Genomic DNA, 71,668 nt, shown 5'->3' with positions numbered 1-71,668 from the left:
GATCGCTCTCTGGTTGGGCGGGGGGGCGGGGGGGGGGGGTGAGGGGAGGGAGGCTCGATGGATATCTGGTGGGGGGAGAGGGGGGCGGGGGTCCACTGCCACTCTGCGGGCGATCGGTGAGGGGGAAGGGGGCAGGGGGTCACAATCAGTTTGGGTAGCAGAGGGGGTGGGTGGATAAGGGGTATAGTTATGTTGTGGGGGTGGGGCAGTATCTGTGGGGCCATCGCTCCCACTTTATGCTCCTGGGCCGCTTTATCCGCTTTTTGTGGCCCGGGGGCCTTGTGACAAAGGCACGTTTTTCAAGTGTTTTCTCGCTGTGCATGCGCAGTTGAAGGCTCCAATCAGAGCTGCAGCGTTTCGGGCGCGATAAGCTCCGCCCACAGCACGATTCAGACCCGCGATTCTTTTTTCAGATAGAGTGCGTATGGGGGCGCCTGAGAACAGGTTTCCAAGTCGGATCTGAATTGTGCCCAGATTCAGCACTTAGAATCAAAATGGTAAAATCAGGCCCATGGTGACCTAAGCCAGGAATCGAACCCATGTCCCTGATACTATGAGGCAGCAGTGCTCACCACTGTGCCACCGTGCCACCCTGACAAAAATGACGCTATACTAAGAGAAGTTGTTGTTTCTGTCCTTATCTGGCCTATCCTTAAATGGCCTCTGCTTCACTTCCAAACTCCAGTAATACAATCCAAAGCCTCACAATCCTCGATGTAAGAGGATTTGCTTACTCTCTACCCGAAATCCCAAGGCTACCCAATTGCTGCAAAAAGGTTTCTCTCGATCTAATCTCTCCCAACCTTGCAAAGTTTTCAATATTTCTGTCAAATCACCAAGTCCTGATGGAGTTGCACACCACATTTCCTCCAGCCTGACCTCTTTTATTCATTCTCGGGATAATGGGCAACACCAACATTTATTTTGGAAAGTCTCAGCAGGTCTGACAGCACCTGTGGTGAGAGAATAGCGCCAATGTTTCGAGACAGGAGTCAGAGCTCGGACGAAAGGTCATCCAGACTCAAAACGTTGGCTCTATTCTCTCTCCACAGAAGCTTTAGACTTGCTGAGATTTTCCAGCATTTTCTGTTTTTGTTTCAGATTCCAGCATCCGCAGTATTTTTCTTTTATCTGACATTTATTTTGTTTGACAAATTGGACCTTTTTCTTGAACCGTTAGTAGCTGTTTTTTCTACAACTGAGTCAACTAGGCTGCTCTGGGACTGGACTCACATCATCGGCCCAGATCATGTAAGGTTTCCTTCCCCAGAGGATACTAGTGGAACAGTAGCTTGACTTTAACCACCCACCCCACCTCCTCCAGTATGTCACTGAGCTGAGTTAGAAAAGGATGTGAAGTATGGGATGTGGGCGTCACTGGCAAGGCCAGCATTTCTTGTCCATCCCTCACCCCTCCAGTCATCCACCCTCCAGTCAAGACACCAGCACAACTACTGCTCCATGCTTTTGTGACCGCCATCTTGAACTGAGTGGCTTGCTAGGCCATCTCAAAGGGGAGTTATGAGTCAACCACATTGCTGCGGGTCAGAGCAGGGATAGGATGGTGGATTTCCTTCCCTATAGAGCATTAGTGAGCCAGATGGGTTTTTATTAGTTTAGTTTATTTATTAATGTCACAAGTAGGTTTACATTAACACTGTGAAAATACCCTAGTTGCCACACTCCGGCGCCTGTTCGGGTACGCTGAGGGAGAATTTAGCATGGCCGATGCACCTAACTTGTACATCTTTCAGATTGTGGGAGCAAACTGAAACACTCGGAAGAAACCCACGTGGGAGAATGTGCAAACTCTGCGCAGACAGTGACCCAAGCCGGGAATCGAACCCGGGTCCCTGGCGCTGTGAGGCAGCAGTGCCAACCACTGAGCTACATTTTACGACAATCGATGATATAGGATCATGCTCACCCAATACTGGCTTCATATTCCAGATTTATTACTTGAATTCCAATTCCACCAGCTTCTTGTGGGGGGGGGAGGGGGGGGCGGCGGGTGGATGGTGGGGAACTCCAATCCTATGTCCCCAGAGCATTGACCTAGGCCCCTGCATTACTTGTCCAGCTTCATTACCGGTACACGGTAAAGATAAAGTTAACCCTGCCGTCTTCAGATGACGTCTGCCCTCTCAAACGGAGGAGATCGTCATTTATTCCTCCCTCTTTATTTCTCAACCCATGTCATCAAAACAGATGACCTGCCAGCAATTCATCATCTTGAGGTCATGATGCAGTTGGATAGAACTTTGGAGAGGCCACAGCTGGAGCACTGTGTGCAGTTCTGGTCACCACATTATAGGAAGGATGTGATTGTACTGGAGAGAGTGCAGAAGATATTCACCAGGATGTTGCCTGGGATGGAGTATTTAAGTTATAAAGAGAGGTTGGATTGTTTTCTCTAGAAGACTGAGGGGCGACCGGATCGAGGTGTACAAGATTATGAGGGGCATGGACAGAGTGGATAGGGAGCAGTTGTTCCCCTTAGTTGAAGGGTCAGTTACAAGGGGACACAAGTCAAAAGTGAGGGGTGGGAGGTTAAGGGGGGATTTGAGGGAACACTTTTTTACCCAGAGAGTGATGACAGTCTGGAATGCGCTGCCTGGGAGGGGGTGGTGGCGGGTTGCGTCACATCCTTTAAAAAGTACCTGGATGAGTACTTGGCACATCATAACATTCAAGGCTATGGGCCAAGTGCTGGCAAGTGGGATTAGGTGGGCAGGTCAGGGCCTTTCATGCGTCGGTGCAGACTCGATGGGCCGAAGGGCCTCTTCCGCACTGTAGTATTCTGTGATTCTGTGATCTTGGTGCAGTTTGGGAGATCTTGCTTTGCACAGAATGGCTGCTGGGTGTACCGACATTACAACAATGACAACACTTCAAAAAGTACATCAATGTCTGTAAAGCGCTTTGAGACAACTGAGTGAGTGACGAAATTTAACCTTTTTCGATAATATAAAGATGTCAGTAAAATCCACCTTTTCTTTTAAATGGAGTCCCAATGACTCAGGCCAGGTTCCAATCACTGGCTGAGTGATTACAGTAAGGAGGATAATGATGGGCACTGATTCAAAGCACTGAAACCTGACTCCACTTGCAGGCATCCTACATCACACTCTTGTCTTCCTCCAGCAAGCTGAGAGTAACTGGATGTGGGCTCAGCTTTAGGCTCGGAATACAGGAGACATCACTGGAGCCAGGTTGTGTGCCGACTGTCAGCAGCAGATCCGACACATTTATCAAACATTGGCTTCTGCACCCACTGACTCACCAATTCAGCAAGCCCAGGTGAAACGAGAAACCAGTTACAAGAAGTTTGCTGAGGAAAGGGTCTTTGACCATTTCTAGAGGGCTAGAATACAAGAGAAGGGATGTACTGCTGAGGCTCTGGCCAGACCCCATTTGGAATATCGTGAGCAGTTTTGGGCCCCGTACCTAAAGAAGGATGTGCTGGCCTTCACGACACACGGCAACGCAGAGTCGCTGAGCAGAGACTGATAGCCAAGTTCCGCACACATGAGGACGGCCTCAACCGGGATCTTGGGTTCATGTCACACTATCTGTAACCCCCACAATTTGCCTGGGTTTGCAAAATCTCACTAACTGTCCTGGCTGGAGACAATTCACATCTCTGTGCTTAACCCTCTCTCCACTCACATTGTCTGTACCTTTAAGACTTGGTTACCTGTAAAGACTCGCATTCCAACCATTATTTTGTAAATTGAGTTTGTATCTTTATATGCCCTGTTTGTGAACAAAACTCCCACTTACCTGATGAAGGAGCAGAGCTCTGAAAGCTTGTGGCTTGTGCTACCAAATAAACCTGTTGGACTTTAACCTGGTGTTGTGAGACTTCTTACTGTGCTTACCCCAGTCCAACGCCGGCATCTCCACATCTTGGAGCAGGTCCAGAGGAGGTTCACAAGAATGATCCCAGGAATGAAGAGCTTGTCGTATGAGGAGCGGTTGAAGTGTCTGGGTCTGTACTTGATGGAGTTTAGAAGGATGACGGGGGGATCTTATTGAAATTTACAGATTACTGAGAGACCAAGATAGAGTGGACGTGGAAAGGATGTTTCTACTAGCGGGAGAGACAAGAACCCGAGGGTACAACTCTCCTTTAAAACTCAGATGAGGAGACATTTCTTCAGCCAAAGGGTGGTGAATCTGTGGAACGCATTGCCACAGAGGCCTGTGGAGGCCAGGACATTGAGTGTCTTTAAGAACAAAAAACAAAGAACAAAGAAAATTACAGCACAGGAACAGGCCCTTCGGCCCTCCAAGCCTGCACCGACCATGCTGCCCAACTGAACTAAAACCCCCTACCCTTCTGGGACCATATCCCTCCATTCCCATCCTATTCATGTATTTGTCAAGACGCCCCTTAAAAGTCACTACCGTATCCACTTCCACTAACCTCCCCCGGCAACGAGTTCCAGGCACCCACCACACCCTGTCTAAAAAGTCTGCCTCGTACATCTCCTTTAAACCTTGCCCCTCGCACCTTAAACCTATGCCCCCTAGTAATTGACTCTTCCACCCTGGGAAAAAGCTTCTGACTATCCACTCTGTCCATGCCTCTCATAATCTTGTAGACTTCTATCAGGTTGCCCCTTAGCCTCCGTCGTTCCAGTGAGAACAAACCAAGTTTCTCCAGCCTCTCCTCATAGCTAATGCCCTCCATACCAGGCAACATCCTGGTAAATCTTTTCTGTACCCTCTCCAAAGCCTCCACATCCTTCTGGTAGTGTGGCGACCAGAATTGAACACTATATTCCAAGTGCGGCCTAACTCGGGTTCTATAAAGCTGCAACATGACTTGCCAATTTTTAAATTCAATGCCCCAAAGACAGAGATAGATAGGTTCTTGATCAATAAAAGGATCAAGGGTTATGGTGAGAAGGTAGGAGAATGGGGATGAGAATCATATCAGCCATGATTGAATGGCGGAGCAGACTCAATGGGCCGAATGGCCTAATTGTACTCCTATATCTTATGGTGTAGAGTGACCTCTCCCACCTAGAAAGGACAAAGGCAGCAGATGCATGGAAACACCACCAACTCAAGTTCCCCTCCAAGCCACTTGTTGTATATTTTTGATTTTGATTTGACTTGATTTAATCTTGTCATATTAGGGGCGGCACGGTGGCACAGTGGTTAGCACTACTGCCTTACAGCGCCAGGGACCCGGGTTCGATTCCCAGCTTGGGTCACTGTCTGCACGTTCTCCCAGTGTCTGCATGGGTTTCCTCTGGGTGCTCTGGTTTCCTCCCACACTCCAAAGATGTGCGGGTTATGTTGATTGGCCATGCCAAATTGCCTCTTCGTGTCAGGGGAGTTAGTAAGGTAAATAAGTAGGATTATGGGAATGGGCTGGGGTGGGATTGTGGTCGGTGCAGACTCGATGGGCCGAATGGCCTCCTTCTGCACTGTAGGATTCTATGATTCTATGTAGTGGGATACAGTGAAAAGTGTTAGCAGGAATTCTCCAGCCTCCCAGCCGTGTGTTTCCCACCAGCGGGAGGTGGAGTGTCATTTGCGAGCGGTGGGATTCTCTGGTCCCGCCACTGACAATGGGAATTCCCACTGATGTCACCCCACCCCGACGGGAAACCTGCAGGCGTGGGAGCGCTGCCAGCGGGACTGGAGAATCCTGCCGGCGTGAATGGCCGGAGAATTTCAGCCATTGTTTCTTGCGTACTATACAGGCAAAGCATGGAGGATCATTCATAGAGTACATCAGGGAGAAGGAAAGGAGAGGGTGTAGAATGTAGTGTTACAGTCATAGCTAGGGTGGAGAGAAAGATCAACTTAATATATCATAGAACCTTTCAAAAGTCTGATAGCAGCAGGTAAGAAGCTGTTCTTGATATTCTTAAGTCAGTTGGTACGTGTTCTCAGACTTTTGTATCTTTTACCGATGGAAGAAGGTAGAAGAGAGTATGTCTAGGGTGCGTGGGGTTCTTGATTATTGTAGTATTTTAAGTGATTCCTTACCAGCAACATTGCAGCTGAACAGAGACACTTTAAGAGAACGCATGCATCACATCATCGATCATTTGATGGGGTTACTGTGCTACCATCACCTGAATAAAGCTCTTAGTTGTGTTAAACTTCGACAGTATCCAAAAGTCAATCCTGTCAATCCACACTACACATCTTCCTGACTTAGAGACATATCACTGTTCCTTCACCGTCACAAGAATGATCCCTGGAATGAAGAGCTTGTCGTATGAGGAACGGTTGAAGACTCTGGGTCTGTACTCGTTGGAGTTTAGAAGGATGAGGGAGAGTCTTATTGAAACTTACAGGATACTGCGAGGCCTGGATAGAGTGGACGTGGAGAGGATGTTTCCACAAGTAGGAAAAACTAGAACCAGAGGGCACAACCTCAGGCCAAAGGGACGATCCTTTAAAACAGAGATGAGGAGGAATTTCTTCAGCCAGAGAGTGGTGAATCTGTGGAACTCCTTGCCGCAGAAACGCAGTGGAGACCAGGTTATTGAGTGTCTTTAAGACAGAGATAGATAGGTTCTTGATCAATAAGGGGATCAGGGCCTATGGGGAAAAGGCAGGAGAATGGGGATAAGAGAAATATCAGCCATGATTGAATGGCGGCGCAGACTCGATGGGCCGAGTGGCCTAATTCTGCTCCTATGTCTTCTGGTCCTATGGTCACTGAGTCAAAATCTTGGAACTCCAGGATGTTGAGGCGACACGGTGGCGCAGTGGTTAATACTTCTGCCTCACAGAGCCAGGGACTTGGGTTCAATTCTAGCCTCTGGTCAAGTCTGTACGGAGTTTGCACGTTCTCCCCGTGTCTGCGTGGGTTTCCTCCGGATGCTCCGGTTTCCTCCCACAGTCCAAAGATATGCAGGTTAGGTGGATTGGCCATGCTAAATTGCCCCTTAGTATTGGTGGACGAGTTAGGGTGGGATTATGGAGATTAGAAGGATGGAGATAGGGACTGGATGGGATTGTGGTCAGTGCAGACTCGATGGGCCGAATGGCCTTCTTCTGCACTGTAGGGATTCTATGTTTCTATGATCCTTCCCTAACAGCACTGTATGTCTACACCACACATGGACCGCAATAGTTCAAGAAGGCAGCTCGCTACCACCTTCTCAGGGGCAATTAGGGATGGGCAATAAATGCTGGTCTGGCCAGTGACACTCACATTCCATGAAAGAATACCTTTGAAAAGTCAGCCCACTCACTTTGGGAGAGGCGGCTATGATTCACTCAATGCAGACTTCAGGTACAGGGGAGGGAATCCGAATCAGCTGGATTTTCCATCACCATCCCACAATCCCAATGGACGAGGGGTGAGAGCTAGATTCTGCGCACAATATGATAATGATGACCCATTTGCCAGTGAACTTGCCTGAGGAGAGGGAGGCAATGGCCTAGTGGCATTATCGCTAGATTGTTAATCCAATGACAAGTTTTCTCTTAAATTTGAAAAGAAAGATGCATGTTAATGATTAAATCCCCAGATATATCGGTAATCACACCCACTCACTTACTCATACAGATATACAATCAAGCTAAGATTGCTATTGTTAAGTTAGTTCAGTTAATTTATTCATGTCACAAGTAGGCTTACATTAATACTGCAATGAAGTTACTGTGAAAATTTCCCAGGTGCCACGCTCCGGCACTTGTTCGGGTGCACTGAGGGAGAATTTAGCATGGCCAATCCACCTAACCAGCACGTCTTTCAGACTGTGAGAGGAAACCGGAGCACCTGGAGGAAACCCACGCAGACACGGGGAGAATGCGCAAATTCCACACAGACAGTGACCCAAGCCGGGAATTGAACCCGGGTCCTTGGCGCTATGAGGCAACAGTGCTAACCACTGTGCCACCGTGCTGCCCATGTGATTCCATAATTAGACAGCAATTACTGAACAATTCTGAGTGTGTTAAGGATCACACTATCAATTGAGCTTGTAATGTGGCTCACTTACACTTGCTAGAAGCTATATTTCTCTCATGTGACCACAGTATCTCTGTCCATTGCCCTCACAGGTAGCTTCTGAGAGCTGGGCCTTTGGCAAATGGAGAAGGAGTATCACGCAGTCACACATTATCACGATAAAATACGGCTTCTATCACCCATTCTTTGGATTTCACATTTGGAGTTGTTTGCCAGGATTCTCTGGCTTCCCCGCAGCACTTTTCCTGGTCCCACGCTGTCAATCAGAATTCCCATTGAATCCACCCACGCTGCTGGGAAGCACACAGCGGGGGTACAAAGAACAAAGCACAAAGCAAAGTACAGCATAGGAACAGGCTCTTCCGCCCCCCCCAGCCCATACTGATCATGATACCCTAACTAAACAAAAACCTTCTGCCGTTACTCGGTCCGTATCTCTCTATTTCCTCCCGATTCATGCACCCATCCAGATGCCTCTTAAATGTTGCTAATGTGCCTGCTTCCACCACCTCCTCTGGCAGCGCGTTCCAGGCACCCACCACCCTCTGTAGGGAAAAACTTCCCCCGCACATCTCCCTGTAATCACACCCACTCACTTACTCATACAGATATACAATCAAGCTAGTTCATTTATTAGTCGCAAGTAGGCTTACATTCACACTGCAATGAAGTTACTGTGAAAATCCCCTGGTCACCACACCCCGGTGCCTGTTTGGGTACACTGAGGGAGAATTTAGCATGGCCAATGCACCTTAAACTTTCCCCCCTCTCACCTTGAACCTGTGCCCCTTTGTAATTGACACTTCCACCCTGGGAAAAGGCCTCTGACCATCCACCCTGTCTATGCCTCTCATAATTTTATAGACCTCTATCAGGAGCTACCTGTGAGGGCAATGGACAGAGATGCTGTAGTCACATGAGAGAAAATATAGCTTCTAGCACGTGTGAGTGAGCCACATTACAACTGATAGCGTGATCCTCAGCCCCCGTCATTCCAGTGGAAACAATTCCGGTTCATTCAACCTCTCCTCATAGCCAACACACTCGAGGCCAGGCAACATCCTGGTGAACCTTCTTTACACTCTCTCCAAAGCTTCCACATCCTTCTGGTAGTGCGGTGACCAGAACTGCACGCAATACTCCAAATGCAGCCTAACCAAGGTTTTATATAACTGTAACATGATTTGCCAACTCCTGTACTCAATGCCCTGGCTGATGAAGGTAAGCATGCCATATGCCTTCAACAGCCATCAACGGGATCATTTGATTTGATTTGATTTGATTTATTATTGTCACATGTATTGTGTACAGTGAAAAGTATTGTTTCTTGCACGCTATAGAGACAAAGCATACCATTCATGGAGAAGGAAAGGAGAGAGCGCAGAATGTAGTGTTACAGCCATAGCTAGGGTGTAGAGAAAGATCAACTTAGTGCAAGGTAAGTCCATTCAAAAGTCTGACAGCAGCAGGGAAGAAGCTGTTCTTGAGTCGGTTTGTTCGTGATCTCAGACTTTTGTATCTTTTTCCCGCCGGAAGAAAGTGGAAGACAGAATGTCCGGGGTGCGTGGGGTCCTTGATTATGCTGGCTGCTTTGCCGGGGCAGTGGGAAGTGTAGGCAGTGTCAGTGGATGGGAGGCTGGTTTGCGTGATGGATTGGGCTACATTCACAACCCTTTGTAGTTTCTTGCGGACTTGGACGGAGCAGGAGCCATACCAAGCTGTGATACAACCAGAAAGAATGCTTTCTATGGTGCATCTGTAAAAGTTGGTGAGAGTCGTAGCTGACATGCCAAATTTCCTTAGTCTTCTGAGAAAGTTGAGGCGTTGGTGGGCTTTCTTAACGATAGTGTCTGGTTTGGTCTGGCCTACACCTGGCTCCTGACAATATGTTTGACTCTAAAATGCCTTCTGAAATGAGTCATAGAGTCATAAAGGTTTACAGCATGGAAACAGGCCCTAAGCTAATCCCAATTGCCCACATTTGGCCCATAATCCCTCTATACCCATCTTATCCATGTAACTATCTAATGTAAATGGAGGGCAGTTAGGAGTGGAGAATAAATGCCGGCCCAGTCAGCGACGCTCATGTCTCGTAAAATGAACTTGAAAAAACACTGGGCATGTCGGACTGGATTTGATGCTCAGGATTTACCTGTGGGACCAGAACTCACGATCTGCAGCCTCAGAGCACGGGTGTTACCCACTGAGCGACAGCCTGACTCAAAGGCCCTGCTTGCTGTCAAGGTTCAAATATGAAGAACGGTACTGGTAGGCAGCTGGCAGATGCAAAGGGAAAAGGTGGCCTGGATTTTCCCTTCGGAACAGCAGCAAATGCAGAAGACAACCTTTCGCAAGGCGGGACCATTCCCGCCTCTGAGTACGGACAGTCCCAGCAAGTGGAGACTGGGGTAGAATTCTGGGATGATATCCTGTAGGACACTCATGGTTGGTGGATGTGACGAGCACACCTTCATCATCTAGGATCCTGAAAAACACTCCGGCTGCATTGGAATAATAGCCATTCCCGACCGCCCCCCCACCCCCCCCCCCCCCACCCCCACCCTATCCCCTCCCCCACCATCCCTCCCCCTCCGCTCCTCCGGTGTAAAGATGATGACAGGCATGGAAGGAATGTTCACATTCCAGTCTGTGAATTAGTCTGGGAATCCTTCCACGAGTTCACATTGTTCACTAAGGAAAACAACAGCGGATACGTGGTGGAGTTGGAAATCAGCCCAGTGGGGGAGGAACGACTCAGGGGCTGGGGGAGGGGGGAGGGTGAGGGGGTAAGTGAGCTACAATGGTACCTGGCTGCAAGGTTTGAAAGGTCCACAAGAGGAAAGAAATCACGCTCACAAGCTGTGGGAGTCACTCCTCCCTCAACCTTTACCCTGACTACTGACCCGCACATCAGTGAGCAGGTTATTACTGAGTAAGTGCTGCGTGATGGCACTGTCCATCACTCAAACCAACCTCCCATCCATTGACTGTGTCTACACTTCCCGTTGCCTCGGCAAAGCAGCCAGCATAATTAAGGACCCTACACATCCCGGCACACTCTCTTCCACCTCCTTCCATCGGGAAAAAGATACAGAAGTCTGAGGTCACGTACCAACCGACTGAAGAACAACTTCTTCCCAGCTGCTTCACACTGTTGAATGGATCTACCTCGCATTAAGTTGATCTTTCTCTACACCCTAGCTATGACTGTAACACTACGTTCTGCACTCTCTCCTTTCCTTCTCTATGAACGGTATGCTTTCTCTGTATAGCGTGCAAGAAACAATACGTTTCACTGTATACTAATGTGACAATAATAAATCAAATCAAATCAGATCCATGACCCGTTGCTGATGATCGAGAGTAGACTGATTGGGCGGTAATTGGCCGGGTTGGATTTGTCCTGTTTGGTGTGTACAGGACATACCCGAGCAATTTTCCACATTGCTGGGTAGGTGCCAGTGTTGTAGCTGTACTGGAAGAGCTTGGCTAGGGGAGCAGCGAGTTCGAGAGCACAAGGCTGTTGCTAGAATGTTATCAGGGTCCATTATTGCCTTTGCAGTATCGAGCGCCTTCAGCCATTTCTTGATAACACGCAGAGTGAATCGAATTGGCTGGAGACTGGCATCTGAGATGCTGGGGACCTCCAGAGGAGGTCGAGATGGATCACCCACTCAGTACCTCTGGCTGAAGATGTCAGCAAGTCGCTACAACAATGCGCTGGGCTCCTCCATCATTAAGGATGGGGATTTTGTGGAGCCTGCTCCACTTATTAATTATTTAATTGTTCACTGCCATTCAAGGTATTTGAACTGGATCATGCCCAGAAAAGGCAGGAGGTGGATTAGCACGCGATTGACTGGATTTCACTCTCATTGGCGAGTTCGGCACATGATCACCCCTTCTCCCGGAACGTTCCCATCTCTCTGGCAGGAGGTCACACCGGCATGAATCAGAGACCATTGAAGCCCCTGGGTGGGTGTGGGCATAGTTGCAGCACCCACCTAGCAATGGCCACCAGGCACTCCAGCAATGCCAGTTGGGCACAGCCAGTGTGCCAGGGCAGTGCCAAGGGGGCAGGGCCTGAGTGGGAGCTTTGATGGGGAGCTATGCAGGGTGGGCTATTAAGTGGGAGGAGGTGCTATGCAGGGAGGGCCGTGTGGGAGGTTATGCAGGGGTGCATCATGTCGCGGCTCATGATGGGGGACATGCCGGGGGTCGTGAAGAGGGGGGCATTTAGGAGGTCAAAATGGGGGAGCATTTTAGGGGGTATTTCAGGGATCGTGATGAGAGAACATGCCGGAGATCAGAATGAGACTACACGGTGGCACAGTGGTTAGCACGGCTGCCTCACAGCGCCAGGGACCCAGGTTCGATTCCCTGTTTGGGTCACTGTCTGTGCGGAGTCTGCACATTCTCCCCGTGTCCGCATGGGTTTCCTCCGGGTGCTCCGGTTTCCTCCCACAGTCCGAAAGACGTGCTGGTTAGGTGCATTGGCCCAGGCTAAATTCTCCTTTAATGTCAGGGGGATTAGCGGGATAAATATATGGGGTTAAGGGGTTCGGGCTAGGATGGGATTGTGGTTGGTGCAGGCTTGATGGGCCGAATGGCCCCCTGTAGGGTTTCTATGATGTGGGAGCGGCGGGGGGAGGAGGGGGGCGGGGGGCATGTTGGGAGTCTGACTGGAGCATCCATCGAAAGGGCCCCGAAGTCCCAATGCCAGCGACCCATGATGGGGAGAGGTTGGGACAACATGCTGCTGATGGCGGGGGGTGGGGGGGTCCCGACGTCAGTGGGGGCAGGGGGTGTCTCGCACTGTGAGATCGGGACATCACCAAGCAATGGCACCGGTGTGCTCTGAAGCCCGACTCACCGCGATGTTCAGTATCCCCCCGCCCCGGCCTCACCCCTACCCCTGTACCAGTGCAAAACTCCCAACTCTCCATAAAAGCAATTAATGTGGAACAGTGGCAGTGTGGATTGCACCTGAGAGACCGGCGCGGATCACTCCCTTATTCCAGCTGTTAGGACACATTTGTTTCACCCGTTAGGACAGGTGCCCAGTCAGTGATTAAGTCGCGCCTTACAGGAGGAGAGCGCGAGGTCCAGAGTTGGTGAGATTTAGGTGTGGATTCTCAGCGCTTAAGGCCTCGAGAACTGAGGTGACAGCCACCAACAGCGCAGCGAAGGAAATCAGGGATAAAAGACTGGAATTGGAGGAATGCCGAGATCTCAGAGGAACATAGGGATGAAGGAGGTTACAGCAGCCAGGGAACTGGCAGAGGCTGATGAGGGCACACTAAATTATATAAAACCTACAGCAAAGTTGCTTTATGCAAATTTCCACACAAGCCTCCTCTCATCCAATTTCATCTCATCCTTCTATCCCTTAACTTCCATCTCAAACACCCCATTTGGGGGCAAGCCTCATATTCTAACCACTCTCTGGGTATAGAAATGTCTCCTGAATTCATTATTGGCTTTATTAGCTTATATGTATGGCCCCTAACTCAGGTCTCTATCACAACTATCTCTATCACAGGGTATTCCCACGGACCTTGAGGGAAGCTCGTGTTGAACTTGTAGGGGCCCTGGCAGACATATTTAAAATGTCAGTATTCACGGGGGAGGTGCCGGATGATTGGAGGGTGGCTCATGTTGTTCCGTTGTTTAAAAATGGTTCCAAAAGAAATCCGGGAAATTATAGGCCAGTAAGTTTGACGTCGGTGGTGGGCAAGTTATTGGAAGGTGTGATAAGGGGTAGGATCTACAAATATTTGGATAGACAGGAACTTATTAGGGAGAGTCAACATGGCTTTGTGCGTGGTAGGTCATGTTTGACCAATCTATTAGAGTTTTTCGAGGAGGTTACCAGGAAAGTGGATGAAGGGAAGGTGGTGGATGTTGTCTACCTGGATTTCAGCAAGGCCTTTGACAAGGTCCCTCATGGGAGGTTAGTTAGGAAGGTTCAGTCGCTAGGCATACATGGGGAGGTAGTAAATTGGATTAGACACTGGCTCAATGGAAGAAGCCAGAGAGTGGTTGTGGGGGATTGCTTCTCTGAGTGGAGGCCTGTGACTAGTGGTGTGCCGCAGGGATCGGTGTTGGGTCCATTGTTGTTTGTCATCTATATCAATGATCTGGATGATAATGTGGTCAATTGGATCAGCAAGTTTGCTGATGATACAAAGATTGGAGGTGTAGTGGACAGTGAGGAAGGTTTTCAAAGCTTGCAGAGGGATTTGGACCAACTAAAAAAATGGGCTGAAAAATGGCAAATGGAATTTAACGCAGACAAGTGTGAGATATTGCACTTTGGAAGGACAAACCAAAGTAGAACGTACAGGGTAAATGGTAGGACTCTGAAGAGTGCAGTTGAACAGAGGGATCTGGGAATACAGGTACAGAATTCCCTAAAAGTGACGTCACAGGTGGATAGGGTCGTAAAGAGTGCCTTTGGTACATTGGCCTTTATAAATCGGAGTATCGAGTATAAAAGTTGGAGTGTTATGGTAAGGTTATATAAGGCATTGGTGAGGCCGAATTTGGAGTATTGTGTACAGTTTTGGTCACCTAGTTACAGGAAGGATGTAAATAAGATTGAAAGAGTGCAGAGAAGGTTCACAAGGATGTTGCCGGGACTTGAGAAGCTGAGTTACAGAGAGAGATTGAATAGGTTGGGACTTTATTCCCTGGAGCGTAGAAGATTGAGGGGAGATTTGATAGAGGTGTATAAGATTTTGATGGGTATAGATAGAGTGAGGCTAGGGGAGAAAAAAACCAGAGGGCATGGGTTAAGGGTGAAAGGAGAAAAGTTTAAAGGGAATATTAGGGGGGGGCTTCTTCACGCAGAGAGTGGTGGGAGTGTGGAATGAGCTGCCAGATAAAGTGGTAAATGCGGGGTCACTTTTAACATTTAAGAAAAACTTGGACGGGTTCATGGATGAGAGGGGTGTGGAGGGATATGGTCCAAGTGCAGGTCAGTGGGACTAGGCAAAAAATGGTTGTGCACAGACAAGAAGGGCCAAAAGGCCTGTTTCTGAGCTGTAATTTTCTATGGTTTTAAGGTTATCTCAGATTGCAACGGGATCTTGACCAATTGGGCCAGTGGGCCAACGAATGGCAGGTGGGGTTTAATTTAGATGAATGCGAGGTGATGCATTTTGGTAGATCGAACCGGGGCAGGACTTACTCAGTTAATGGCAAGGCGTTGGGGAGAGTTATAGAACAAAGAGATCTAGGGGTACATGTGCATAGCTCCTTGAAAGTGGAATCACAGGTGGACAGGGTGGTGAAGAAGGCATTCGGCATGCTTGGTTTCATTGGTCAGAACATTGAATACAGGAGTTGGGACGTCTTGTTGAAGTTGAACAAGACATTGGTAAGGCCACACTTGGAATACCTAGTGCAGTTCTGGACACCCTATTATTGAAAGGATATTATTAAACTAGAAAGGGTGCTGAAAAGATTGACTAGGATGCTACCGGGACGTGATGGTTTGAATTATAAGGAGAGGCTGGATAGACTGGGACTTTTTTTCCCCTGGGGTGTAGGAGGCTCAGGAGTGATCTTATAGAGGTCGATTAAATGAGAGGCATAGATAAATAGTCAACATCTTTTCCCAAAGGTAGGGGAGTCTAAAACTAGAAGGCAGAGGTTTAAGGCGAGAGGGGAGAGATACAAAAGGGTCCAGAGGGGCAATATTTTCACACAGAGGGTGGTGAGTGTCTGGAACGAGCTGCCAGAGGCGGGTACAATTTTGTTTTTTAAAAAGCATTTAGACAGTTACATGGGTAAGATGGATATAGACGGGTATGGGGCAAACGCAGGCAATTGGGACTAGCTTAATGGTGAAAACTGGGCGCCATGGATGAGTTGGGCCGAAGGGCCTGCTTCCATGCTGTAAACCTCTATGACTCTGCACAATATTAGCTGCTTCAAAGAATAAAGGAGATAAATTGCTTAAATTTGTTCGTTCCCAAAGAGTCTCCAGTGTTTTGGTTTCAATCTTCATTGAGTACTGTGTTCAAAGTCGATGATTTTTCCCCCAGTTTCACACAAAACAGGCGGCACGGTGGCACAGTGATTAGCACTGCTGCCTCACAGCGCCAGGCACACAAGTTCGATTCCTGGCTTGGGTGATTGTCTGTGTGGAGTCTGCACGTTCTCCCCGTGTCTGCGTGGGTTTCCTTCGGGTGCTCCGGTTTCCTTCCACAGGTTAGGTTGACTGGCCATGCTAAATTGCCCCTTAGTGTCAGGGGATTAACAGGGTAAATATGTGGGGTCACTGTCTGTGAGGAGTTTGCACATAACCCCTGAGTCTGTGTGAGTTTCCTCTGGGTGCTCTGGTTTCCTCTCACAATCTGAAAGATCATAAGATATAGGAGCAGAATTAGGCCATTCGGCCCATTGAGTCTGCTTCCCCCATTCAATCATGGCTGATGTGATTCTGATCCCCATTCTCCTGCCTTCTTCCCGTAACCCTTGATCCCCTTATTGATCAAGAACCTATCTATCTCTGTCTTAAAGGTGTCAGTGTTGTGACTTGGTGTTGTGAGACTTCTTACTCTGTCTCAAAGACACTCAATGACCTGGCCTCCACAGCCCTTCGTGGCAATGGGTTCAACAGATTCACCACGCAGACGTGCTGATTTGGTGCATTGACCATGCTAAATTCTCCCTCAATGTACCCTAACAGACGCCAGAGTGTGGCGACTAGAGGATTTTCACAGTAACTTCATTGCAGTGTTAATGTAAGCCTACTTGTGATATCAATAAATAAACTTCTGTGGTTGGAGTGGAGACTTGGAGCCGGTGTTGAAGATCAGCCCTGATCTTAGTGAATGGTGAAGCAGATTAGGAGATCAGATTGGTCTGCTCCTACTCCCGTTCCTTATGTTCTGGTGTGTTCACAGTCACATCCAGTCTTGCTTATTCACCAACCCATACTCACACTCATATTCCCTCTTACACACACTCACCCTCACACATGCACTCACCCACACAATGTAAACACGCCGCTCAAAGCAAAGGAAGCTTTTGTTCATTTTTTACTAAAACAATATTTACCAACAGAAAAAAATAGTTTCTTTTTACACTAGACGTCTAATTGCAATCTTAAAATAAAAACACACGACAAATAATCCATATATAGCTTAAAGATAGGAATAGTACAAATTTAAACCAGTTTGCTAGGGCTTCTAAGTTTACGCTGAATATAACCAGCATCAGTAATTGGATCAACATTCAAAGTGCAAAGGTTGCAACTCTGTTGCAATCTCTAATCAAGTTATATACCTAGAATGGTACTCAGAGTAAGTTTAAACATATATATACTTTAAGTAGGAACGCAGGATATATATGTGTTTTTTTTAAAAGATAGTCTCTTGTCTTCCGTTGATCTCAAAAGGTTATCTCTTCCACCAACTTTCTCCCATGTCTTTTCCTCCTCTCTCTCTCTCTCTCTCTCCCTCGCTCGCTCCTCAACTTGAGTTGGTCAAATCCTCTTCTCTTCCTCCTCCGCTCCCCATCTCTTCCATTTGTCCAGAATTCTTTGCCTTCGGAATTCTCTCTTTGTAACTCTCGCGTGAAGTTTTTTTCCATCCAAAAATCACCATCCTTATGCCAGACACAACGGAAATTCGGTAAGCAGGTTTGCTCAGAGGGCTGTTGCGTCTTTATGCCTTGTACATTAGTTTATCAAAGAGTTTATTTTTAAAATTCAGATGTGTTCTTTTTGTTTAACCATTGTTGCTTCATTGGGGTTTGGTGAGAAGTGGTGGTGAGGGGGGTGTAGGGGTTGGCCCTCCGTTACACCGTGGAACCCAGCATTGACTCTGTCTCTGGGTCTATCTCGTTCTGATTGGAATCCAGTCCAGAGAATTTGACTTTCAACCCGTCCACAGGGTGAACAACTGGCACCGTCAACATGCGGGGAAAAGTCCTGGTGGCCAGCTCGAACCTGCTAGTGCTGGCCAGCTCCATCGCCAGCACTTTCAGAATCAGCTTTGCCAGCTCTTTGCCCAGGCAGCTCCTGATGCCCCCTCCAAAGGGGATGTAACTGAACCGGTCACCTTTGTTCTCGTCCCGATCTTCCCCGAAGCGGTCAGGGTCGAAGACCTCAACGTTCTGGAATATGGGAGCCGTGTCATGCGTGTCCCGGATACTATACAGAACACTCCAGCCTTTGGGAATCTGGCATCCCTGAAAACAAAAACCCAGGCAATGGTTAAACTCCCCATTCAATCATTTAAACCCGACTTCCGTATGTTGAAAATTAAACAACAGAGGGTTTGCTTCATTGGTCTGGTGGGTAGCATCTCTGAATCTGAGCCAGAAGCTCTAGGTTCGAGTCCCACCACAGGACATGATGGCCAAGGAAGGTGTGGCACGATGACACAGTGGTTAACACTGCTGCCTCACAGCACCAGGGACCTGGGTTCGATTCCCAGCTTGGGTCCCTGTCTGTGCAGAGTCTGTAAATGTGTTAATGCCAATGTTCATGTAAAAAATCCTTCTAAACACGCCAATGACCGGCAGTAAGAGTGGGAGAGACTCCTGGTCAGCCATGCTTGATGTGGAGTGTCGCCCCCTCAAGATATAAACCCCTGGCGACAGACTAGAGTCAAAGAGTCATAGGTTTACAGCATGGAATCAGGCCCTTTGGCCCAACTTGTCCATGCCCCCTAAGCTAATCCCAATTGTCCACGTTTGGTCCATATCCCTCTAAACCCATTGTACCCATGTAACTGTCTAAATGCTTTTTAAAAGACAAAATTGTACCCATCTCTACTACTACCTCTGGCAGCTTGTTCCAGACACTCACCACCCTCTGTGTGAAAAAATTGCCCCTCTGGACACTTTTGTATCTCTCCCCTCTCACCTTAAACCTATGCCCTCTAGTTTTAGACTCCCCTACCTTTGGGAAAAGATATTGACTATCTAGCTGATCTATCACCCTCATTATTATATAGACCTTGATACGATCACCCCTCAGCCTTCAAAACTCCAGAGAAAAAAGTCCCAGTCTATCCAGCCTCTCCTTATAATTCAATCCATCAAGTCCCGGTAGTATCCTAGTAAATCTTTTCTGCTCTCTTTCTAGTTTAATAATATCACGAGCGACCTGTTCCGGGAATCACTAGCTATGGAAACAGACAGAAGTCTGCCCTCGTGCACCACTAGGTGCGGGAAGGGAATTGGATTGAAATTGCCTCACTGGCCCCGAGGCAATGCTCCAATATAAAAACAAGAAACATGTGAATTTCTATAGCACCTTTCACAATCTTGAGCCCAAATTGCTTCACAGTCAATGAGGTAATTTTGAGGTGGAGTTATTTTGTACTGTAGGAAAACCAGCAGCTAATCTGTGCACAGCAAGATCCCCAGCGACTAGTTAATCTCTTTCAGTGAATATTCACCATAAAGAATGTCCCTGACCTGTTACTGAATTGTTTGCATCAACCTGTCAGGACAGCTCAGGCCTTATTTCGAGGCCTCATCTGGTGAACAGCATATCAGGCAGTTCCCCACACTGCAATGGAGTGTGCTCACGTCTCCAGACTGGGGTAAAAAATACACAGCGACAACACTGGTGTGGGCAATGACACAATATTATGGGAAAGCCCTGTCGCACCAGCCCCTTCTCAAGGGCAATTAGAGATGGGCAATAAACATTGGCCTAGCCAGTGACGCCCCACATTCATGAAAGAATTACGAACTACTGCCATCCCTGCGGTGTAGTTACACTGTAAGAGTTTTAACAACACCAGGTTAAAGTCCAACAGGTTTATTTGGTGGCAAATGCCATTAGCTTTCGGAGCGCTGCTCCTTCGTCAGATGGAGTGGATATCTGCTCTCAAACAGGGCACAGAGACACAAAATCAAGTTACAGAATACTGATTAGAATGCGAATCTCTACACCCAACCAGGTCTTAAAGATACAGACAATGTGAGTGGAGGGAGCATTAAGACAGCGCAGAGTCACTGAGCAGAGACTGATAGCCAAGTTCCGCACACACGAGGACGGCCTCAACCGGGATCTTGGGTTCATGTCACACTATCAGTAACCCCCACAGCTTGCCTCCTGGACTTGCAGAATCTCACTGGCTGTCCTGTCTGGAGACAATACACATCTCTTTAACCTGTGCTTAATGCTCCCTCCACTCACATTGTCTGTATCTTTAAGACCTGGTTGGTTGTAGGGATTCGCATTCTAATCAGTATTCTGCAACTTGATTTTGTGTCTCTGTGCCCTGTTCGAGAGCAGATATCCACTCCATCTGACGAAGGAGCAGCGCTCCGAAAGCTAATGGTATTTGTTACCAAATAAACCTGTTGGACTTTAACCTGGTGTTGTTAAAACTCTTACTGTGTTTACCCCAGTCCAACGCCGGCATCTCCACATCATGTAGTTACACCCACAGTGCTGTTAGGGAGGGAGTGCCAAGATTTTGACCCAGCAACAGTGAAGGAACAGCGATATATTTCCAAGTCAGGATGGTGAGTGACTTGGAGGGGAATCTCCAGGTATTGATGTACCCCAGATATCTGCTGCTTTTGTCCTTCTAGACGGTAGAGGTTGTCGGTTTGGAAGGTGCTGTCGAAGGAGCCTTGCAAGTTCCTGTAGTGCATCTTGTAGATGGTACACACCCCTTACCATGATGCATCAGTGGTGGAGCGACTGAATGTTTACAGTGGACTATTCTCTGCAGTGGCTAGTTCCACATTCTAACCATTCTCTGATTCCAGAAGTTTCTCCTGAACTCCATATCTATTATCACATGAGAACATGACATAAGAACATGAAAAATAGCCATGACGTGGAGATGCCAGCGTTGGACTGGAGTGGGGCACAGTAAGAAGTCTCACAACACCAGGTTAAAGTCCAACAGGTTTATTTGGAATCATCAGCTTTCGGAGCGCTGCCCCTTCATCAAGTGAGCGGAGGGGTAGATTTCACAAACACGGCATATATAGACAAAGGTAAAATTGCAAGGTAATTACAGATTGGGGTATGAAGAATGGTTGGAATGTGAGTCTTTTCAGGTAATCAAGTCTTTGCAGGTACAAACAGTGTCGCATTCCAACCATTCTTCATGGCTGGCCATGCTACATTGACTCTAGTGTCAGGGGAATTAGAAGGGTAAATGTGTGACGTTATGTGGACAGGGCCTGGGTTTGATTGTGGTCAGTGAAGACTCGATGGGCTGAATGGCCTCCTTCTGTACTGCAGGGATTCTATCATTCTATAACTACTTGTGACACTAATAATAAATAAACTTTAAACCATGCTATTAACTGTACTTCAAGAATACTTCATTGGCATTGGACGCAAATTAATTAATTCTTCGCTAGGCCTCTTCGAGGCCCAAGTTTGATTTGCACTTACGTCTAACTCAAACGTCTGCAGCGCTGTCCTGTAGCCACCTGAGACAGGTGGAAGCAGACGTAGAACTTCCTTGATGACACAGTCCAGGTACCTGAGGCGCACGACCATGGCCATCCTGGGGGTCTCCTCGCACTTGCAGCCGTTGTGGAGGATCCCATTACTCCGCAGCTCCTCCCTCAGTTTCTCCAGCACCACCGGGTGCTGGAGCAGCTGCAGGATCAGCGATGTCGTCGCGCTCGAGGTGGTCGCAAAGGCGGCAAAGATCAGTTCCACTGTGGATTCCTGGACGGGGAGCACATATGGAACAAGATTGAACTTACAGCACCGAAACAGGCCTGTGGGCCCAGCTGCCCCAGGGCCCTGTTTAACTTCCACAACCTCCTCCTCCCACTCCTCGTCAGAGGAACACAGCATCATAACAACTAGAGTCCAAAGATCATAGAATCATAGAATCCCCACAGAGCAGAAGGAGACTATTCGGCCCAGTTAGCACTGCTGTCTCACTGCACCAGGGACCCGGGTTCGATTCCAGCCTCGGGTCACTGTCTGTGCGGAGTCTGCACATTCTCCCCGTGTCTGCATGTGCTTCCTCCGGGTGCTCCGGTTTCCTCCCCCACTCCAAAGATGCGTGGGTTAGGTGGATTAACCATGCTCAATTGCCCCTTAGTGTCAGGGGAATTAGTTGGATAAAGACATGGGGTTACGGGGATAGGGCCTGGATGGGATTGTGGTCGGTGCAGGCTCGATGGGCCAAATGGCCTCTTTCTGCACTGTAGGGTTTCTAAGATCCCATGATTCTAAGAGTAGGCTCTCGAGCCTGTTCATGGCTTCTTTTGTCACGTAGATTATTTCTAGGATGAAAAGCTTGTCCTTTGATGAGAAGTTGAATGGATTGGATCGAGGCAGTTCCATATCTGGAGCTTAGAAGAATGAGAAGTATGTGTGCTCATTAAAATTGGTAAGTTTGTGAAGTGGTTTGATGGACAGTAAGATGCTGTCTCCCCTGACTGCACAAACTCAAACACAGGGGAACATTCTCAAGATAAGAGATTGCATTTGGATAGAGATTTCTCAGAAGGTGTGAATCTCTGGAAGTCTCGATCCCAGAGAGCTTTTATTTAATTCATTCGTGGGACATGGGCGTCACTGGCTGGCCAGCATTTATTGCCCATCCCTCGTTGCCCGAGGACAGTTGAGAGTCAACCACATTGCTGTGGCTCTGGAGACCGGGTAAGGATGGCACGGTAGCACAGTGGTTAGCACTGCTGCTTCACAGCTCCAGGGACCTGGGTTCGATTCCCGGCTTGGATCACTGTCTGTGTGGAGTTTGCACATTCTCCTCGTGCCTGCGTGGGTTTCCTCCGGGTGCTCCGGTTTCCTCCCACAGTCCAAAGATGTGCGGGTTAGGTTGATTGGCCATGCTAAAAATTGCCCTTGGTGTCCTGAGATGCGTAGGTTAGAGGGATTAGTGGGTAAATATGTAGGGTTATGGGGGTAGGTAGGGCCTGGGTGGGATTGTGGTCGGTGCAGACTCGATGGGCCGAATGGCCTCTTTCTGTACTGTAGGGTTTCTATGATTTCTATGATCTCCTTCCCTAAAAGACATTAGTTCATCAGATGGGTTTTTCTGACAATCGACAATCGTTTAATGGTCATTCGTAGATTCTTAATTCCAGATAATTTTATTGCATTCAAATTCCACCATCGGCCATGGCGGGATTTGAGCCCGGGTCCCCAAAACATTAGTTGAGTTTCTGGATTAATAATCTAGCGATAATACCACTAGGCCATTGCCTCCCCTATAATCAATGATTATATTCGAGATTGAGACTGGTAGATTGTTGGATTCTGAAGGAATGAAGGAAAATGGGGCCATTGGGCGGGAAAGTGAAGTTGCATCAAAGATCAGCCATGATTTTATTGACTAACTGAGCAGGCTTAAGAGGCCAAAAGGCCTACTCCTGCTCCCGGTCATTATCTTTGGATCCCATAATACCTCTGGAAGCAAAAATGTAACAATCTTGGAGTTAAAACTGACAATTAAAGTGTTCCAAACTTCCACCAACCTTTATGTAAGAAATATTTCCTAATTTCCCTCCTAAATTTTAGACCATGTTCTCTCGTCCAAGGCTCTCCTATCACCTTCTCATCATATCCTTTTAGGCAAAGAAATTTCCCCTGAATTCTCAGTTGGATTTATTAGTGACCTTATTGGATTTATAATCAAAATAAAAGCAAAATTCTGCCGATGCTGGAGGTTTGAAATAAAAATTGGGAATGCTGGACAAACTCAGCAGGTCTGACAGCATCGAGAGAGAGAAATGGAGTTAATGAGCGGGACCTTCTGGCCGATCTCGCCCCAAAAATGGAAAATCCCACCCAAGGTAAACGGACCTTTGCACAGTCCATGTCCCGCCCGCTTGGATTCCCGTGGCGGGCAGGACAGGAATATTCCACCACATGTTTTGAGTCCAATCTGACTCTTCTTCAGAACTGAAAAGAGTCCAGAGGTGATCAAATTGGACTTGAGGCACTGGCTCTGTTTCTCTCGGACAAAGAGTTGCCAGACCTGCTGAGCTTTTCTGACATGTTCTCTTTTATGTCTGAATAAAATACGATCCCTACAGAGTAGAAGGAGACCATTCAGCCCATCGAGTCTGCACCGACCACAATCCCACCGAGGCCCTATCCCCACAACGTCATGCATTTACCCTAGCTAATCCCCCTGGCACTAAGGGGCAATTTAGCATGGCCAATCCACCTAACCCGCGCATCTTTGGACTGTGGGAGGAAACCGGAGCACCCGGAGGGAACCCACGCAGACACGGGGAGAACGTGCTAACTCCACATAGACAGTGACCCAAGCCGGGAATTAAACCCGGGTACTTGGCGCTGTGAGGCAGCAGTGCTAACCACTGTGTCATAGCTATAAGTTCCAGTTTTGGGCAACATTGCAAGCAGGAACATTTTCTCTACGTCTACCCTACCCTTCATCATTCTCTCAGCTCATCTCTCAGCTCAGCTCTCAGCCTTTCCATCTGTAGAAGAATTAATTTTTTAGAATCAGGGCGTGAGGATCTTGCACGAGCGCAGCCACCTCTGGCAAGGTGCAAGGTGCCGACTGTGAGTGAGCTGCAGAGAGATGTGACCAACTATTACTGAAGATCCACATCTCAGACTGATGCAGCCACCATGGGTAGGCAGTGGCATAGTGGTATTGTCAATGGATTCCTAATCCAGAAACCCCAGGCAAGATCTGGGTTCAAATCCCACTACTGCAGGTGGTGAAATTTGAACTCAATAAAACTCTGGAATTAAAAGCCTGATGATGACCATGAAACCATTGTCAATTGTTGGAAAAATACACCTGGTTCACTCATATCTCTTAGGGAAGGAAATCTGCCATCCTTACCTGGCCTGGCCTATATGTGACTCCAGACCCACAGCAATGTGGTTGACTCTCAAATACCCTCTGAAATGGAGGGCAGTTAGGGCTGGCCCAGGCAGCAACACCCACGTCCCATAAAACAATGAAAAAGAAATTCTGTATGGCCATTCAGTGTCTGAAGTAAAGTTTATTTATTAGTGTCACAAGTAGGCTTACATTAATACTGCAATGAAGCTACTGTGAAAATCCCCTAGTCGCCACACTCCAACGCCTGTTCGGGGACACTGAGGGGGAATTTAGCATGGCCAATGCACCTAACCAGCACGTCTTTTGGATTGTGGGAGGAAACCAGAGCACCCGGAAGAAACCCACACAGACACAGGGAGAAAGTGCAAACTCCACACAGACAGTGACCCAAGCCGGGAATTGAACCCGGCTCCCTGGCACTGTGAGGCAGCAGTGCGAACCACTGTGCCATCATGCCATCCATAGCGCCTATCCTCCCATTCACTTAGATTGTGACTGAGCGGAACCTCAGTTCCACCTCCCTGCTTTTGCTTCACGTGTTATATAATATTCTCATCCAACAAGTCTTTACCCATTTGAGTATTGACAGCTCCAGCTGCCTTTTGGGACAGACGTTTGGATTGTTCGGAATGGGTTAACAGACCTTCCCTTTAAGTCCTAATTTAATGCCAATTATTCAAAGTCACTGATATATAAAGGGGCCACAGGTGGCACTGGCTGTCAGTGGAGAACTGTATGTGGAGTTGGATCAAAGAACTAAAGGTAGTTTATGAAGAAGCAGAACTCATGTTTCCTGTACTGAGCTGCAACTGGGAAGGCTCAAACATGGATATCCACTGGGTCCTCTGATGTCACTCCTAAAGGTCATGTCCCTTCCTTTCTGATTCCTCCACCAGGGGAGACAGTTGCTGGCCCTGGCGCACCACCCCCTCCCCCTCCGCCCCCTCCGCCCCCACCTGATTGCCCATTCCTAACAATCCAAACCTCTGTCCCCAAAGGCAGCTGGAGCTGTCAATACTCAAATGGATAAAGACTTGTTGGATGAGAATATTATAGAATGCGTGAAGGCCGGTGATCGGTGTTTAAAGTTTAAAGTTGATTTATTCATCCAATCCACCTACCAGCACATCTTTGGAGTGTGGGAGGAAACTGGAGCACCCGGAGGAAACCCACGCAAACACGGGGAGAATGCGCAAACTCCACACTGACAGTGACCCAAGCGGGGAATCGAACCCGGGTCCCTGGCGCTGTGCTGCCACAGTGCTAACCACTGTGCCACCGTGCCACCCCAGGGGGACATGTCAACCAATTCCCAGTATACTGGGAGATTCGCGCAAGCCCCAATCATCCCCTGAACAGTCTGATGCCGGACACTCCAGCGGGTTTAGGCTCAGCTCCCTCCACCCCAACCCTGCAGCCCCCCCCACCCCACCCACACCCCCCCCCCCCCCCGCTCAGCCCCCCGCCCCCCCCCCCCCCCCCCCACCCCCCGACCCCCCCCCCCCCCCCGCCGCCGCCACTGGTGTGATTCTCCTGACGGACTCTGTATTGTACAGAGTGCCGTAAATTATCAAAAGTCAGCTCACCCAAAGAAGCGGGTGGGAATCGAGCCGATGGCTTTTTTTTGGGAGTGAGGATTGGAAGAGTTGATTACCTTCAGTTCCTGCATGGTGAGTTCTTTGCCTTGCTCCCTCGCACTGTCTATCAGAATGTCCAACGCGTCTGAGTAATCCTTCCCTTGTTTGCACTGCAGTTTCTCGCTGATGGCTTTTTCCAGGTACTTATGAAGGTTGTCCCGGGCTCGCATACCCTGCAGCCGTCAAGAGATGAAGGTACAATACAACCTTTATTGGTCAGGCCAAAACCTCATTGTACTTCACTCAAAAACAACTTGTCTATCTATATCCACCAGCTTTAACACAACAGACATCCCAATATGCTCGACAGAAGCCTTTATCAAACCAAATACTGACACTGAAACCCATAAGGTGATAAACGCTAAGATTTTAAGGAGTGAGGTAGATATGGAGAGGCTCAGCGAGGGAATTCCAGAGCTTAGGGCCTCGGCAACTGAATACACGGCCACCGAAGATACAGCAAGAGAAGGATGTGCCAGAGATCAGGAGATGAGAGATGGCGAGAGAATTATCATAGAATCATAGATTCCCACAGTGCAGAAGGAGGCCATTTGGCCCATCGAGTCTACACCGACCACAATCCTACCCAGGCCCTATCTCCATAACTCCATGCTAGCCCCCCTGACACTAAGGTGCAATTTAGCATGGCCAATCCACCTAACTCGCACATCTTTGGAATGTGGGAGGAAGTCGGAGCACCCGGAGGAAACCCATGCAGACATGGGGAGAATGTGCAGACTCCACACAGACAGTGACCCAAGCCGGGAATCGAACCCGGCTCCCTGGCGCTGTGGGGCAGCAGTGCTAACCACTGTGCCACCGTGCCGCCCTATGGCTGAGGATTGGGGGAGTGCAGAGGTCTCAGAGGGCTTCTGGGGCTGAAATACGTCGCAGCAATAGGGAAGGGTGAGGGATTTGAAAAGAACCATGAGGATTTTAATATGCGAGATGCTTGCTTGACCAGGAAACAACGTAAGTCAACGAGGAATCGGAATCGATGCAAGTTAAGAGATGGACGGCAAAATTCTGGATGAGCTCCAGAAATATCAGGACATCACGAAATTTCACAGGACGGCTCCGAATACATCAGTGCGCCCTTGCAAATTAACAAAGAGACATCCTACTGGCCTCAACAGGCGAGGCAGCGACAGCTAACAACCGCCTTGGACTTGGCAGTGGAAGTGGACAGTGAGAACGTAATCTCAGTCCATCTCTGACTATCGTGAGAGAGAGAGGAGAAAAAGAGACAGAGAGACAGAGAGAGAGAGGAGTGAGTGCTACACAATTACTCCAGAATGGATTTGAAGTCAGCTCCACCTGAACAAAAGAACAAGCAATAAACAATTACCCAGCAATAAAACCTCCCGCATCGGACCTTAACATTCAATCTAAACAACCACAAAAGAGTGAAACTGTGAGGGAGCTGGATTAACATCAGTAGAGATACAGTCAGTAACACAGGCTGCTGGGGGAGAGGGGTTACTGAGTGACAGTGTGAGGGAGCTGGATTAACATCAGTAGTGATACAGTCAGTAACACAGGGTGCTGGGGGAGAGGGGTTACTGAGTGACAGTGTGAGGGAGCTGGATTCACATCAGTAGAGATACAGTCAGTAACACAGGTTGCTGGGGGAGAGGGTTTACTGAGTGACAGTGTGAGGGAGCTGGATTAACGTCAGTAGAGATACAGTCAGTAACACAGGGTGCTGGGGGAGAGGGGTTACTGAGTGACAGTGTGAGGGAGCTGGATTAACATCAGTAGAGATACAGACAGTAACACAGGGTGCTGGGGGGAGAGGGGTTACTGAGTGACAGTGTGAATGAGCTGGATTAACATCAGTAGAGATACAGTCAGTAACACAGAGTGCTGGGGGAGAGGGGTTACTGAGTGACAGTGTGAGGGAGCTGGATTAACATCAGTAGTGATACAGTCAGTAACACAGGGCGCTGGGGGGAGAGGGGTTACTGAGTGACAGTGTAAATGAGCTGGATTAACATCAGTAGAGATACAGTCAGTAACATGGGGTGATAGGGAAAGGGGTTACTGAGTGACAGTGTAAGGGAACTGGATTAACATAAGTAGAGATAGAGTCAGTAACACAGGGTGCTGGGGGAGAGGGGTTACTGAGTGACAGTGTGAGGGAGCTGGATTAACATCAGTAGAGATAGAGTCAGTAACATGGGGTGATAGGGAAAGGGGTTACTGAGTGACAGTGTAAGGGAACTGGATTAACATAAGTAGAGATAGAGTCAGTAACACAGGGTGCTGGGGGAGAGGGGTTACTGAGTGACAGTGTGAGGGGGCTGGATTAACATCAGTAGAGGTACAGTCAGTAACACAGGGTGCTGGGGAAGAGGGGTTACTGAGTGACAGTGTGAGGGAGCTGGATTAACATCAGTCGAGATACAGTCAGTAACACAGGGTGCTGGGGGAGAGGGGTTACTGAATGACAGTGTGAGGGGGCTGGTTTAACATCAGTAGTGATACAGTCAGTAACACAGAGTGCTGGGGGAGAGGGGTTACTGAGTGACAGTGTGAGGGAGCTGGATTAACATCAGTAGAGATATAGTCAGTAACACAGGGTGCTGGGGGAGAGGGGTTACTGAGTGACAGTGTGAGGGAGCTGGATTAACATCAGTAGAGATAGAGTCAGTAACACAGGGTGCTGGGGGAGAGGGGTTACTGAGTGACAGTGTGGGGAGCTGGATTAACATCAGTAGAGATACAGTCAATGTTGATGGTAAGACTCGATCATTGAGTTACTTTCTATATGAAGTGACCTACCTTCCTGTAGCCACTGAATGGAAAGTCGAGAGGTAAGGAGAAGAGATTGGCGACAAGCTGTTCGAAACTTTCTGACAGGAGATCTAGTTCCGACTCGGAAATGCGGAATCCCAGTAACACCCGGACTGCCATGCGGAACGTCAGCTTCTTGGCCTCTTGGTAAACAGTGATGGGTTCCCCACTGCTGCTCCAGTCTCGTATTCCATCCTGGATCACTTGCTGGATCTTGGGAAGGTAACATTCCAGGGCACTGTGGCTGAAAACCTTGGCAAAAATCTGGAAATGAACCAGATCAATGGAGATTTGAATTCATTCTCCACACGCGAGTGTCAGAGACACAGCCCGTATTTATCGCTCAGTCTTGGTACAAATGACAAGCCGATTCAGAGAGCAGTTAAGAGTTGACTAGTGTTAGATATATGCACAAATTTAGTAAAGACATTAGTCTCCTCGAAAGGGCACGGGCGGCACGGTGGGATAGTGGTTAGCATTGCTGCCTCACAGCGCCAGGGACCCGGGTTCGATTCCCAGCTCGGGTCACTGTCTGTGTGGAGTTTGCAGATTCTCCCCGTGTCTGCGTGAGTTTCCTCCGGGTGCTCTGATTTCCTCCCACACTCCAAAGACATGCGGGTTAGGTTGATTGGCCATGCTAGATTGGCCATGCTAAATTGGCCCTAGTGTCAGGGGGATCAGCGCGTTAAATATGTGGGGTTATGGGAATAGAGCCTAGGTGGGATTGTGGTCGGTGCAGACTCGATGGGCCGAATGGCACTGGAGGGATTTCATGACATTAGTGATGCAGGTTTTTCTGATAATATCCTTGACACCTGGACTCAAAGCCACAGGGAACAGGAGAAAGTTTAATCAGCCCCTTTGTTCAATGATTTCAGACATTACTTTGAAAGATTGTAGTTATAAATATCAGCCGCTACTGAATGGGATATTAATTCTTCATTCGATCCTGCTTTTATTTCTAGCTTCTTTTCTTAACGTGAGTTCCAGTTCTCCATTTGCGGTGGAGAAGTTTGTACCCTGGATTCTTCGTCCAAAAACAAGCAAACCGTTAAACAACGGCAAGAAATGTTTCCACTTTCTCCTCACTATCTTTCCTGCTCTGAGGGTGTGCCGATTAGGAATTGAGGAAATGGTGAGGAGGATTGAGGGATAGAGTGAGGAAGGAGTGCGGATAGAGTGAGGAGGGAGTGAGGAGGGAGTGAGGAGGGAGTGAGGGGAGAGTGAGGAGGGAGTGAGGATAGAGTGAGGAGGGAGTGAGGAGAGAGTGAGGAGGGACTGAGGGAGAGTGAGGAGGAGGTGAGGAGGGAGTGAGGAGGGAGTGTGGAGGGAGTGAGGAGGGAGTAAGGAGAGAGTGAGGAGGGAGTGAGGAGGGAGTGAGGAGGGAGTGTGGAGGGAGTGAGGAGGGAGTGAGGAGGGAGTGAGGAGGGAGTGAAGAGAGAGTGAGGAGGGAGTGAGGATAGAGTGAGGAGGGAGTGAGGAAGGAGTGAGGGAGAGTGAGGTGGGAGTGAGGATAGAGTGAGGAGAGAGTGAGGAGGGAGTGTGGAGGGAGTGAGGATAGAGTGAGGAAGGAGTGAGGAAGGAGTGAGGGTGAGTGAGGTGGGAGTGAGGATAGAGTGAGGAGAGAGTGAGGAGGGAGTGTGGAGGGAGTGAGGATAGAGTGAGGAAGGAGTGAGGAGGGAGTGAGGAGGGAGTGAGGATAGAGTGAGGAGGGAGTGAGGAGGGAGTGAGGAGGGAATGTGGCTAGAGTGAGGAGGGAGTGAGGGTAGAGTGAGGAGGGGGTGAGGATAGAGTGAGGACAGAGTGAGGGTAGAGTGAGGAGGGAGTGAGGGAGAGTGAGGAGGGAGTGAGGGAGAGTGAGGAGGGAGTGAGGGTAGAGTGAGGAGGGAGTGAGGGAGAGTGAGGAAGGAGTGAGGGAGACTGAGGAGGGAGTGAGGAGGGAGTGAAGAGAGAGTGAGGAGGGAGTGAGGAGAGAGTGAGGAGGGAATGAGGAGTGAGTGAGGGGAGAGTGAGGAGGGAGTGAGGAGGGAGTGAGGGGAGAGTGAGGAGGGAGTGAGGAAGAAGTGAGGGGAGAGTGAGGAGGGAGTGAGGGAGAGGGAGGAGGGAGTGAGGAGGGAGTGAGCAGGGAGTGAGGAAGGAGTGAGGAAGGAGTGAGGCAGAGTGAGGAGGGAGTGAGGAAGGAGTGAGGGGAGAGTGAGGAGGGAGTGAGGAGGGAGTGAGGCGAGAGTGAGGAGGGAGTGAGGGAGAGTGAGGAGGGAGTGAGGAAGAGTGAGGAGGGAGTGAGGAGGGAGTGAGGAAGAAGTGAGGGGAGAGTGAGGAGGGAGTGAAGGAGGGTGAGGAGGGAGTGAGGAGGGAGTGAGGAGGGAGTGAGGAAGGAGTGAGGAAGGAGTGAGGCAGAGTGAGGAGGGAGTGAGGAAGGAGTGAGGAGAGTGAGGAGGGAGTGAGGAGGGAGTGAGGAGGGAGTGAAGAGAGAGTGAGGATGGAGTGAGGAGAGAGTGAGGAGGGAGTGAGGAAGGAGTGAGGGAGAGTGAGGAGGGAGTGAGGAAGGAGTGAGGAGAGTGAGGAGGGAGTGAGGAGGGAGTGAGGAGGGAGTGAAGAGTGAGGAGGAGAGTGAGGAGGGAGTGAGGAAGGAGTGAGGGAGTGAGGAGGGAGTGAGGAGGGAGTGAAGAGAGTGAGGAGGGAGTGAGGGAGAGTGAGGAGGGAGTGAGGAAGGAGTGAGGAGTGAGGAGGGAGTGAGGAAGGAGTGAGGAGAGTGAGGAGGGAATGAGGACGGAGTGAGGAGGGAGTGAAGAGAGTGAGGAGGGAGTGAGGAGAGAGTGAGGAGGGAGTGAGGAAGGAGTGAGGAAGAGTGAGGAGAGTGAGGAGGGAGTGAGGAGGGAGTGAGGAGGGAGTGAAGAGAGAGTGAGGAGGGAGTGAGGAGAGAGTGAGGAGGGAGTGAGGAAGGAGTGAGGGAGAGTGAGGAGGGAGCGAGGAGGGAGTGAGGAGGGAGTGAGGAGGGAGTGAGGAGGGAGTGAAGAGAGTGTGAGGAGGGAGTGAGGAGAGAGTGAGGAGGGAGTGAGGAAGGAGTGAGGGAGAGTGAGGAGGGAGTGTGGAGGGAGTGAGGAGAGTGAGGAGGGAGTGAGGAAAGAGTGAGGAGGGAGTGAGGAGGGAGTGAGGAGGGACTGAGGATAGAGTGAGGAGGGAGTGAGGCAGAGTGAGGAGGGAGTGAGGCAGAGTGAAGAGGGAGTGAGGCAGAGTGAGGAGGGAGTGAGGGAGAGTGAGGAGGGAGTGTGGATAGAATGAGGAGGCAGTGAGGAGGGAGTGAGGGAGAGTGAGGAGGCAGTGAAGAGGGAGTGAGGAAGAGTGAGGAGGCAGTGAGGGAGAGTGAGGAGGGAGTGAGGGAGAGTGAAGGAGAGTGAGGAGGGAGTGTGGATAGAGTGAGGAGGGAGTGAGGCAGAGTGAAGAGGGAGTGAGGCAGAGTGAGGAGGGAATGAGGGAGAGTGAGGAGGGAGTGTGGATAGAGTGAGGAGGGAGTGAGGCAGAGTGAAGAGGGAGTGAGGCAGAGTGAGGAGGGAGTGAGGGAGAGTGAGGAGGGAGTGTGGATAGAGTGAGGAGGCAGTGAGGAGGGAGTGAGGGAGAGTGAGGAGGCAGTGAGGGAGAGTGAGGAGGGAGTGAGGGAGAGTGAAGGAGAGTGAGGAGGGAGTGTGGATAGAGTGAGGAGGCAGTGAGGAGACAGTGAGGAGGGAGTGAGGGAGAGTGAGGAGGGAGTGAGGAAGGAGTGAGGAGGGAGTGAGGGATTATGGATTGGAGGGAGTGAGGATTTGGGTTGGTGGCTCTGTGGAGAATGAATGGTGTGTTTTTTCCCGCTGATCTACGTGCTGATTCTGATGCCAGTCATTGTTTATGAGGGAGAATGGAAACAACAGAGCGACCATACAGTGGGAGCTCTCAGACTCGAAGGGTAATGGAACAGTTCAGCTCCTGACCTTTAAAAACAGCCTCAGTGGAGGTGGCTTTCCTGGTCTGGGAAAAGGTAAGATTTTCCTGGCCCCGTTTCTTTAGGTTTATATAATTCGCTTTCAGCTGTCGACTGTTCAAATAATGTCGAGGTTCCCTTTTAGCCTCAGTCTGGTTCCACCCACCTTCTTCCACCAAGTAAATCAGTGCTATTTTTCTGTTATAACACTGGCTCTGTATTCTGCATTGAGGTATTTGATTTTGAGTGCGTTACAATGATGACGCAAACGTGCGTAGGAGCTGTGGGGAGGTGGCGGCCAGTGCCACAATGGTCTGCAGGCTCGTAGAATGAATTGTGGACAGAAATACAACTGGTGAAGGTTACAGATGAAGGAACTGGTAAAATGCAAGCAATCCTGTCTGCTACTGGAAACACCACGGTATGGAACAATTCAATAGCTTGGAGGCTGTGAATTCTCAGAGTGTACGATGCTATATGCTCAGAGTGCAAACATACTGCTTTTTTTAAAATTCATTCGTGGGAGACACAAGTGTGGCCAGCATTTATTGCCCATCCCTAGTTGCCCTTGTTCAGAGGGCAGTTGAGAGTCAACCACATTGCTGTGGCTCTGGAGTCACATTTAGGCCAGACCAGGTAAGGATGGCCGATTGCCTTCCCTAAAGGACGTTAGTGAACCAGATGGGTTTTTCCGACAATGGTTTCACGGTCATCAGTAGATTCTTAATTCCAGATTTTTTTATTGAATTCAAATTCCACCATCTGCCGTGGCGGGATTCGAACCTGGATCCCCAGAACAATAGCTGAGTTTCTGGATGGAAAGTTTAGTGATAATACCACTAGGCCATTGCCTCCCCTAATATAACGTGCTTACAGTGTGAGCAATGTGGCATACGATTACACTCACTTGTAAAATAGTGGGACTTGTGACTGGTGGGGGCTCTGATTCTCATCTTAAAAAGGTTAATAAAAAATACTTGCATTTATGTAGCACCTTTCACAACCTCAACACTTGCCAGAGTACTTTGGAAGTGCAGTCACTGTTATAACATCGGGAACATGGCAGCCAAATTGCACACAGCAATCTCCCACAAACAGCAGTGTGATAATGACCGGATCGCGAGCTTTTATTTATATTGGATGAGGGTTAAATATTGGCCGGTACTCGACTGCTCTTCTCGAAAACAGCACCACAGGATCACAGCAGAGACAGGCGGGAGCCTCTCACCCGAATGACAGTGCCTGCTGACACTGTGTGGGTGGCACAGTGGCACAGTGGTTAGCACTGCTGCCTCACAGCTCTAGGAACCTGGATTCGATTCCCAGTTTGGGTCACTGTCTGTGTGGAGTTTGCACATTCTCCCCGTGTCTGCGTGGGTTTCCTCCGGGTGCTCTGGTTTCCTCCCACAGTCCGAAAGAAGTGCTGGTTAGGTGCATCGACTATGCTAAATTCTTCCTCGGTGTATCCAAACAGGCGCCGGATTTTCACAATAACTTCATTGCAGTGTTAATGTAAGCCTACCTGTGACACTAATAAATAAACTTTAAACAGTGCAGCGAGTGAACATCAGCCGAGATTTTGTGACCAGTATGCTAGAAGAGGTATAGGAGGGAATTGCAGCCTTCGCTATATTTCATAGAACCCCCTACAGTGCAGAAGGAGGCCATGCTGCCCATCGAGTCTGCACCGACCACAATCCCACCCAGGCCCTATCCACACAGCTCCAGGTATTTTACCCTAGCTAGTTCCCCTGACAATAAGGGGCAATTTAGCATGGTCAATCCACCTAACCCACACTCTTTGGAGTGTGGGAGGAAACCGGAGCACCCGGAGGAAACCCACACAGACACGGAGAGAACGTACAAACTCCACACAGACAGTGACCTAAGCCGGGAATTGAACCTGGGTCCCTGGCACTGTGAGGTAGCAGTGCTAACCACTGTGCCACCATCCCCATTCATGCTAGGAACAGCCAAGGACGCATCTTGAATCTCTGCTGCTGTGGTTAATTTGTGGCTTAGGTGGACAATATTACAATTGGCCTCAATTCCTCCACTCTGCCCCTTGCTCCCCAGAACCCCTGCTCAGGGGCAGGGAGGATAGATCAACATTGCCCAGGCCCAAAACCCTGCTCAGGGCAGGGAGGTTAGATCAACATCGTCCAGGCCCCAAACCCTGCTGCTACTTAAAGACTCCTTTTTGTCATCTGCACGGGTACCAACATCAGCTGAGTTAAGGATGAAGCTCAGCTGTGGTGCCCCAGTGGTCAAATATATTATCATAGTTCCCTGTACACACACACATACATTCACACACACACACAGTCACACACACAGATACAGTCACACACACATGCCCGCACACATATTCACATACAGACACACAGTCACCCCGACACACACACACTTATACACACACACCCTCACTCACACTCTCACACCCCCCCCCCCCCCCACCAAACACACACACACTCACTCACACACTCACACACACTCTCACACACACTCCTGTAAAGGGTGTTTACCTCAAGAGGACAAAGGTAAAAAATGGAGAGAAAAAGAATGCATTTTCTTTGTGAGTTTGCAATTCAAACGCTTCGTCCAATTCCCAGCAAATTGAATTCAATCCCCTTCGAAAAGGAAATTGGAGAAATAGTTGGAAAGGAAACACTGTCTGGGCCATGGGGAAACAGTAAAGATGTGGAGATGCCGGTGTTGGACTGGGGTAAACACAGTAAGAAGTTTAACAACACCAGGTTAAAGTCCAACAGGTTTATTTGGTAGCAAAAGCCACACAAGCTTTCGGAGCTCTAAGCCCCTTCTTCAGGTGAGTGGGAATTCTGTTCACAAACAGAGCTTATAAAGACACAGACTCAATTTACATGAATAATGGTTGGAATGCGAATACTTACAACTAATCAATTAGCCTGTCTTGATGCTCTCTCCACTCACATTGTTTTGTTTCTTAAAGACTTGATTAGTTGTAAGTATTCGCATTCCAACCATTATTCATGTAAATTGAGTCTATGTCTTTATAAGCTCTGTTTGTGAACAGAATTCCCACTCACCTGAAGAAGGGGCTTAGAGCTCCGAAAGCTTGTGTGGCTTTTGCTACCAAATAAACCTGTTGGACTTTAACCTGAAACAGTAAAGAACAGCGGATCTAATTGGATAACTCTCTCAGCAAGCCATCACAGGCAAGAGAAGCCAACATCCCCCAACTGGCCTGGGAGATTCTACTAGGTGACAGAGTTCGAGTCCACACATTCCAGGCATTTAATTTCTCGACATTTTTCTCATAACCGAATGTGGTTCTGTAAACGATGTGTTTTCTCAAGTCCTGCTCGACCAGGTTCTCTTCAAGCAACTGATTCACTTCCTCCTGTCAGCCCAGAACTAATACGAAACCTGCAGCTTCATGCAGTGGCTCCTCCATGTTGTCATGTGCTCCCACTGCACCCTCTGCTGAAACTTTGACACCATTGCAACTTTGCAAAGAGAGGGAGCAGCATTGGGACAGTGCGGAGGGTGGGGATGGAGGGTGAGGGACTGCGCTGGTCCCTCGCCCACACCTAAAATTCAGTCCACAGCATCTGGGTGGCTGGAGCCTACCGTTAAGGGTCAGCAGACGCTCACTGAGTTACACTCTCACCTTTGACTCAGAGTGTTGTGAGGTCAAGTGATAGAATCATAGAATCGCTACAGTACAGAAGGCGGCCATTCAGCCCATCCAGTCTGTACCCACCACCCAGGGTGGTCCTGTAACCACACATATTTATCCTGACACTAGGGTCAATTTAGTATGGCCAATCAACCTAACCTGCACACCTTTGCACCTGTAAACTCCATACAAATCTATTGACTCTGTCTACACTTCCTGCTGCCTCGGAAAAGCAGCCAGCATAATTAAGGACCCCATGCACATTCTCTGTTCCACCTTCTTCCGTCAGGAAAAAGATACAAAAGTCTGAGGTCACGTCCCAACCGACTCAAGAGCAGCTTCTTCCCTGCTGCCATCAGACTTTTGAATGGACCTACCTCGCATTAAGTTGATCTTTCTCTACACCCTAGCTATGACTGTAACACTACATTCTGCACTCTCACCTTTTCTTCTCTATGAACAGTGTGTTTTATCTGTATAGCGCGTGAGAAACAATACTTTTCACTGTATATTAATACATGTGACAATAATAAATCAAATCAAAAATCAAAGACAGTCACCCAAGGCTGGAATTGAACCCAGGTCCCTCGCGCTGTGAGGCAGCAGTGATAACCACTGTGCCACCGTGCCGCTCAATGGGGCAGAGCTTTAGAAACCATAGGTTCAAAGCCCCCTGTTCCTCTCAAGACTTGCTGGTCCTTTCTTCCTGTAGTGCGCCATTACAGAATGCTTTGTCCTGTCAGAAGGCTCCACAAGAACCAGTGTAGGCTAAATCCTCAAACATTGATGATCCTCAGTATCCATAACTTGAGCTAGAGTTCCATATGCATACAGATTTAAATCTCCAATGGATGGTCTGGAGTAGCTCATTGAAACAATGGCTCTGAGCCTCCTGCTGTACTTCACTGGATAATATTAAGTGTTCTCAACAGAGGAACACAAATGCCTGGTTTTCTGAGGGTTTGTGGTTATCAGTCCCTCAATGAACACTCTTCCCTAGTGTTTAAACTATTGTACATTCATTTGAAAAAAAAAACAGGCTCAGCTAGGCACTGCTGCCAGTCCAAGTGAAGCAGTTTGTGTCTGTGTCGGGGGAAAAGACAGAATTAGGAGAGAGGGGGGTTATAACTGAGAGAGAGGAAGCCTTGATGGACACGCTCAGCAAGTACTCAGCCCTTGTGAAAGCCACCACCATTCAGGAACGACAAAGCAGCTCTCTGATCTGTTCCTTTCTCCATAGGCACCTCTGACCTACAGAGTACTTCCAGGTTTTATTTCAGGTTTTCAGCATCTGCAGTATTTTACCTTGGCACTGGAGAGCGATTCTCCCACCCCGCCATGCTAGTTTTCTAGCTAGTTTTTGAGGTGCTCCGGGATGGGGATGGGGGCCGTGATGGGGCCGTGGGGGATTGGGGGGGCAGCCTTGCAGGGGTCCCAGGCTGGCCAGCGATCGAGCTGGCCAGCAATCAGGAAGCTGACAGTTCAGGGGTACTGCGCGTGCGCAGAGCCCCGCTGGTTTCAGCCTCCCGGCAGGAATAAGCCCTGCCCCCTGAAATCTAATGAGATTCACGCTGGTGACCTCTGCATTGCACAGTGTGGGAGATTCTACTGAGAACTCCCAATGAAAAAACCAGCATGAATTACTCCAGTTTTCCCGCGAATTCAACACTTAGAATTCTTTTGGGAGAATCACCCCCCTCCCACAAGTCTTTGATAGCTAAGTTGCTAAGGGAGTGTTTCAGTGAGCAGGCTGAGCCCTAGGGAACAGGATGATCCAAGCTTTGACTGTTGTTTCTACTGTTGCTTCAGCCAAAGATCATCTAAAGGGAGTAACTGAAGGGAAATATGCCGAGAAACCATGCTTTAAATTAAATTCCTTAAGCACCAGAGCTTACCCACTCTGAATTTAATTTACTTTTGTGTCTGTTTGTTAATTCACCCATTTCCTGAAAATTATTATTGGATGAATAACCCTGAAACTAACTGTGCAAGTCATGTATTTTGAATGAGCTTAGGTTCAATTGCATTAGGTTGGTGAGTGATATTGAATTCAGTTGAAGGGTATTAAGTTGTGTCAGTTTCAGTCAGGTTGTGTTATATTGAGTTAGGTTGAGTTGAGTTGCGTTGCGCTGAGTTGGATTGAGTTGAATTGGGTTGTGTAGGGTTGTGCTGGATTGGGTTGGGTTGCATTAGTTTGAGTTGGGTTGGGTTGAGTTGTTTTCAGTTGGGTTGTGTTGTTTTGTGTTGCATTGGGTTGGGTTAAGTTGGGTTGAGTTGTGTTGGGTTGGGTTGCATTAGTTTGAGTTGGGTTGGGTTGAGCTGTTTTCAGTTGGGTTGTGTTGTTTTGTGTTGTGTTGGGTTGAGTTGTGTTGGGTTGGGTTGGGTTGGGTTGAGTTGGGTTGAGTTGTGTTGGGTTGAGTTGTGTTGGGTTGGGTTGAGTTGTGTTGGGTTGAGTTGTGTTGGGTTGTCTTGGGTTGGGCTGGGTTGGATTGAGTTATGTTGGGTTGTGTTGTCTTGGGTTGGGTTGAGTTGAATTGAATGGAGTAGGGTTGAGTTGAGTTGAGTTGTGTTGGGTGGGTTGGGTTGAATTGGGTTGTGTAGGGTTGTGCTGGATTGGATTTGGTTGCATTAATTTGAGTTGTGTTGGGTTGGGCTGAGTTGGGTTAGGTTGGGTTGGGTTGTGTTGGGTTGGGTTAAGTTGAGTTGGGTTGGGTTGTGTTGGGTTGAGTTGGGTTGGATTCAGTTGAGTTGGGTTGAGTTGGGTTGGGTTGGGTTAGGTTGGGCTGAGTTGAATTGAATTGAGTTGGGCTGAGTTGTGTTGGATTGGGTTGGATTGCGTTGGATTGGGTTGAGTTGAGTTGAATTGTGTTGGGTTGGGTTGAATTGAGTTGAGTTGAGTTGGGTTGTGTTGAGTTGGGCTGGGTTCGGTTGGGTTGTCTTGGGTTGGGTTGGGTTAAGTTGGGTTGGGTTAAGTTGGGTTGGTTTGGGTTGAGTTGGGTTGAGTTGGGTTGGGTTGGGTTGAGTTGGGTTGAGTTGGGTTGGGTTGGGTTGAGTTGGGTTGGGTTGGGTTGAATTGGGTTGAGTTGGATTGGGTTGAGTTGGGTTGAGTTGTGTTGGGTTGAGTTGAGTTGGGTTGCATTGGGTTGAGTTGGGTTGAGTTGGGTTGGTTGCATTGGGTTGAGTTGGTGGGTTGGATTGAGTTGGGTTGGGTTGAGTTGGGTTGAGTTGGGTTAGGTTGAGTTGAGTTGGGTTGAATTGGGTTGGATTGAGTTGGGTTGGGTTGCGTTGGGTTGAGTTGGGTTGGGTTGAGTTGAGTTGGATTGGGGTGAGTTTAGTTGGCTGAGTTGTGTTGGGTTGGATTGAGTTGGGTCGGGCTGAATTGGGTCAGGTTGAATTGGGTTGAGATGTGTTGGGTTGAGTTGTGTTGAGTTATGTTGAGTTGGGATGGGTTGGGTTGAGTTGGATTGGGTTGAGTTGAGTGGGTTGGGTTGAGTTGTGTTGAGTTGCATTGAGTTTGATTAAATGTTGTTGGATTGGATGGGTTGACATGGTTGAGTTGGGTTGAGTTGGATTGAGTTGTGTTGGGAACAGAGGAGTTGAAATGAATTGAGGTGGGTTGTGTTGTGTTGTGTTGGGTTGGATTGGGCTGAGTTGAGTTGGTTTGAGTTGTCATGGGTTGAGTTATGGTGGGTTGAGTTGGTTGGGTTTAGTTGTGGTTGGTTGAGTTGTTGTGGGTTGAATTATGGTGGGTTGTGTTGGGTTGAGTTGTGTTGGGTTGAGTTGAGTTGTGTTGAGTTGAGTTGTGTTGGGTTGAGTTGAGTATCTCCAAATTCAGTTACGGTAAGTTGTACTGTGCTGAGTTAGGTTCTGTTGTGTCCAAACTAGGTGAAATTAGATTGAGACAGTTTAACCTGGATTGAAGAGGTAGGAATGTGATAGTTTGACCTTCATTGTGAGAGGGATAGAGTTTAAAAACAGGGAGGTTATGCTGCAGCTGTATAAGGTGTGTCCAGTTTTGGTCTCCTTACTTGAGAAAGGATATACTGGCACTGGAGGGGGTACAGAGGAGATTCACTAGATTGATTCCAGAGTTGAGAGGGTTGGCTTATGAGGAGAGACTGAGTAGACTGGGGCTATACTCATTGGAATTCAGTGGAATGAGAGGGGATCTCACAGAAACATATAAGATTATGAAGGGGATAGATGAGATAGAAGCAGGGAAGTTGTTTCCAATGGTAGGTGAAACCAGAACTAGGGGGCATGGCCTCAAAATAAGGGGGAGCAGATTTAGGACTGAGTTGAGGAGGAACTTCTTCACCCAAAGGGTTGTGAATCTGTGGAATTCCCTGCCCAGTGAAACAGTTGAGGCTACCTCATTGAATGTTTTTAAGGCAAGGATAGATAAATTTTTGAACAGTAAAGGAATTAAGGGTCATAGTGAGCAGGCGGGTAAGTGGAGCTGAGTCCATGAAAAGATCAGTCATGATCTTATTGAATGGCAATGCAGGCTTGAGGGGCCAGATGGCCTACTCCTGCTCCTAGTTCTTATGTTCTTATAATGTACATTAGGGTTTCTGATCTGGTACACTAACAGTATATTTCCTGGAATTGTACAGGCTGCTATAGAAAGCATCTGCTTTTCGGCACTGACATTTTAAGTCGTTTTGTTAAGGAAACTTCTGTTATTAAAACACAAGAAGCAATTCATTTTGATTCATTCAAATCAAATGCACCGGAATTCTTTCAGTACATAATATTTAGGGATAGGTAGATGGTGAATTTGAGACAGGACAGTTGGTAGTACAGCGGCAAGGTGGTACAGTGGTTAGCACTGCTGCCTCACAGTGCCAGGGACCTGGATTCTATTCCTGGCTTGGGTCACAGTCTGTGCAGAGTCTGCACGTTTTGCCCATGTTTGCATGGGTTCCTCCATGTGCTCCAGTTTCCTCCCACAGTCCAAAAGACATGCTGATTAGGTGCATTGGCTATGCTAAATTCTCCCTCAGAATACCCGAACAAGTGCCAGAGTGTGCCTTCTAGAGGATTTTCATAGCAACATCATTGCAGTGTTAATGTAAGCCTACTTGTAATACTAATAAATAAATGAAATAGGCTTGGGGAGGAACAGGTGACTTTGGACCTATGTTTCCTTAAGCTCTCCAGCCGAGGATGTGGGGGAGATAGGTGCCTGTCCTGACCTTTGTCTGAAAATGAAAGTAGTAAGTAAGTAGTTTGAGTTATAACGAGAGGCTGGATAGACTGGGACATTTTTCCCTGGAGCGTAGGAGGCTTGACTCTTATAGATGTCAATAAAATAATGAGGGGCATAGATAAGGTAAATAGTCAACATCTTTTCCCAAAGGTAGGAGAGTCTAAAACTAGAGAACATAGGTTTAAGGTGAAAGGGAAGAGATACAAAAAGGTCTAGAGGGACAATTCTTTCACACAGAGGGTGGTGAGTGTCTGGAACAAGTTGCCAGAGGTAGTAGTAGAGGCGGGTACAATTTTGTCTTTTAAAAAGCATTTAGATAGTTATGTAGGTGAGCTGGGTATAGAGGTAAGATGGGTATAAAGGGATATGGGCCAAATGCAGGCAATTGGGACAAGCTTAGTGGTAAAAACTGGGAAGAATGGACAAGTTGGACCAAAGCGCCTGTTCCCATGCTGTAAACCTCTACAACAAAAGTGACTTGCATTTATATAGGACCCTTTACAACCTCATGACATTCCAGCCAGTGGAGTATAGTCACTGATGTAATGTAGAGAACATGGCAGCCAATAACATAACAAGTTTGACCAAACAGCAATGTGATAATGACAAGTTTCCTCTTTTTTTCCCTCTGTGATGTTGACTGAGGGATAAATATTGACCAGGGAACTAATTGACACAAGTCCTTTGTGATGGGTTAGTCAGAATGGTTGTACCACGCCTTTACCAGATTCTCGAAGGTGAACTGGATGATACTCCATCTATTTTACCCGGCTGTAGCATCCCAACAACATCAGCTCATATTTGAAGAGTGTTTCTAATGTCACTAAACACGCCGAACTTCTTCCTCGGGACATTATAAAGCAAAGTTAGAAACTGGGAAAGGTAAGGCTTGCTTGAAGCGGTGGGTTTTAAGGAGAGTCACAAAGGAGGAGAGTGAGGCACAGAGGGAGGCAATTCCAGAGCATTGAGTCAAGGCACCTGAGGGCACAACCACTCACAGATGATTAAAATCCGGGAAGGGGCAAGGGAGTTCAAGGGGCCAGAATTAGAGCAGATAACTCAGAGAATTGTGGGACTGAGGGAGATGACGGAGATCGGGAGGGGTGAAGGATTTGAAAACAAGGATAAAAATGGTGAAATTAAGGTGTTATTCAGCCAGCAGCCAACAGAGGGTAACCAACATGGAGATAGGGGGCTGGGGGAGAGAATGATAACTAAAAGGGACTTGGTGTGAGTTAGGACACAGTTTGGGATGACCTCAGATTTTCAAGGGATAAAAATGTGGGAGACCAGCCCAGAAAGATCTCATTGGAATAAAGAACAAAGAAATTTACAGCATAGGAACAGGCCCTTCGGCCCTCCAAGCCTGCTCCGACCATGCTGCCCGACTTAACTAAAACTCCCTCCCCTTCTGGGGACCATATCCCTCTATTCCCATCCTATTCATGTATTTGTCAAGACATCCCTTCAAAGTCATGATTGTATCTGCTTCCACTACCTCTCCCAGCAGCGAGTTCCAGGCACCCACCGCCCTCTGTGTAAAAAATAGTTGAGTCTCAAGGTGATAAAGGGGTGAATGAAGATTTCTGTTAAAGTAAAGTTTAAAGTTTATTTATTAGTCACAAGTAAGGCTTACATTAACACTGCAATGAAGTTACTGTGAAATTCCCCTCGTCGCAACACTCCAGCGCCTGTTCAGGTCAATGCACGTCTTTCAGACTGTGGGAGGAAATCAGAGCAGCTGGAGGAAACCCACGCAGACACGGAGAGAATGTGCAAGCTCCACACAGACAGTGACCCAAGCCAGGATCGAACCCGGGTCCCTGGCGCTGTGAAGCAGCAGTGCTAACCACTGTGCTACTGTGCCACCCCCACATGAGCAGGGGTTCAGTCAGGCCATGTTAGGGAGGTAGAAATAGGCAGTGTTAGTGATGGCGCGGATATGTGGTGGAGAGCTCATCTCAGGATCCGATCTGAGTGTTACCAGAGAGAGGGATGGAGGGAGTAGTGAGGGGAATGGAGTTGGAAATGGGGGCAAATAAAACAATGCCTTCAGTCTTTACCAAATTCCTACAACAGGGGGTGGTGACCCTTAAGGGGGGTGCAAGCCACAGTTGCCCTTTGAAATGCTCACCTTCCTCTTGTGACGATGAATGTCCCCAATGGAGTTGACCAGACTGGTGGAACCCAGGAGCATCCTAGTGCTGCGAGGCCACTGACTGCTCACCAGGGTGTGCTCACCCATCAGGATCTTCCGGACATTCTCCGAGCCAGTCACACGGATCAGGGGACGGCCCAGAAGGTGAGTCTTGAAGACATTGCCGTACTTTTCCCTTCTGGATGCATGGAATCTGGACCCCTGTTGCAGAGAGAGACAGAGCGAGAGACAAAGAGAGAGAGAAAATATTACATGTTGTAGATTCAGGGAAACCTCACATACCAGAGGAAACCTGATTTGACACCAGCTCCCTGAACTCCAACACAGAAAAGCACAGAACGAGGCCAATCGGCCCATTGTGCAGAAGCCAGCTCTTTGGCAAGGCTACCTCATTAAGCCCAATCACCGGCTCTTTCCACACACTTTCCTCACTCAAGTATTTATCCAATTCCCTCTTGAAAGTTGCTATTGACCTGACACCTCCCCCTCCCCCTCCCCTTGCAGACAGCGGAGTGGGATTTTCCTGCCTCGCTCACCCCAAGACTAGAAAATCCCGCTCGAAATCAACGGACTTTTCCATGGTACAATTCCTCCCAGTGTATCTCAAATCACAACCAACTCACTGCGTTAAAGAAAACCTGATCTTAAACTTCTCATTGCTTCTGTCACAGGAGACAGTTGCTCTACAATCTGCTTTGGTAGGAACCCTTCAAAGAAAAATGGGGAGGGGCTGGGGTACAGGGATTATGGGGGTGAGGGAAAATACAGGATGGAGAAAGTTTAAGTTTAATCCTTAGTGTCACAAGTAGGCTTACATTAACACTGCAATGAAGTTACTGTGAAAATCCCCCAGTCATCACACTCCTGCGCCTGTTCGGATACGCTGAGGGAGAATTTAGCATGGCCAATCCACCTAACCAGCACGTCTTTCAGACTGTGGGAGGAAACCGGAGCACCCGGAGGAAACCCACGCAGACACGGGGAGAACGTGCAGACTCCGCACAGACAGTGACCCAAGCCGGGAATCAAACCCTGGCACTGTGAGGTAGCAGTGCTAACCACTGTGCCACCATGCTACCTTGACTTAAGCACAACTAAATGACTACACTCTTCATTTATAATGCCTCGAAGTGAACAGTGAAAGTAGTTCCCTCTTTAGGTGAACCTGTGGCTCGGCTGAGAGTAATCTTCCAATCTCACCAGCTATGAACTCACTCCTTCTCCATTTCCCCTTCAACCCTGTTACTCTGCCCTCTGAGTCACATTCCCAGGAATTCAGCACCAAAGGTGAAACTGCAGCTGTCACTAAACATCTACCAGTATGGGAATGTGTAGCATGCTTTCTTTATCCGTTCTGGGGGATGTGGGCATCACTTGCAAGGCCTGTATTTATCGCCAATTGTTAATTGCCCTTGAGAAGGCGGGTGGCGGGTCACTGTCTGAAACTGTTGTCGTCCCTGAGGTGTAGGTACACCCACTGTGAGGGTGTTCCAGGATTCTGACCCAGCCACAGTGAAGGAACGGCGATAGATTTCCAAGTCAGGGAATCCACGCAATTGCTTTTTCCATGTTCCTGTCACTCAATTTCTATTCTGTCTTCAATCCTCCAGAGTTCCCATGTGAAGAACCGTGCCCTCCCATAGAGCAAGAAAACACCTTGGAGAGACTTGCTCAACCTGAGGAACGGAGACTGGTCGATCAAATGGGTGCCTTAGTCAAACACATAATGCCAGTATCTGGGGGAGGTCTCACAGCACAGGTCAGCAGGGATGGACACTGGGGGACAGGGGCAGCAGAAGTTGCAGCTCTCTCTCCTCTCGAAGGTTTAGAACATGAAAGCTGAACCCTGGGCTGGGGTTATGGAAAAGAGAATAATGGAGACACACAAACAACTGGATGGGTTGTCAGCGGTCCTGGCCGCTGTGCTGAGCATTCTCCAGTGTGCTCCCCTCCCACTCTCTGTCTCCCAGACCCTTTCACATCTTGCAAATTCCCACCTGTTACCTCTCTCCAGATTCTCTTTCAAACATGTCTGTCTCTTTTAGATTCTCCCTCAGACTCTCTCTTTCTGTCTCTCTCTCTCAGGTTCCTGCTCTAGCAGATTGCCATTGTCCCAGTCTTCCAAATCCTCTCTCCCTCAGACTCTCTCAGTATCATTTAGAATCTCTCACATTTCTATCTGATCCTCTCTCACTCACAAGTTCTCTCTCCTCTTTCTCTCTCTCTCTCTCTATATATATATACCTATAGATGACTTCCTATTTCTATCTCTGTCGCTGTCTCTCTGTCTCTCACTGTCTCTCCCTGTGTCTATTTCTCATCGTGTTTCTATCTGTTTCTGTCTCTCTGTCTCTCACTGTGTCTATTTCTCACTCTCGACTGTCTCTCACTGTCTCTCTTTATTTATCAGTCTATTTCTCACTCGCTGTCTCTATATGTGTATCTCTTTCTGCGTCTATTTCACATTGTCTCTCACTCTCTCTCTTTCTGTTTACCTTTCACCCTTCTCTCTCTGTTTCTCCCCGTTTCTCTCGCTCTCCCCGTCTCTAGTTCTCTCGCTGTCTCGGGCTCTCTCTCCCTTCCTCTCTCTGTGCCTCTCGCATTCTATTTCTCGCTCTCTCCCACACCCATTCTCTCTCTCTCTCTCTGTGTCCCCCTGTTGCACACACACTCTCTCCTCGCTGTCTCCCAGACTGTCACTGTTTCTCTCTCTCTCCTGCTCTCTCTGTCTCTGACTCTCTCTCTCACAGGCGCACAACACGCGTGTACACACACACACACTCTCTCTCTCAGTCTGATACACAGTCTCACCTCTCCCCGCCCCCACACCCTGCAGTATTTGCTTTGTGTATAATGAGGACCATCCGATAAATCTTATTAAACCAAATTTGAGGGATAATCTGAGTAATCGTGGCTTTTAACGCAATTACTGGCCTGATCTCAATAAATATGATTATAGCTCTGTGTTTAAATAAAGGGTTATTGATACATTTCCACCAAGGGACAAAGAATGCTTTATGCAGAGGAAGTTCAGACCAGTTTACACTAAAAATTAGTATTTTAACAGAGCCATTGCTCAGAGAACGGGAGGCGTCCCGCACTCTGTAAAACAAAATTCTCCCTCATTTTTTTTGGATGAATGAATGAGATTGTGAGTGTGCAGAAATCGGCCAGGGTTACATTATTTCTCCAATCGCTTGCTGCCCGGGTCTGGGTAACTCACACGGTGGCCTGGAGTTTGTGCAAGCATCAGTGTAACTCTCAGAGAGACACCTATAGTGCAGCCTTGCACCCAGCCTTGTGCATTTATACTCACCCACATACACACCTGGGTATACCCCTCACCTGGGGGGGGGGGGGGGGGTTAGACTCCACTACACCCCAGGATCAAACACACAGCTTCCCCCTCCACCAACTCTCCCCCCCACCCCCGTCTCCTCAGTCGCCCGATCTCCAGAGCCGCTGACTATTTGACTGCGGGAGACTTCACGCTCCAGAAGCCCCCGCTGGCTTCCTGGGGCCTCGTGTTCGCCGCATCTACCAGCAAGTGGGGTGGGGTGAGATGGGGGGTGGGGGGGGGTGGAAGGGGAGAGGGTTTAGAGAGCAAAAACATCACCCCTTCCGCCCCCCTCCCACCCCCACAACTCAGGGGCAGTTGTACCCTCTCCCTGCCACCCCACACACACACACTCCTCCTAACAACTGAGGTGTGAGGGGACCTGTGCTACTGTCATGATATCCTTATTAAACTGAACGGGGCCAAACATTGGGTATCAGATAGATTAACATTGCAATAATGGGTGGTAAATATAGACACATGATCATAACTGTATCTATAATATATACTGTATGTATGTGTGTGTGTGTTAGTATACGCAACTGATCTATAGTTTGTTTACACACACATTTTCACAGTAAAACACACACACACATAAATATAAAGATATTCCCACTCACTGTATACACTGGTCTGCAAGATAAAGGTTGAGTATTGACAATTGCCTGGGAGCGATTGTTTCTTGCTCTGGATCACTCCTTCACGCGATGCTTATTTCCCGTTGAATAGAGAGAGAGGGAGTAGGGGGGGAGTCAATGAGTACACACTAGCACGTGTAGGGAGGGAGAGACTTGCTTAAAAAAAGGGACGGATCCTTCAATGGGAGCTTGCAGCCAAGAAGCAGCCGGGGGGGTCACACTGCCCACTCTCTGCAACCGCTCAGAGCAGCTGGGAGGTTCAGTGATAAACTCTGAGACTTTCCTTCACATCCCCCCCCCCCTCCTTCCCCCCTCTCCAATTACTCCCCCCCCCCCAAAAAAAAATATTTACAACCATCTGATGTGACGGGTTACGGATTATAAATTCAGAAGCAAATCTGGGAAGGGGAAGGAAAACCCCAACTGGTCATCAAAATCCACCCACCTCTCTCCCTCTCCCCACTCAAACCGGGGTCAGCGCTGACCCGCTTTCTTCACAATAGCATTTAAAAGATGGGGCATTTAAAAAGGGCCTGACAAATGTCTTGAAGATGGACCTCACAATAAAGAAACAGCGATAAGACTCAGAGGAAAATCACACACACACACAGCAAACCCGGGCTCACAACACTTCACATGGTAAAAACTGTGATTTTTTTAAAAAATATGTTATTTTTTAAAAATAGAGCATTCAGATAACATAGATTTCAGAGCCCCCCCCCCCCCCCCCTCCCGCCCTCTCAGACAGAGTTAGAGAGAATTGGATGTTAGAATCTCACCTCTACCAGCCAGTGGAATGTTTCTCCAATTACAGGTAATCCCATTGAACCTTTGGGGATCGGTAGGTTGCTGCTCCTGTCACGGGTCACCGTCCAGCGGAATTGCCACAGTTGTCTGGAAACGGCAGCTAAAAGGACCAAAGAGACCAGGCACGCAGTAACCGTGGCCACGGCAGAGACCAGCTCAAACCCTTCCAAAAACATCCTTATAACAGGAACACACACACAAAAAAAACAACAGCAGGTTGGTAATAGCAGGAGAGAAATGGGGGAAAAAAAATATCAAACCTCTCTCTCCTCCTGCCTTGCAATTTAAAAATATTCAAACTTTTTCTGCAGAATGTATTGGCACAGGTACACACACACACATACAGGGTGTCTGAATGTGGTATCCGAGTAAATGTCTTGAAGTGTGTGTGTGTATATGTGTGTGTGAGTTGAGTTGAATGATTTCCTGCACACAGCTCGCCTGGAGTGTGTCTATATAGAGGCGGGGAAGGTTTAAATCGTGGCAAGATGCCACAACAGTGGCCGCTCCCCGCCCGCCAGCCTCCGGAGGCGAGTTCAGCAGTCGGGGTGAACTGTAACACCAAAAATCTGCAACTCACGTCTCAGTTTTGGAGAGAATGGCCCCGATTAATTATCACTTCTGTGTGTGTGTCTCTCTCTCTCTCTCTCTCACCTCCAACCCTCGTGTTGCAGAGCAGAATCTGCAGTAAATAGACACACGCACGGGTTCAAAAATCTTTCGATTTAAAGGCAGGAACCTTGTCCACATCCTGAAGGCGAGACAGCTGAATATCTGAGCGCTCCCCTTCCAATTCTCATCGCTCCCCTGTCACACTGTTACTAAACACCTTGAGGAGTTCCCACAGCTTTCATTTCAGAGAAGGTCTCCTTCCAAATAACAGCCAGGGACAGGCACACGGTGAGAACAGACAGACAGATCTGGCACACATATACATCTATATGTACTAACTGTGTAACCAGACAGATATAGCCCCGCATTCCCTGGCTAAAGGTTTCTATCACTCCTCCCATTCCCGGGATAACCCTATCCACAGATTTATACCCACACTGTGATTGTACATAAACTCCCCTGTTCCTCTATTGCAAACATCCCGGAGAGTGTCCGAGAAATTGTATCCTGGAAATTCGCAGTAATGTGTGTGAGAGAGGGAGATAGGAAGAAGGAGAGAGTGTGTGAGGGAGCGAGAGAGAGAAAAGGAAAGAATGTGTGAGGGAGAGAGACAGAGTGCGAAGGAGAGAGGAGAGTGTGAGAGATAGAGGAGAGAGAGGAGAGAGTGAGGGGGAGAGAGGGTGCCCGAGGGAGATAGAAGAGGGAGGGAGGGCAGGAATGTGCGAGGGATTTAGAGAGGGAGTGTGTGAGGGAGATAGAGGGAGGACATAGAGAGATGGAGGGAGAAAATGAGTGAGAGGAGAGGCAGAGATGTAGAGAAGGTGTGAGGGAGAGGGAGAGATGGAGAGAAGGTGTGAGGGAGGGGAAGAGATGGAGAGAAGGTGTGAGGGAGAGGGAGAGATGGAGAGAAGGTGTGAGGGAGGGGAAGAGATGTAGAGAAGGTGTGAACGAGAGGGAGAGGTGGAGAGAAGGTGTGAGGGAGAAGCAGAGATGTAGAGAAGGTGTGAGGGAGAGGGAGAGATGGAGAGAAGGTGTGAGGGAGAGGGAGAGATGGAGAGAAGGTGTGAGGGAGGGGAAGAGATGGAAAGAAGGTGTGAGGGAGAGGGAGAGATGAAGAGAAGGTGTGAGGGAGAGGGAGAGATGGAGAGAAGGTGTGAGGGAGGGGGAGAGATGAAGAGAAGGTGTGAGGGAGAAGCAGAGATGGGGAGAAGGTGTGAGGGAGAAGGAGAGATGTAGAGAAGGTGTGAGGGAGGGGAAGAGATGGAGAGAAGGTGTGAGGGAGAGGGAGAGGTGGAGAGAGGGTGTGAGGGAGAGGGAGAGGTGGAGAGAAGGTGTGAGGGAGAGGGAGAAATGGAGAGAAGGTGTGAGGGAGAGGCAGAGATGTAGAGAAGGTGTGAGGGAGGGGAAGAGGTGGAGAGAAGGTGTGAGGGAGAGGCAGAGACGTAGAGAAGGTGTGAGGGAGGGGAAGAGATGGAGAGAAGGTGTGAGGGAGAGGGAGAAATGGAGAGAAGGTGTGAGGGAGAGGCAGAGATGTAGAGAAGGTGTGAGGGAGGGGAAGAGATGGAGAGAAGGTGTGAGGGAGAGGGAGAGATGGAGAGAAGGTGTGAGGGAGAGGGAGAGATGGAGAGAAGGTCTGAGGGAGAGAGGTGCTTTATTCTGGGAGTTGACAGTTGGCAGGGTGCAGTGAGACGGAGCATTGGCCTCTCTCTTGTAGCCACCTTGCACTAACTTTGACACTGTCACCCCTGCCATCATTCCTGCTTCAGTGCAGGATGTAACTCACCAGACACATCCCTGATCTCAGTAACTGCAGTTTGGAGAAACAGGTACAAAGTGATTCAGCCACATGTACAAACTGAAATGCATAATGCACGGGTGCAGCCGGCTGCAATTCATTTCTGATGTGTTTTATTTATAACACATCCGTGCTGATTGCGAAAGCTTTCGAGGGATGTGAACCTTTGCAGTTGGAGTTGCTGCTGTCTCTTGCTGACCTTGCTTTGCCCCAGGCTGCAGTGTGTGTGCAGCTCTGATCACCACCTAGCAACACTCCCATCAAGCGGACACACGCGGGACTGCAGCTCTCTCCCCACCTGCACCACGCCACACAATGAGGCCAATCGGCCCGTCGTGGCTGCACTGACATTTTGAACGTTTTTTTTAGTGTCCCAAATAGGCTGACATTAACACTGCAATGAAGTTACTGTGAAAATCCCCTAGTCGCCACACTCTGGCGCCTGTTCGGGTACACTGAGGGAGAATTTAGCATGGCCAATGCACCTAATCAGCATGCCTTTCAGACAGTGGGAGGAAACCCACGCAGACACGGGGAGAACGTGCAAACTCTACACAGACAGTGACCTAAGCCGGGAATCGAACCCGGGTCCCTGGCGCTGTGAAGCAGCTGTGCTAACCACTGTGCTGCCGTGGGGCCACAACCCAGCTTTTCTTCAGAAAGAAGATGTGCATTTATCAAAGAATCCCTGCAGTGCAGAAGGAGGCCATTCGGCCCATCAAGTCTGCATCAACTCTCTGAGTGTCTTACCCAGACTCTCTCCCATGCTGTAACCCCGTGCATTTACTGTGGCTAATCCAACTAGCCTGTTTATATTGACATATTAAATTTATATAGCGCCTTTCACAACCCCAGAACCTTCCAAAGACATTTGCAGCCAATGGATTACTGAACTTTTGAAGTGTAGCTTGGCTGCTGTAATGTAAGAAAAACCGCAGCCAATTTACACACAGCAAGATCCCACAAACAGCGCGGTGACGATGACTGTGGTAACCATTATTGCTTTTGGTGATGTAAAGTAAAATAAAGTTTATTTATTAGTCACAGGTAAGGCTTACATTAACACTGCAATGAAGTTACTGTGAAAGTCTCCTCGCCGCCGCACTCCGGTGCCTGTTCGGGTCAATGCACCCTAACCAGCACGTCTTTCGGACTGTGGGAGGAAACCGGAGCACCCGGAGGAAACCCACGCAGACACGGGGAGAACGTGCAAACTCCACACAGACAGAAGGTCCCTGGTTGCTGTGAGGCAGCAATGCTAACCACTGTGCCACCGTGCCACCCTTATATCCAAGCCTCTAAAATCATTCCTCCAGCCAAGCTAATACATTATCCAAACTCACTCGGTCCTGAAAATCCCAGTGTGGATCAATGTGAGTGTGAATTATCCCAGTTTGCAGCACTTAGATATCATAGAATCATAGAAACCCTACAGTACAGAAAGAGGCCATTCGGCCCATCGAGTCTGCACCGACCACAATCCCACCCAGGCCCTACCCCCATATCCCTACATATTTTACCCGCTAATCCCTCTAATCTACGCATCCCAGGACACTAAGGGGCAATTTTAGCATGGCCAATCAACCTAACCCACACATCTTTGGACTGTGGGAGGAAACCGGAGCACCCGGAGGAAACCCACGCAGACACGAGGAGAATGTGCAAACTCCACACAGACAGTGACCCGAGCCGGGATTCGAACCCAGGTCCCTGGAGCTGTGAAGCAGCAGTGCTAACCACTGTGCTACCGTGCCACCCATGTTTATAATGTAAATATATAATGTAAGTAAATATGTTTACTTGAAAAGGTACTCATTATTTTAACAAAAGCTTAGGTAGCGAGACTTGTAACTTGGGAGAGAGGCATCAGTGCTGTATAAAAGTAGACTATTTATAAACTGCCAGTATTAAGTGGCAGCACAGAGTGGAGACTATACCCCCAATGTGATCTAGACAGGCTTGAATTTGAGAATTTGGTTGATGTGGGATTTGGTCAGACGGGAAAAGAGGTTCTCATTTTTTACTTTTTCTAATCTCCAGGAACTGGTGAGTTGTTCTCCTTTACCTCCACGCTAGAAGACTCTCTATTTCTTTAGCTGTGTAAATTAAAAACTAACCAAGTAAAGAAATAAGGTTCGACAGATTTGGCAGAGTTGATGGTGTGCTGTCAATGCAACTTGCGAGAATCCGATGCCGCTCCAGATATGTGCTAAGTGTCTGCAATTGGCAGAACCTGAGGTCAGGGTTGCTGCGCTGGAGTCCGAGCCGTAGACATTGTGGGGCGTCAGGGAGGGTGACACCTTCTTCTGGGGGCTGAGCAATGGTCTGGGATCGGAGTGTGTGACTGCGAGACAGGCAGCTGTGGGGATGCAGCAGGTAGCGATGGAGGAACCTCAGAACCTATCTTTGTCTCAGTATTTACTGCCAGTGTGAATGAGGAGAAGGATTACTCTGTGAATGAGCAGATTGACCGTGGCACCATGCTGCAGGTGACCATTGAAATGCGGGAGGGGTGAAAAGGACTCTGGCTGCAATAGGAGTCAGTATAGTCAGGTGGATAGAAGTTGCTCTTTGTAGCCATGGCAGGCAGCTCGGAAGGTTGTGATGCCTGCCTGGTGTCAGGGTTAAGGATAAAGAATAAGGAAGAAAGAACAGTACAGCAGAGGAACAGGCCCTTCGGCCCTCCAAGCCTGTGCCGATCATGATGTCTGCCTAGACTAAAACCGTATGCACTTACAGAGTCCGTATCCTTCCATTCCCATCCTATTCATGTATTCGTCTAGTTGCCCCTTAAATGCCGCTATCGTACCTGCTCCCACCACCTCCCCGGGCAGCGCGTTCCAGACATTCACCGCCCTCTGTGTAAAAAACATGCCTTGCACATCTCCTCTAAACTTTTCCCCATGCACCTTAAACCTATGTCCCCTAGTACTTGACTTTTCTACCCTAGGAAAGAGCATCTGACTATCCACTCTGTCCATGCCTCTCATAATCTTGTAAACCTCTATCAGGTCGCCCCTCAACCTCCATCGTTCCACTGAGAACAAACCGAGTTTATCCAACCTCCCCTCATAGCTAATGCCCTCCAGACCAAGCAACATCCTGGTAAACATCTGTACCCTCTCCAAAGCATGTCTTTGGGGCTGGAGAGGAACTTGGATTGGAAGGGGGATGATCCATGTAGGAATTCAGGGAAGGCGATGGCCTAGTGACATTATTAATCTAGAAACTCATCTAACGTTCGGTGGCCCTGGGTTCGAATCCCACTACGGCAGCTGGTGGAATTCGAATTCAATAAGAAAATAATCTGGAATTAAGAATCTACTGATGACCATGAAACCATTGTCGATTGCTGGGAAATCCCATCTGATTCATTAATGAGCTTTAGGGAAGGAAATGACCTTTAGGGGGTGGCACAGTGGCACAGTGGTTAGCACTGCTGCCTCACAGCGCCAGGGACCCGGGTTCAATTCCCGGCTTGGGTCACTGTCTGTGCAGAATCTGTATGTTCTTCCTGTGTCTGCTTGGGATTCCTCTGAGTGCTCCGGTTTCCTCCCACAGTCCAAAGATGTGCAGATTAGGCGAATTGGCCATGTTAAATTCTCCCTCAGTGTACCCGAACAGGCGCCGGAGTGTGGCGACTAGGGGATTTTCACAGTAACTTCATTGCAGTGTTAATGTAAGCCTACTAATGACGAATAAATAAACTTTAAACTTAAATCTGCCATCCTTACCAGGTCTGGCCTACATTCACAGTAACTTCATTGCAGTGTGAATGTAAACCTACTTGTGATACTCATAAATGAACTTTGAACTTTATGTGACTCCAGAGCCACAGCAATGTGGTTGACTTCCAACTGCCCTAGGGATGGGTAATAAATGCTGGCCAGCCAGCGACGCCCATGTCCCACGAGAATGAATTTTTAAAAAGGAACCAGTAACGTACACAGAACTAGAAATGATGTTCTGTTGAGAGTGTTTGAGGAGTTCAAATTCAAATGCAGAACATCAAAAATAACCATCTCTGCATTGTTAACCTGAGTCATGTGTCAACTGGAAAAGCATCAAGCAGATTAGAGAATTGAATCACGGCATCAACAGAGAGAAATGATTCAGAAAGAATGGTGCAGGAGGAAGGAGCATTCGATTCCTGGGGCTCTGGCACCAGTCGAGTCATAGAGGTTTACAGCATGGAAACAGGCCCTTTGGCCCAACTTGTCCATGCCGCCTAGTATTGATGTGAAAGGGAGCTATTCTGTTAGGATGGACTTCACTTAAACCAGAAAAATGCTGGAAAATCTCAACAGGTCTGACAGCAACTGTGGAGAGACAATAGAGCCAACGTTTGAGAGTCTGGATGACCCTTCGACTCAAAACATTGGCTCTATTCTCTCTCCACAGATTCTGTGAGACTAGCTGAGATTTTCCAGCATTTTGTAGGTTTTGTTTCACATTCTAGCATCCGCAGTATTTTGCCTTCACTTAACACCAGGCTGGAATCAGAATCCTGGCCAACCGTATAACTAGGGCTGTGGGCAGGGCTTTGAACTAATCGGGCAGCACAGTATGACAGTGGTTAGCACTGCTGCCTCACAGTGCCAGGGACCCGGGTTCAATTCCCGGCTTGGGTCACTGTCTGTGTGGAGTTTGCACATTCTCCCCGTAGGTTTCCTCCGGGTGCTCCGGTTTCCTCCCACATTCTAAAAGACGTGCTGATTAGGTGCATTGACCCGAACAGGTACCGGAGTGTGGCGACTGGGGGATTTTCACAGTAACTTCATTGCAGTGTTAATGTAAGCCTTACTTGTGAGAATAAATAACCTTTACTTTTTAATGGAGGTTGGGAGGGGGTGGTTGGCGGGCAGAGGGGGGAAGGGGGAAGGGGGAGGGGTGAGGGGGAGGGGTGAGGGGGAGGGGTGAGGGGGAGGGGTGAGGGGGAGGGGTGAGGGGGAGGGGTAAGAGGGGAGGGGGAAGAGGGGGAGAGGGGAGGGGGGGGAATGGTGAAGAGAGATTTCAAAACCCAAAGAGAAAGGTCAAGGCAATGGAACGGTATCGTGATGTGTGTAAAACGTCCCGGGGCTAAAGGGATCAAAGGGATATGGGAGGAAGGGGGGGATCAGGATATTGAATTTGATGATCAGCCATGATCAAGATGAATGGCGGAGAAGGTTCGAAGGGCCGAATGGCCTCCTCCTGCCTCGAGTTTCAATGTTTCTATGTTTCTATGGTGCATCCACCCTCCCGTTGAATTACGTCACAAGTCTCTGGATTCAATGTCATTTGCCACTTCTCTGCCCTTCCTCCTAAAGTCTATAACTTTCTTCATCATTATCAATGGCCCAGCCAGCTTTTGTATCATCTGCAAACATTAAACCAGGTTCCCTACGTTTGTGCTGGAAGGGACAGATGGGCTAGCATTAATTGTACGACAATGAATCGAGTCAGCGTAGGGAATAGCAATAAAGGATGGAATTGAAAGTTTTTCATCTGAATGCACGAAGCATCAGCAATTATATCGAGGAGCTAACGCTTCATAAACAGAAGGCAATGGTTTCGATCTAATCATCATGACAGAGACAGGGGCCAGAACATTACCGCCTCACCCACCCCGGAATCTCCATTGGCCTCCAGATGGATTTTACAAGCCTCACCCGAGTGAGGTCATAAAATACCGGCCATGGTTCCCAGGGTTGGGAAATAAATATTCCAGAGTACGCATCAGGACAGACGGAATGGCAAAGGTGCTGGGGTAGACTTGACTGTAAAGATTGACATAAAGACATTGGTGAGAAAGGACCTGGCCTCAGAAGATCATGAGGTGGAATCAGTAGAGGTGGAAATTAGAAAACGGATGTTTGGGCCTCGGACACAACCTGAGGAACTCCTGCAGTGATGTCCCGAGAGGGAATGATTGACTCCTCACAAGCACATCGATCTTCCTTTGTCCCAGGCATGACTCCATCCAATGGAGAGTTTTCCCCCAATTCCTATTGATTCCAGTTTTGCTGGGGCTCCTTGATGCCACACTTGGCCAAATGCCACCTTGATGTCAAGGGCTGTCACTCTCACCTCTGGAGGCACTCACATTCACACTGATCCACCTCTGGAGTTCAGCTCTTTTGTCCATGTTTGAACCAAGGCTGAGGTTACAAAGAAAGGTCGCAAAGGACAAGAATTTATTTCAGATTATTTTGTATTCCAATGGCAAGGACCCATTTCAATCGAAACAGAATGGTCACAGCAAAGAAAAAGGCCATTCAGTCCATCGAGTCTCTAGCAATGATGATGCTTTATTTCACACATGGGTACCCCATGAACATCCGAGCTCTCCCCACATCCTTCCAATCATACACACACACACAGTCACACACACACCCACACACCCAGTCACACAAAGACACACACACACACACATAGTCACACACACACACACACCCAATCACACAAAGACACACACCCAGTCACACACACACACAGCCACACAAAGACACAGACACACATCCAGTCACACACACACACACTCACAAACACACACACACATACCCACAGTCACACAGACACACACACACACCCACAGTCACACACAGATGCACACACACTCACATACACACACACCCACAGTCTCACACACACTCACATACACACACTCACCTCCACAGTCACACAAAGACACACACACACATACCCACAGTCTCACACACACACACTCACTACACACACACCCACAGTCACACACACACACACACATACCCACAGTCACACACAGACACACACACACCCACAGCCACACACAGATGCACACACACTCACATACACACAGACACATAAATACATACCTATACTCTTACACACACACACTCAATATCACACACACCCACACACAATCACACTCTCACATACACACACACACACATAATCACAGTCTCACATATACACACACACAGACACATACAGACGCACACAATCACACTCACAATCACACAATCATATACACACACACATTTACACACAAACACACACAAGTCCCCATGAACATCCCAGCTCTCTCTCGCAGTGCGGATGGAGTGGGAGGGCGGATGGAGCTCTCTCCGCTCTTAGCACACTCTCTCTCACATTCAGCGATCCGGCTCCATTCATTGCAAACCCCCTCCTCCAATCCTCTGTTTGCTAAACAGTGCAGAGTAAGCACATTCACTCTCAGACACAGCTCTGCTGTGGCAATGCCCTGTCTAAAACATTGCGCTGAATCAGTTCTTGCTGAGGGGCTGGGGGGTGAGGAGGGGGAGTCAGAGGGAGAGGGAGGATGAGCAGGAAGCAGACAGCATCCCACAGGGGAATCTCTCCATTGGCTTTGGGTTTATTGGGACTGGAGCAGACGGCAGGGAGACTGCGGGATGTGCGCTGAGTTCCTGGCAGCACAGAGCGGGTATCTTCACCTGTGTTTCTGCAGGAGCTGGGAGCGCTGGAAAAGTTTACTGACAACTTTTATATTTAACTCCGGGCCAAGGCAAAAGCAGAGCCAGGTATGTGTGTGTCTACGAGTGAGTGTGTGTGAATGAGTGTGTGTGTGAGTGAATGAATGAGTGTGTGTGTGTGTGTGAATGAGTGTGTGTGTTTGTGTGTGTGTGTGAATGAGGGTGTGTGCGAGTGTGTGTGTGAGTGAATGAATGTGTGTGTGTGAGTATGTGTGTGTGTGTGTGTGAATGAGCGAGTGTGTGAATGAGTGTGTGTGTGCATGAATGGGTGTGTGTGAGTGAATGAATGAGTGTGTGTGAGTATGTGTGTGTGAATGAGTGTGTGAGTGTGTGTGTATGTGTGTGAATGAGTGAGTGTGTGAATGAATGTGTGTGTATATGTGAATGAGTGAGTGTGTGAATGAGTGTGTGTGTGTGCAAGTGAGTGTGTGTATGACTGTGTGTGAATGAGTGTGTGTGTGTGTGAATGAGTGAGTGTGTGTGTGTATGTGAGTGTGTGAATGAGTGAATGTGTGTGAGTGTGTGTGTGTGTGAATGAGTGAATGTGCGTGAGTGTGTGAATGAGTGTGTGAGTGTGTGTGAGTGAGTGTGAATGAGTGAGTGTGCATGTGTGTGAATGAGTGTGTGTGAGTGTGAATGAGTGAGTGTGAGTGAGTGTGTTAATGAGTGTGTGTGTGTGTGACTGAGTGTGTATGTGTGAGTTGTGAATGAGAGAGTGTATGTGAGAGTGTATGTGTGAGTGAGTGTGAGTGAGAGTGTGTGTGCGTGAGTGAGTGTGTGTGTGTGAATAAGTGAGTGTGTGTGTGAATGAGTGAGTGTGTGTGAGTGAGTGTGTGAATGAGTGTGTGTGTGTGAGAGTGTGTGACTGAGTGTGTATGTGTGAGCTGTGAATGAGAGTGTGTGAGAGTGTGTGTGAATGAGTGTGTGAATAAGTGAGTGTGTGTGTGTGTGAGTGTGTGAATGAGTGAATGTGTGTGTATGAATGAGTGAGTGTGTGTGTGAATGAGTGAGTGTGTGAATGAGTGAATGTGTATGTGAGTGAGTGTGTGAATGAGTGTGTGAGAGTGAGTGTGTGTGAGTGTGTGTGAGTGAGTGTGTGTGTGAGTGAGTGTCTGTGTGTGTGAATGAGTGTGTGGTGTGTGAGTGAGTGTGTGTGTGTGTTTGTGAATGAGTGAATGTATGAACGAGTGAGAATGTCTGTGTGTGTGAATGAGTGAGTGCGTGTGAGTGTGTGTGAATTTGTGAGTGTGAGTGAGTGAGTGTGTGTGTGTGTGAATGTGTGTGTGAATGAGTGAGTGTGTGAATGAGTGAGTGTGTGAATGTGTGTATGTGAGTGAGTGTGTGTATGTGAGTGTGTGTGAGAGTGTGTATGTGAATGAGTGCGTGTGAATGAGTGCGTGTGAATGTGTGTGTGAGTGAGTGTGTGTGAGTGTGTGTGTGAATGAGTGAGTGTGTGAATGAGTGAGTGTGTGTGTGTGAATGAGTGAGTGTGTGTGTGAATGTGTGTGAGTGTGTGTGTGTGAATGAGTGAGTGTGTGTGTGTGTGTGTGAATGTGTGTGTGTGAGTGTGTGTGTGAGTGAGAGTGTGTGTGTGAATGAGTGAGTGTGTGTGTATGAATGTGTGTGTGAATGAGTGAGTGTGTGTGTGTTTGTGAGTGAGCGTGTGAATGAGTGTGTGTGTGGAGGGGAAGAGGCAGTGGACATGTGTGTGTGTGAGACTGTATGTGTGTATTTGTGTGGGTGTATATGTGATGTGTGTCATGTGGTGTGTGTATGTGTCATGTGATATGTATGTGTGAGTGTGTAAGTGTGTCACGTGATGTGTGTGTGTGTCATGTGATATGTGTGTGTGTGTCATGTCATATGTATGTGTGTGTATGTAAATCAATCCATATCTCCTTTTCATAGAATCATAACCCCTACAGTGCAGAAGGAGGTCATTCGGCCCATCGAGCCTGCACCGACCACAATCCCACCCAGCCCTTATCCCCGTAACCTCACGTGTTTACCCTGCTAATCCCCCTAACTAAACATTTTGGGACACTAAGAGGCAATTTGGCATGGCCAATCCACTTAACCTGCACATCTTTAGAGTGTAGTAGGAAACCGGAGCACCCGGAGGAAACCCACACAGACACGGGGAGAATGTACAAACTCCAGTCACCCGAGGCCGGAATCGAACCCGGGTCCCTGGCACTGCGAGGCAGCAGTGCTAACCACTGTGCCACTGGTTACCCCGACCTATCCCTGTTCTTCTATTCTGCCCTACCTCCTCCGCCCCCTTTCCCACTATATCATTCTGTGTATTTTTATCTTGCTTCAGTTCTGTTGAAGGATCATTTAGATCCAGAACATTAACTCTGTTTCTCTCCACCTTTTGGCTAAAGTCAAGCATCAGATCAAGATGGCGTGTGATGCCTTATCTTGTCAGCTCGGATCCTGGGGCGGCATGGTGGCACAGTGATTAGCACTGCTGCCTCACAGCGGTAGGGACCCAGGTTCGATTCCCAGCTTGGGTCACTATCTGTATCATGATTGCTGTGCATGTATGTGAATGCACGGATCATAATGAATAAGATTGAGGAGTTAAAGGCACAGATTACATGCGGGAATGTGATGTTATGGCAATAACAGAGAATTGGCTCAAGGAAGGACAGCACTGGGTATTAAATATTCCTGGGTACAAGGTATTCAGAAAAGATAAGCAAACTAGCAAGTGGTAAAACTACGGGGAGTATAATGGTTAATGGGAAGCAAAGCAGCAGGTTAACATGTGGGGCAAAGGTTTAAACTACATGGAAAATTACAAAAAAAGTTAAAAGGATGGAGAACTCAGGACATGTTATTAATGGAAGTGTTAGGATTCAAAAAGAAGGTACAAAAACTCGCAGAAGGGCACTTCATCTGAATGCTCATCGCATTTGAAACAAGGTAAATGAGTTGACAGCATAAATCATCGCAAATGAGTATGATGTCGTGGCCATTACAGAGACATGGTTGCAAGGAAGTCATGACTTGAAATTAAATATCCAGGAGTATCAGACTGTTTGGAACGACAGACAGGAAGGTAAGGGAGGTGGTGATATTTAAGGATGACATCAGGGCGGTAGTGAGAGATGATATAGGTTCTATGGAGAAAAGGGTTGAATCCTTTTGGGTGGAAATTCGAAATAGGAGAAAAAGTCACTGATAGGCGTAATCTATAGGCCGCCAAATAATAACATCACAGTGGGGTGAGCAATAAACAAGGAAATAACTAATGCATGTAAAAATGGTACAGCTTTTATCATGGGGGACTTTAATCTACATGTTGATAGGTCAAACCCGGCTAGTCAAGTCAGCCTTGAGGAGGAGTTCAAAGAATGTATCCACAATAGTTTCCTCGAACAATATCTAATGAAACCTACAAGGGAGCAAGCTATCCTAGATCTGGCCCTGTGTAATGATGTGGAGCTGCTGGCGTTGGACTGGGGTAAACACAGTAAGAAGTCTCACAACACCAGGTTAAAGTCCAACAGGTTTATGTGGTAGCAAAAGCCACTGGCTTTTGGAGTGCTGCTCCTTCGTCAGATAAGTGGGAGTTCTGTTCACAAACAGGGTATATAAAGACACAAAGTCAATTTACAAAATAATGGTTGGAATGCGAGTCTTTACAGGTAATCAAATCTTAAAGGTACAAACAATGTGAGTGAAGAGAAGGTTAAGCACAGTTTAAAGAGATGTGTATTGTCTCCAGCCAGGACAGTTAGTGAGATTTTGCAAGCCCAGGCAAGTCATGGGGGTTACAGATAGTGTGACATGAATCCAAGATCCCGGTTGAGGCCGTCCTCATGTGTGCGGAACTTGGCTATCAGTCTCTGCTCAACGACTCTGCGCTGTCGTGTGTCGTGAAGGCCGCCTTGGAGACCGCTTACCCGAAGATCAGAGGCCGATTGCCCGTGACCGCTGAAGTGCTCCCCAACAGAAAGAGAACACTCTTGCCTGGTGATTGTTGAGCGGTGTTCATTCATCCGTTGTCGTAGTGTCTGCATGATCTCTCCAATGTACCATGCCTCGGGACATCCTTTCCTGCAGCGTATCAGGTAGACAACATTGGCCGAATTGCAAGAGTATGTACCGTGTACCTGGTAGATGGTGTTCTCACGTGAGATGATGGCATCCATGTCGATGATCCGGCACGGATGCCATCATCTCACGTGAGAACACCATCTACCAGGTACATGGTACATACTCTTGCAACTCGGCCAACGTTGTCTCCCTGATACGCTGCAGGAAAGGATGTCCCGAGGCTTGGTACATTGGGGAGACCATGCGGACGCTACGACAACGGATGAATGAACACCGCTCGACAATCACCAGGCAAGAGTGTTCTCTTCCTGTTGGGTATTCACTTCAGCAGTCACGGGCATTCGGCCTCTGATCTTCGGGTAAGCATTCTCCAAGGCGGCCTTCACGACACACGACAGCGCAGAGTCGCAGAGCAGAGACTGATAGCCAAGTTCCGCACACATGAGGACGGCCTCAACCAGGATCTTGGGTTCATGTCACACTACCTGTAACACCCACGACTTGCCTGGGCTTGCAAAATCTCACTAACTGTCCTGGCCAGAGACAATACACATCTCTTTAACCTGTGCTTAACCCTCTTTCCACTCACATTGTCTGTACCTTTAAGACTTGATTACCTGTAAAGACTCGCATTCCAATCATTGTTTTGTAAATTGAGTTTGTGTCTTTATATGCCTTGTTTGTGAACAGAACTCCCACTTACCTGACGAAGGAGCAGCGCTCCGAAAGCTAGTGGCTTTTGCTACCAAATAAACCTGTTGGACTTTAACCTGGTGTTGTGAGATTTCTTCCTGTGTAATGAGACAGGAATAATTAATGATCTCACAGTTAGGGATCCTCTCGAAAGGATCGATCACAATACAGTTGAATTTAAAATAAAGATGGAGCATGAGAATCATAAAATCCCACCGTGGAGAAGGAGGTCATTCGGCCCATCGAGTCTGCACCGACCACAATCTCACCCAGACCCTATCCCCTTAACCACATACATTTACCCGAGCTAATCCCCCTGACACTAAGGGGCAATTTAGCATGGCCAATCCACCTAACCCGCACATCTTTGGACTGTGGGAGGAAACCGGAGCACCCGGAGGAAACCCACGCAGACACGGGGAGAATGTGCAAACTCTACACAGACAGTGACCCATGCCGGGAATCAAAGCTGGGTCCCTGGTGCTGTGAGGCATGAGTGCTAACCACTGTGCCGCTGGGCCGCCCATGAGAAGGTAAAATTCAATACCAGCGTCTTGTGCTTAAACAAAGGAGACTACAATGGGATGAGGGTAAGGTAGACTGGGATCAAAAACGTTATGGTGGGACAATTGAGGAACAGTGGAGGACTTTCAAAGCGATCTTTCACAGCACTCAGCAAAAGTATAGACAGTGATAAGGAAGGACTGTAGAAAAAGAGATAATCAGCCATGGATATCTAAGGAAATAAAGGAGGGTATCAAATTGAAAGAAAATGCATACAAAGTGGCAAAGATTAGTGGGAACCGAAAGGATTGGGAAATCTTTAAAGATCAACAGAAATCCACAAAAAAAGCTATAAAGAAAAGTAAAATGGATTATGAGTAAACTAGCTCAGAATATAAAAACAGATAGCAAAAGTTTCTACAAATATATAAAAAGAAAAAGAGTGGCTAAAGTAAACATTGGTCCTTTAGAGGATGAGAAGGGGGATGTAATAACTGGAAATGAGAAAATGGCTGAGGCATTGAACAGGTATTTTGTGTCGGTCTTCACAGTGGAAGACACAAATAACATGCCAAAAATTGATGACAGGAAGACTATGGCAGGTGAGAACCCAGAAACTATCATTATCACGAAAGAAGCAGTGTTAGATAAGCTAATGGGGCTAAAGGTAGACAAGTCTCCTGGGTGTCCTTGTGCATGAATCACAAAAGGTTTGTTTGCAGGTGCAGCAGATAATTAAGAAGGCAAATGGAATTTTGTCCTTCATTGCTAGAGGGATGGAGTTGAAAAACAGCGAGGTTATGTTGCAGCTGTATAAGGTGCTGGTGAGGCCACACCTGGAGTACTGTGTACAGTTTTGGTCTCCTTACTTGAGAAAGGATATACTGGCACTGGAGGGGGTGCAGAGGAGATTCACTAGGTTGATTCTGCAGTTGAGAGGATTGGCTTATGAGGAAAGACTGAATAGACTGGGACTATACTAATTGGAATTTAGAAGAATGAGGGGGGATCTTATAGAAACATACAAGATTATGAAGGGAATAGATAAGATAGAAGCAGGGAGGTTGTTTCCACTGGTGGGTGAAACCAGAACTAGGGGGCTTCAAAATAAGTGGAGCAGATTTAGGACTGAGTTGAGGAGGAACCTCTTCATACAAAGAGATGTAAATCTGTGGAATTCCCTGCCCAGTGAAGCAGTTGAGGCTACCTCATTGAATGTTTTAAGGAAAAGATAGATAGATTTTTGAACAGTAAAGGAATTAAGGGTTATGGTGAGCGGGCGGGTAAGTGGAGCTGAGTCCACAAAAAGATCAGCCATGATCTTATTGAATGGCGGAGCAGGCTCGAGGGGCCAGATGGCCTACTCCTGCTCCTAGTTCTTATGTTCTTATAGAAAAGGGGGAGGGATGGAGATATTGGTTAAAGAGAGCATTGTAGTGCTGGAGAGAGAAAAAGTTTTGTTTATTTATTAGTGTCACAAGTAGGCTTACATTAACACTGCAATGAAGTTACTGTGAAAATCCCCTAGTCGCCACATTCCGGCGCCTGTTTGGGTACACTGAGGGAGAATGTAGCATGGCCAATGCACCTAACCAGCACGTCTTTCAGACTGTGGGAGGAAACCGGAGCACCCGGAGGAAACCCACGCAGAGAACATGCATACTCCGCACAGACAGTGACCCAAACCGGGAATCGAACCCGGGTCCCTGGCGCTGTGAGGCAGCAATGTTAATCACTGTGCCACCGTGCCACCCAACAAGAGAGGCTGTCCCGGACAGTCCAAGGACAGAATCAATTTGGCTGGAACTAAGGAACAAAAGAGGTACAATTACATTACTGGGTGAAGTCTATAGGCTGTCAACTAATGGGAAAGATATAGACGAACAAATGTGTGGGGAAATTACAGAGAGAGAAAACATTACTGAGTCGTTATAATGGGGGACTTTAATTCTCTGAATGTGGACTGGGACAATAGTGGTGTAAAGGATGGAGAGGGGAAAAGTTCCTAGATTGTGTTCAGGAAAATGTTCTACAGCAATATGTGTCCAATCCTACAAGAAAGGATGCGCTGTTAGATTTAGTTCCTGGAAATGAGGTGGGCCAAGTGGATCAAGTGTCAGTGTGGGGAACATTTAGGAGACAGTGATCATTGTATTGTAAAGTTTAGGATGATGGTAGAAAAGGACAATGGGCAACCCAGAGTAAGAGTAATTAACATAATTAATAATTATGGGCGGCACAGTGGTTAGCATTGCTGCCTCACAGCACCAGGGACCCGGGTTCGATTCCCAGCTTGGGTCACTGTGTATGTGGAGTTTGCACGTTCTCCCAGTGTCTGTGTGGGTTTCCTCCGGGTGCTCCAGTTTCCTCCCACAGTCCAAAGGTGTGCAGGTTAGGTGGATTGGCCATGCTAAATTGCCCCTTAGTGTCAGGGGGACTAGCTAGGGTAAATGCATGGAGTTATGGGGATCGGGCCTGGGTAGGATTGTGGTCGGTGCAGACTCGAAGGGCTGAATGGCTTCTTCCTCACTGTTGGATTCTATGGATTCTATCTATTAACTGGGGGAGAATTGACTTCAATGGGACGAGAACATAGCTGGACTGGTGAGACTGGAAGATTAGAAGGGAAAACTGCAGCTGAACAATGGGCTATCTTCAAAATAGAAAAGCACTGTCTGGAAGTGTGGTGGAGGCAAGTTCAATCGAGGCATTCAGGAAGGCATTAGATGATTATTGCAATAGAAACAATGTGCAGGGGTACAGGGAGAAGGCAGGGGAATAGCACTAAGCCAGATGCTCTTTCAGAGAACCATTGCAGACATGAGAGGCCAAATGGCCTCCTCCTGTGCCATAATGATTTGATGATTCTCTAAAATGATCCAGGCACAGTCAAGATATATTCCCTTAAAAGGAAATTACATTTAACTAACTTGCTGGTGCTTTTTGAAGAGTGAACAGAAAAGGTTGATGACCGCAATACTGTTGATGTATATGGTGCATATGGACTTTCAGAGGCATTCGATACAGTGCCACACAACGGAATTGTGAGAAAAGTTATAGCTCATGGAATAAAAGGGACAGTAGCAACGTGGATACAAAATTAGCTGCATAATAGGAAGCAGAGAGAAGTGGTCAATGGATATCTTGCAGGCTGGAGGAAGGTTCATAGTGGTGTTCCCCTGGAGTCAATATTGCTTTTATATTTATTCATGATCTAGATCTTGGTGAGCAAGGGACAATTTCAAAGATTGTGGATGACACAAAACTTGAAAGTATTGTAAACTGTGAGGAGAATAGTGTAGAGCTTGAAAAGGACACGGACAAGTTGTTGGATTGGGCAGATAGGTGGCAGATGAAGTTCAATGTGGAGAAGTGTGAGGTGGTGCATTTTGGTAAAAACAACATGGAAAGACAATATAAAATAAAGGATAAAATTCTTCAAGGGTTCCAGGAGCAGAGGGACCTGGGTGTGTATGTGTATTGATCACTGAAGATGGCAGGACATGTGGAGAGAGCAGTTAATAACACATATATTATCCTGGGGTTTATTAATAGGGGCATAGAGTACAAGAGCAAGGAGGTTATGCTGAATTTATATGGAACACTAGCTAGATCTCAGCTGGAATATTGTGTACAGTTCTGGTTGTCACACTGTAGGAAGGATGTGAACACATTGGAGAGAGGGCAGAAGAGGTTTACAAGAATGGTTCCAGGGATGCGAATCTTCAGTTATGAGGGTAGATTGGAGAGGTTGGGACTGTTTTTCTTGGAGAGAAAAAATCGAAGAGGAGATTTGATAGAGATGTTCAAAATCATGAGGGGGTTGGACAGAGTAGAGAGGGAGTAACTGTTCCTGCTTGTAAAAGGGTCAAGAACGAGAGAGCACAGATTTGAAGTGATTTGCAAAAGAAGCAAATGTGATGTGAGAAAAAAGCTTTTTCACACAGCGAATGGTTGGGGTCTGGAATGTACTGGCTGGAAGTGTGGTGAAGGCAGGTTCAATCGAGGCACTCAAGAGGGCATTAGACTGATTCCCAGAATATCAGGACTGACATATGAAGAGAGACTGGATCGACTGGGCTTGTACTCACTGGAATTTAGAAGAGTGAGAGGGGATCTCATAGAAACATATAAAAGCCCGATGGGACTGGACAGGCTAGATGCAGGAAGAATGTTCCCGATGTTGGGGAAGTGCAGAACTGGGGGCCACAGTCTAAGAATAAGGGGTAAGCCATTCAGGACTGAGCTGAGGAAGAACTTCTTCACTCAGACAGTTGTGAACCTGTGGAATTCTCAACCACAGAAAGCTGTTGGGGCCAGTTCATTAGATATGTTCAAGAGGGAGCTGGATGTGGCCCTTGTGGCTAAAGGGATCAAGGGGTATGGAGAGAAAGCGAGAGTGGGATACTGAAAGTGCATGATCAGCCATGATCATATTGAATGGTGGGGCAGGCTCAAAGGGCGGAATGGCCTCCTCCTGCACCTATTTTCTATGTTTCTATGATTATTGAATAGAAACAATGTGCAGGGGTATTGGAAATGGCAGGGGAATGACACTGAGTCATGATACTCGGTTGGAGGGCTGGTGCACACCTGATGGGCCAAATGGCTTCCTTCTGTGCTGTAAGGATTTTGATTGTGTATTCTCTATGTGTGTGTTTATTCCCTGTTACTGTGTATCCGTACCTGTATAATTCTCTGTTACTGTGTATCCGTGCCTGTATAATTCCCTGTGTGTCTGATAGAGGATTCTGTACAAGATATGAACATTTTTTTTAAAAAGTGGCGCAGCTTTTAATATAGAAGGCATTCGATTTTATTCCTGATTGCTGTAAGGTCTCTAACTGCCCTTCTTATTATGATGCGGGTTACAAAGGGCGCTCCCCTGATACATTTCCCACATTGATCTGTCCGGGTTGTGAGTGAGTGTATCAGGCAGGGTTGAGCGCCTGAAACTGGCAGGGACCGTGGAACTCCCTCTGCCCACTCCACTCACTGTATATTCCCCATGTACCTGTCTCTCTATCAGACCGTTCCCTCATCAACTAATAAACCACACAATTCACAGCCACGTAATACCCCCCAACAGTTTTTTTTTAACTGGTCGGTGCAACATCGTGGGCCGAAGGGCCTGTTCTGCGCTGTAATGTTCTATGTTCTATGTTCTAACCCTGCCTCCAATCCAACCCAATGGATCTCGGTTAACGGCTTCTTATGGGACGAGAAACAGATTAAATTGTCTAAACTTGTCCTACATGGCAAAAAAAAAGTAATTGGAAGGCAGTTTAAGACAGCCCGGGGTCGCTACATAAATGTAGATCTTAGTGCGTTCTTAGGGTGTAAGTAACCCTTGGCAATTTAAAATTGGATTGAATCCTGATTGAATCCATGGGGTTAGAGTTTTCCTGGGTCCTTATCTGATAGTAAACGGGAGTCACACCAGGATTACATCTCCCCAGAACACAGTTGTTCTCTTGTACCCCGTACGGGACCATTCCAAAAAAGTCTCTGCTGTCAGGGAATCAGAGCAACTTGGCATCGCCTGGCGAAAATGCGAGGTTAAAATCTAACTCTAGGGCACCTGCTACCGTCAGACATAAGAGCAGAGTTATTTATTTATGATACCCAGGAGAAAGATCTAAATAAGAGAGGGGGCGGGGAGGGGGGGGGGTGAAAGAGACAGAACATGAAAGTGACTTGTTTTCGAAATTTCTAGGGCAGAATTCGACACTCTTTTAATTCGATTCTGATTAGGCGAAAAAAACACTCTGTACATTTCAGAAAAAACAAATATTATCCGTTCCTTCAAATACAAATAACCTCAATGGTACTTACAGAAAAAAATACGGGAAAACGAAAATTAATGTCAAATCGTTAATTAATTATATTAAACTGGGTGAATATTTAAAATTAACACTGGGAAGGCAGGAAAGTCAGTGCGAAATGATTGGAAAGGTACCTGTCTTTGGAAGCTCTGTTCGCTGTTCTCTGCCCCACAGACTCGACCGACTTGCGGTATTTTTAAATAGTTCGATTTTGTTTGTTCGATGCTTAAGGTTGAACATATAGAGCCGAACTTCCCCCACACATACACAGATATATATATATATACAAAACTTCAACCGTTAGTTCCCACCCACTGGGTGACGTTCTCTCTATCTCTCCTTGTCTTGTCAAGCCATGAATATTCAAGCCCGTTTAACAAAAATGTGTTGGCTTCTCTCTCTTTTTTGCAAAATAACAAGACATTTGCAGAATAGCTTTTGGATTAAGTCACCGAGACTGCTTCATCCCGGGTCACCACACCAAGAGAATTCAGAACAGGGCTTTAAATTTAAATTTCAGCTTCATATTCAGCAAGTCTTATATATACATATATATATATGTAGATAGATAGATAGAAACAGGGTTTTTTCACGGATTAAGGGGGGAGGTTTCAATGTAATTGAAGATAAACGAATTTGTGTGTGTTTGTCTGTACTATTCAAGCTCCCCGGAAAATACGGAAGCTATAACTTTTAATGTTTTTGAAGCTTTCTATATAATGTCTGATTTAATCAGGACAAACCCTTTTCACCAAACCCAGTTCCCAGCCACTCACACACAAGACACCACCCTTCGCTTTTTTAACAAGGCTCTTTTATTTGAATCTCTGGTCACCTTGGGGGGGGGAGATGGTTCATTTTGTATTTGTTTATCGATCTGCAGTCATTTATTTCCTCCCCTCCCCTGCCATCCTTTGTCACCCCGTCCAGAGTAAACAACGCTGCCTCCTTAATGCCACCTCCATTGGCAGCCGCTTCCCCCCCTACCCTCCCATTCCGCAGACCCTCCCGTTCAGTGTCATACCCAGAACCAAGAGTTAAGACTTCAACCGGTTTCAACAACTCGGAACTGTATGTGTCTGAGTATGTGTGTGTGTGTTTTAAATAAAGGCTTTGATGTATCTATGGCTGGATCTACAGCTATCCTTTATTGGGAAAGTCGATCTGTAAACATAGCTTTTGTCAGCAGCGAAGTTTTTGTTTCAGTTTATTGTATCTGCCAGTTATTTGTATACAAAAGAATGCTTATGAATGTAGGAATCTTTGTCAAGAGTTCTGTCTGCCCCTTACATGAATATAAGTAACAAGCGAAATCTATACATATATATATTTAAAATTATATATAAATATAAATAAAGTGTTGAGAATACACAACAGGTGGATGAGAGCATCCAGAGAGCGAGAGAGAGGGAGGCAATTTTATATCCAGACCCTTCATCATAATATTGTGTTTGTCTACATAACTCTGTAAGTGTGTAAGCGGGAGGGTTGGGAGTTTGAATCGGATTGTTACAATTCTTTCTGTAAACGGTTGAGATTAAAGTCTATGTTTCTCCATCAGTGTGTGTAAATATGTATTTGTACATAACCATGTTTCAAAGCAACTGTATCATTCTGATATGTGTGTGTGTGTGTGTGTGTGACTGCCTGTATTAGTGGGCGCCGTGTTTGTATTTATCCGGATGTGTGTTCCTATCTCATCGTTTCATGATATCTGCACGTGAAACAAACTTTCCAAT

At 47.8% G+C, this 71,668-nt stretch overlaps 1 protein-coding gene across 6 annotated transcripts; it reads right to left on the bottom strand.

The window, feature by feature from the left end:
* Window positions 1-16,983: 16,983 nt before the first annotated feature.
* On the bottom strand, window positions 16,984-70,184 carry cyp26b1 (cytochrome P450, family 26, subfamily b, polypeptide 1). Of its 6 annotated transcripts, none has more exons than XM_078224497.1 (7): window positions 70,064-70,184; window positions 48,930-49,134; window positions 44,152-44,376; window positions 29,178-29,453; window positions 26,411-26,566; window positions 21,342-21,623; window positions 16,984-18,154 (listed from the first exon to the last, which is right to left on the bottom strand). In XM_078224497.1, the coding sequence occupies exons 2-7, from the start codon at window positions 49,131-49,133 to the stop codon at window positions 17,762-17,764; spliced, it is 1,536 nt and encodes a 511-aa protein (XP_078080623.1). In that variant the 5' UTR covers window position 49,134; window positions 70,064-70,184; the 3' UTR covers window positions 16,984-17,761. The 6 variants fall into 6 exon arrangements, with proteins under 6 accessions (XP_078080623.1, XP_078080607.1, XP_078080615.1 ...); XM_078224481.1 differs by having other exon boundaries at window positions 48,930-49,057; window positions 70,064-70,181; XM_078224489.1 differs by lacking the exon at window positions 70,064-70,184 and adding an exon at window positions 49,697-49,794.
* Between the last annotated feature and the right edge of the window lie 1,484 nt (window positions 70,185-71,668).

This window comes from Mustelus asterias, chromosome 1 (assembly GCF_964213995.1).
Source record: "Mustelus asterias chromosome 1, sMusAst1.hap1.1, whole genome shotgun sequence".
NCBI classification, from domain to species: Eukaryota; Metazoa; Chordata; class Chondrichthyes; order Carcharhiniformes; family Triakidae; genus Mustelus; species Mustelus asterias.
Note: the sequence above shows the minus strand (reverse complement) of the source record. Positions and strands in the feature narration are given on the sequence as shown.

What these genes read in the sequence shown, in the direction of transcription:
- cyp26b1 (XM_078224481.1), bottom strand. Translation starts at nt 70,169, where the DNA reads ATGTTCAACCTTAAGCATCGAACAAACAAAATCGAACTATTTAAAAAT. An exon ending in CATTCCACTGGCTGGTAGAG is followed by an intron (nt 44,377 to 48,929) that starts GTGAGATTCTAA and finishes TCTCTGCAACAG; the next exon opens with GGGTCCAGATTCCATGCATC. An exon ending in TTCATCGTCACAAGAGGAAG is followed by an intron (nt 29,454 to 44,151) that starts GTGAGCATTTCA and finishes GTTCATTTCCAG; the next exon opens with ATTTTTGCCAAGGTTTTCAG.